The 72,089-nt window shown below is 45.1% G+C and overlaps 2 long non-coding RNA genes across 3 annotated transcripts; both read left to right on the forward strand.

The window, feature by feature from the left end:
- The first annotated feature begins 806 nt into the window (after positions 1-806).
- LOC123589160 lies at positions 807-7,860 on the forward strand. Of its 2 annotated transcripts, none has more exons than XR_006708201.1 (5): positions 807-2,017; positions 2,770-2,998; positions 3,262-3,339; positions 4,947-6,725; positions 6,976-7,860. It is a non-coding gene; the product is annotated as an uncharacterized LOC123589160 (long non-coding RNA). The 2 variants fall into 2 exon arrangements; XR_006708198.1 differs by lacking the exon at positions 807-2,017 and adding an exon at positions 2,263-2,478.
- Positions 7,861-35,504: 27,644 nt separating this feature from the next.
- On the forward strand, positions 35,505-46,180 carry LOC123582806. Its single transcript, XR_006704580.1, has 3 exons — positions 35,505-35,733; positions 43,891-43,969; positions 45,729-46,180. It is a non-coding gene; the product is annotated as an uncharacterized LOC123582806 (long non-coding RNA).
- The last annotated feature ends 25,909 nt before the right edge of the window (positions 46,181-72,089 follow it).

A 72,089-nucleotide genomic window follows, 5' to 3' on the forward strand; every position in this document is an offset into this window, starting at 1 on the left:
TGGCCATGGCCGTCTTGGCCACGGCTGGGTACAAAGGGTGTTTTACGAACAAAACAGAATAAAACAAAACACTCCCCCGCCAGCCCCAAGACCCAGGGAAGTGGTTTGTTTCGGCTTAGCGTCAGGGTGAGCTTCCGGGCCCACACAATCACCCTCCATGGCTGAGCTGGTGGAGAGCGGTCACTGCTGGGACTGTAAGGGGTGTGGTGCTAATGGAGGGACAGGGACAGGCAAGCAGGCCAGCCACACGGCAGGCTTGCCCCGAGGCACTTACACGTCTGCTCTGGGGGCCATCTGCCCTCTTTGGTGTGTGTTTGGAGGTGAAAACCTCTCCGGGGTGAGGTGCAGTTACATGCAGAGAGAGGTAGGAGACACACATCTCAGTTCCAGACCCACCACCTGTGGGACCCTAAGTCCCCGGCTCATTTCTCCCCTTTCACTTTTTCCATTTGTCAGTTGAGGGGCCGCATGGAGACACCGAGACGGGACTTTGCAAACAAAGCATCATCATGATACAGAAGGAAGGCATTGTAACTTTTGAGGGGCGGGGGGGATCCCCATACTCTTGGTCTGACTTTGAGACATCCTCAGAGTTGTGTATCGTGTATTTGTGCTTTAAACGACGTGGTTCGGGCTCAACTGTATTGCTCCCAAATTCATATGTGGAAATCCTAACCCTTGGCACCTCAGCATGTGACTGTATTCGGAAATCATTAAAATAAGGTCATTGGGGCGGGCCCCAAGAGCATGATAGGTGTCCTTGTAAGAGAGAGATCGGGACACATACACAGAGGGAGAAGGTGGCCTTCTACAAGCCCAGGAGAGATGCGTCAGAAGGAATCAAGCCTACCAACATGTTGATCTTAGACTTCCGGCCTCCAGAGCTGCAAGGGAATAAATTTCTGTTGGTTAAGCCCCCCAGTCTGTGGTATGTCGTTATGGCAGCTGGAGAAGAGCAATAGACACAGAGATGATTTAATAGCCATCTTATTAGAGACACCTCGGGAAATTTCAGATCACCCACTCAGAGAACTGGAGCTGATCGAGGGGACCGTCTTCCGAGTCTTCTGAGTCCCTCCTCCTTGGGAGGACTTCTCCTTTGTGCTCTTGTATTTAATCGTCCTATTAACCCTGTGAATTTGGGATTACAAATTCCAATTTATTGACGAGGAAACCGAAGCCCGGAGGCTTATGTGACTTGACCCAAGCCACCCTGCTAATTTCAGCAGAACCAGGAGTTCTAGAGGTTGAGTTGCGTAAATGCTCTGCTTGGGACCAGCCCGGCCAACATAACTTGAGGCTTGCCACCAGCTGCCAAGGTGACCTGCTGGAAGAGCAATTTGGAAAAAATAAAGAAGGTGAGGCACAAAGAAGAATTTCAAAGCCTTTCCCTAATCAGGACGAATGGCTGCGAGCCTGAGGTGTGCGCAGATAGCCTGCCACATCTCAGAACGCAGCTCTTGCCACAAGCCAATGCCTCGCTGGCTCTGAAATTTATGCTGGAATTTAGACAGAGAACACAAATCATCGTAATCTCCCGATGAAAGATCACTGTCTCTGCAAATGCATTACCTGCTTGGAAAGCGACATGTTAAAAAATACCGATAATATATGGGCACAGGGAGAGCGATTTCCATGCCTGGGCTCCTCCAGCTAAAATACGCACACCTGCACAAGAGGCGGCAGATGACAAAGTAAGTCACCGGGGCCCAGGAGCAGCTTCTGTGTCGAGCTGTGGCTCTGACACTCCAAACAAAAGACCCTGCAAGCCTATGGAGCAGTCTCCCCCCACCACCTCCAACATGGGGCGCCTTGGATGCCGGAGGCCCGAGTGGGGGGCGTGTGATTCCATCCTTCCCACCCCCAGTCAGGATGCCCTTCGTCTTATCTGCAGGAGAGAGACGTGGGAGGAGGAACTGGAGCAACTGATGGGCCTCAGAGCTGGAGGAAGCTTCCAGAATGAGTTAGAGGGACCACCCCGTTCACTTCCCTCACTCTCACCCCTCCCAAGTGCTTGGTAAGCAGCCCTGTGGGGGCCTCCTTCGCGTGGAGATAAGATACAAAGACAGCCCTTAGCTGTGGGGGCACAGGCCTGTGACTGCTGGAAAGGCTGCCCTCCTGTCTCCCCACCTCTCCCTTTCCTCAGGCAGCTCCAAGACATAACAGCGTGGGGGAGAGTGTGGGCTTGGAGTCAGACAGACCGGCTTTCTGTGGCCGTGACTCCAACTTCCCGACTAATTGGCAGCGTGACCTTGGGCATGTCCCCTCCCTCGCTTGCTAAGCCTCAGCTTCTTCCGGGCACCACCCGCCTCCCTCTCCCAGCTCCCAGCCACTTGGCTTGTGGCTCAAGGTTACAGCTTGGTCTTTGCGACACGAGTGCCCTGTCTTCCTCCGCAGTGTGTGAGTGCCAAGGCCGGCTTTCCTCCATGCCTCTGCTCAGGGAGAAGCAATTCGGAGTCTAATGGGCCTGCGGAACAGGTGCATCCCTCTTGCTGGAAACATTACTGCATAAACAAAGCGAAAAGAACCCAAACCCAAGTACATTGTCCTAAAGGGGGAAATAATACTTCAAAATGGCCAGAATGTTTATCGACCCAGTGAAGGGAAAACAGCAATGCTGCGCTGAGCCTCGCTCTCCCCGTCCTGGGCTGGAGAGTGAGCCTCTGCCGGCTGGGCGGCAGCTCCCAGGCCGGTGCTTGTCCTTCAGAGGGGTGCGCTGGCGGCTAAGGAGTCTAAGGGTATCTTCTCGGCCATTTTATTTCCTGACAGAAATGAAAAAGAGCCTAAGGAGTACCGTCCGCGGAGAGGCCAGCTTGGAAGAACCTGTGTTTGTGGCAAAGGCGGATGGTGGTCAGAAGACGGCCTCGTGGGGTCTCTGCCAGGCCTGTTTGGAGGACCGGGCGGCTGAGGGACTGGAGTGCAGGGCTGCCGGATCCGTGTCTGCTGGATCGGTCTGGCCTCTCCAAGTGCGGTTCGGCCTCGCGAAGCTGTGCAACAGGTGCGTGGGGCACCTGCCCCTCCCCCTTCCCGGAGCCCACTTCCCGTTCACCATCGTTCTCCAGAATGGTTTCTGGCTCCATAAAACCAAAGGCATTTGGCGCATAAAACCAAACACCTTTTGTGTGATGGCCTTCTCGTCATGAGTTAATAAGATACAGAATGAATGAGCACGGCCTCTGCGCTCCTGGTTTCCCTATATAGTCGTGACGGGGTGGGAGAGTGGTCGTCCCGCCCCTCTGGGTTATCTTCAGTGTCTTTCAGGTCTGGTCCCATTTCATCTGGCTTTTTCCTCCCGTGGAATGATAAGCTCTTCAAACAGACATTCCTTCCTTGTGCCCGGTAAGGCTTAGTGGAAGCACAAAGCAACAAGAGGTGTGGGTAAAGACAGTGAAAACTAAGTGGACAGGGAGAGATTGGAGGCCTGCACAGCATGACCGGGACCGCATTTTGGGCAGGTGTGAGATAACGCACATACAAATGTAACACTCATTCATCTAAAGGTATTTGAGGGCCATTTTGTGTCAGTCACAGTAAATAAATATAAGCAACCGAAAAGTTGCGCCTTCACCCTCGTGGAGCATATATGAAAGAATCACAGAAGTCATGTAAAGATGAGAGCTCTAGAAATGCCAAAGAGTGTTACCTCATCCTATGAGAGCATCAACTAGTAGCATTTGATCAAATTAGGGAAATCAGAGAAGGCTTCTCTGAGGAAGTGATACTTGAGATCTGAAGGTTGACTGGGAGTTCACCTGTTGAATTGGAAAAGGAGGAGCATCTCACTTGGGCAGGGCAGCCTGGGGCCCGAGAACATATCTATAATAGACAGAAACAGCAAAGGGTTACAATGAAGAGTATGTAAAGGACTGTTACAGATCGACTAGAAGAGCACAAAGCAATCTCCTGAAAATAGGCAAAAGACACACAAAAATAATGGAAGGAAACATATGTGGCTGATAAACACATATAGAGATGTTCAGTCTAATTAGTGATCAGGGAACTGCAGATACCATTTTACAGCATTGACTGGCAATGATTAAAAGGCTGACAACTTACATGTAGAATTAAAAAAAAAAATGACCCAAAAAACCAAGCTCATAGCTACAGAGAACAGATTGGTGGTTGCTTGGGAGTGAAAAGGAGTCACAGGTTACAGACTTCCAGTTGTAAAATCAGTAAGTCCAGGGGATAGGATGTACAGGTGACTACAGTTGATAATACTGTATTGCATACTTGAAAGTTGCTAAGAGAGTAGACCCTAAAAGATCTCATCACAAGAAAGAAAATTCTGTAACTGTGTGTGGGGACAAATGTCAACTACACTTACTGTGGTGGTCATTTCACCATATATACAAATATTGAATCATTATGTTGTACACTCGAAACTACTCTAATGCCATAAGTCAAGTATACCTCAATAAAAAAAATAAACAGCTGACCATACCAAGTGTTGCAGAGAGTATGGAACCATGGGGTCTTTTACACATGTCTGGTGGGGGTGTGAACCAGAGCAACCACTTTGGCAGTCAGCTTCCAAGTGCTTCCTAAAGCCAAACATAAAACCAACCCATACATCCATCAATGCACACCAAGAAATGTACCAAGGGGCGTGTGTAAGAATGTTCATGGCAGTACTATTTAATCAAAAACCAAGCAAACCAGGAAACAATGTGATTGGTGATCAACAGAAGAGTGGGTAAGTAAACTACAGTATGTCCACACAATGGCATATTGAACATTAAACAGATGGACAACCATAACATGCAACAATATGGATAAACTCTAGTAATGTAATATTAAATAGAAAACAAGTCTCCAAATAATATAGTATGAACTATTATTATAAAGTCAAAACAGCTAGAATTACTTCTAGAAATATGTGCTGTATTTTACACACACACTCTCTCTCTCTCTCTCTCTCTCTCTCTCTCTCTCTCTAGAAACAGTAAGACAAGGGAATGGTAAACACAAGATTCAGGATGATGGTTGGTAACCAGGATGATGAGATGTGAGGTCACCAGATGGTTTGCTGTAGATTGTTTGCTTTTGTTTTGGTCAGTGGGATTATGAGTGCTCATGACATTGCAAAAAAATTACTTAACCTAAAGAAATAAATAAGTAAATAAGCCACCCTATATCTGAGCAATGATGACAGTGAGTCATTAAGTGAAGATTATGATTGATACAATTCTGCTTCTCTGAGATTAGAAAAAAAAAAGTCATGTACTTGGGGGAGGGGATGAGAAAAAGCCACATGCCTGAGAGAGGAGTGTGTGAGGTAAGGGATGGGGCTCAGGTGAGAGGTAGGGGAGAGAGCTATGTAGGATCTCATAGGGCCTGTTAATGACTTGGATTTAACGGGGTAGTATGATGACATGGTCTTTATATTTCAAAGGTCTCATTCTGGCTGCATCGTGGGTATTTTATTAGTGGTGGTCAGAGAGAATATGGGGAAGGCTGGTTGGGAGGCTGTATCGACTGTAGGTAAGAGGTGATGGTAGCATGGATTAAGATGAGATAATGAGAGAAGCAGGTGAATTTAAATAACAGTAAGTAAAAACTGATAATTTTAGATAGAATATGGGGCATGAGAGTCAATGATGATGCCTCCATTTTATTTGTGAAGGAGGTGGTTGGTGGGCTATTTACTGAGAAGAAAGTGAGTTTAGTTTTGACTATGTTGGATTTGGATGCTTTTGAGATATGCCAGTGGGCAGCTGGATATTGGGCTCCATAACTTCCATGGGATCTGAGTTAGCTGAGGATGTACAAGGGGGTCATGGATATGTGGGTGGGGATTAAAATTGTGGAAGTTGATAAGATTATCTAGAAAGAAACAGTGTAGTGAGAAGAAAGCTGTTGTAAAGACAAAATTTAAGTAGACAATTAAATTAAAGCAGGCCACACATATCCTATGATGAAAGTGTATCATGAATCAAAGATTATGATTAATCTAGTTTAAAAAAATCAGGGTCTAAGAAACAAAACATATGAATATATGGGAGGGGAGAAAAAAGAGAGAATGAAACAAACCATAAGATACTCTTTACCATAGAGAACAAACTGAGGGTTGATGGAGGGATTGGGTGGGGGTTGGGCGAGATGGGTGATGAATGACAGGTATCAAGGAGGGTACTTGTCATGATGAGCACTGGGTATTGTATGTAAATGATGAATCACTGAATTCTATTCCTGAAGCCAATATTGCATTGTATGTTAACTAACTAGAATTTAAATAAAAAATTGAAAAAAAAATCAAGGTCTGGCATTTGGAGAGATCTTGACTTTTCCAGGAGGGAAAGAAAGCCAGTCGGCCTAGGGTACAGAGGGGTGTGGGTGGTGGGAGGTGAGGTGGGCTGCGGAAGGAGATAGGGGATAGATCATCCAGCATGTCATAGAGCATGTTCAGGATTTGGTCTTTATTCTGGAAATATTAAGAAAGATTTAAAGCTTTAAAATTTTTGTTTCAACTTAACGTTTTTCATTATTTATGTTTGCTTTTAAATCAACCTTATTAAGGTATATTATAATTTACATACCATAACATTTTGTATTTTATTATTTATTTATTTGCACCCATTTTACATGTAGATTTCACAGGTATATATTCCCATGTAACCACTACTGCAATCAAGATATAGAACATTTCCATCACTGTCTACCCTGCCGATTTCTCTTGTGCACCATTTGGAATCACGGATGCCCTTCCCCCATGCTAACCCCAGGTAACCACTGATGTCTTTTCTGTTATTAAGCACTAGCTTTGCTTATTCTGGAATTCATGTAAATGGAATCATGCAGTGTGCTCTTTTGTGTATGGCTTTGTTCCCACTTATCAAAATGTTTTTTAGATTCATCCACACTATTGCAAGTATCAGAGGTTCATTCTTTTTATTGCAAGTATCCCACTGGGTGGCTATGCCATAGATTAAGTAACCCACTCACTGATTGTTGGACATTTGCATTTTTTTCCAGGCTTTGCTATTATGTAGAAAGTTGCTATTAATATTCATGTATGTCTTCACGTGAACACATGCTTTCATTTATCTTGGATACATATCTACGACTGACATTTCTGGGTGCTAAGGTAAATGTAAACTTTACAAGGAACTGCCAAGAGTTTGCCAAAGTAGTTACATCGTTTTCCGCTTCCATCAGCAACCTATGAGATTTTCAGTTGCCACATGTCTTTGCCAATACTTGATATTGTCCATCTTCTGAATTTTAGCCTTTCTATTTGGTATGACATGGCATAGGTCAACGGTTTTACTTTGTATAGCTCTGATGACTAATACTGTTAGGTGTCTTCTGGGAAGTGTCTGCTCAACTATTCCGTCCATTATTTATTTCATTGACGTCTCTGTCTTTTACTGAGTCATAGAAGTTCCATATGTATTCTGCACAAGAGTCTTCTGTCATGTATATCTTTAGTTTTCTGCCAATCTGTGGATAGTATCTTTTCGATTTTCAAACTTTTTAACAGGGTTCACTTAAGAACAGAAATTTGTAAATTTGATGAAATTCGATTAAGGTATTTTCCTAGAAGTTTTGTAGTTTCAGCTTTTACACTTAGCTTTATGACACATGTTGAGTTAATATTTGTGAGTGGTGTGAGGTCAGGGTTGAGGTTCATTAAAAAAAAAAAAAGGATATTTAGTTGTTCTAGCACCACTGTTGAGAAAACTATCCTTTCCCACTCAATTATATTTCTATCTGTGTCAAAAATTAATTAGCCATATATGGATGGATCTATTTCTGCATTCTTTATTCTGTACCAGTGATCCATATATATAGAAATATGATAGATAACACTGTTTAGATTACTGTGGCTTTATAAGTCTTGAAATCAGTTAGTGTAAGTCTTCTGAATATTATATTTTTTGAAAAAATTGTTTTGTTATTCCGGGTCCTTTGAATTTTCATACATTTTTTTGACATCTAAAAATTTTTATTATTTTTAAATTTTCTAATTAAAAAATTGTTTTAATGTTTATTTTTGAAGGAGAGAGAGAGAGACAGAGCACAGTGGGGGAGGGGCAGAGAGTGAGGGAGACACAGAATCCAAAGCGGGCTCCAGGCTCTGAGCTGTCAGCCCTGAGCCCGATGCACGGACCACCAGATCCAAAGTCGGACCTGAGCCAAAGTCGGACACTTAACTAACTGAGTCACCCAGGTGCCTTTTCATTTTCTAATTTTTAAATTTCTAAAAGAAATTATGGTAAATTTCACATTACATAAAATTTACCACCTTAATTATTTTTGCCTTTCATTTCTTTTTTTTTTATTCAAGTATAATTAACATGCAGTGTTATATACATTACTCAGTGCTTATCATGGTAAGTGTATACTTAATCCCCTTCACCTATTTCCCCCAGTCCCCCTAGCCACCTCCCCTCTGGCAACCACCAATTTGTTCTCTGTATTTAAGAGTCTGTTTTTTTGTATGTCCTTTTTTTTTCTTTATTTGCTCATTTGTTCTGTTTCTTAAATTCCACATATGAGTGAAATTATATGATATTTGTCTTTCTCTGACTGACTTATTTCATTTAGCGTTATACTCTCTAGTTCCATCCATGTTGTTGCAAATGACAAGATTTCATTCTTTTATGGCTAATATTCCATTATACAAATACATTTTAAAATCAGGTTGTAAAAAATCCAGCTTGGATTTTGTTTGGGATTGCTTTGCATCCATAAATTGGGGGGAAAAGTCGTATCTTAACACTGGCTTTTCCACTGAATGAACATCATATATTTCTACATTTAGAGGCCTTCTTTAATTTATTTCAGCCATGTCGTATACTTTTTAGCATTTAAGACTTGCCCAAATGTTGTTAAATTTATTCCTAAATATTTCATATTTTTATGCTGTTGTGAATGGTGTTTTAAAAATTTCAATTTCATGTTATCCTTGTTACCAGAAAATGTACAATTGATTTTTGTATGTTGACCTTGTATCCTGTGACTTTGCTAAATTAATATATTATTAGTTAAACATTTGAAACATTTTCAAGAATTTGTTTGAATTTGAACTTTTCATCTGGGCTGCCAAATCATTGACATAAAGTTGTGCACAATATTTTCTCATCCTCTTAATGTCTGTAGGATTTGTAGTGATGTCCTTTTTTTCACAAATCATATTGGTTATTCGTATCTTTCATATTAACCCCCATTTATCACTGGTTTTAATTAATTGGATTATATTGCACTTTTATATCGTTTTCATTGTATTTATCCTGCTTTGGATTAACTAAGTCTTTTGGCTTTGTGCATTCATAGTTTTCATTAAATTTGGAAAAAAATTTGATCATTATTTCTTCAAATATTTTTCTGCTCTCCATATTATTGCAGGACTCTAATTATCTAGTAACTGCTTGATATTATTCACCAGGTCATTGAAGCTCTGTTCATTTTTTTCAGCTTTTATTTTTATTTTCTCTACCCTTCAGTTTGGGTAGTTTCTATTGCTATTTTAAAGTTCACTGCTTTTTTTTCTTTTGTGGTATCTAATCTACTGTCTAAATGCCAGTGTAAAAAAAAAAAAAAAAAAAGAAAAAGGGGCGCCTGGGTGGCGCAGTCGGTTAAGCATCCGACTTTAGCCAGGTCACGATCTCGCGGTCCGTGAGTTCGAGCCCCTCGTCGGGCTCTGGGCTGATGGCTCAGAGCCTGGAGCCTGTTTCCGATTCTGTGTCTCCCTCTTTCTCTGCCCCTCCCCCGTTCATGCTCTGTCTCTCTCTGTCCCAAAAAAAAAAAAAAAAAAAAAAAAAAGATGCCAGTGTAATGTTTTTATTTAGGGTAACATATTTTTCAATTATGCAACTTACATTTCATTCTTTTAAAATATTTCCTTTAGGGGCACCTGGGTGGTTCAGTCGGTTAAGCATCCGACTTCGGCTCAGGTCATGATCTCGTGGTTTGTGAGTTTGAGCCCTGTGTCGGGCTCCGTGCTGACAGCTCGGAGCCTGGAGCCTGCTTCGGATTCTGTGTCTCCCTCTCTCCCTGCCCCTCCCCTGCTCATGCTCTGTCTTTCTCTGTCTCAAAAATAAATAATAAAAAAAAAACATTATAAAATATTTCCTTTAGTCTTCCTTGAGTTTATGTATTTCTTTAAAATCTTGTGCATAGTTATATAGGTATTTAAAAATCTTTGTCAGCTTAGGGGTTCTTGGGTAGCTCAGTTGGTTAAGTGTTTGACTCTTGGTTTGGGCTCAGGTCATGATGTCACGGTTCCTGGGTTTGAGCCCCTCATCATCTGACAGTGAGGAGCCTGCTTGGGGCTCTCTCTCTCTCCTCTCTCTCTGCCCTCTCCCACTTTTGCTCTCTCTATCTTAAAATAAATAAATAAAAACTTAAAAAAAATTTTTTTTTGTCAGCTTCTTTTGCCATCTCTGTTATTTCTAGACCTCTTTCTTTGGTTTGACTTTTCTCCCAAATAGTCTTCTCATATATAATAGTTCTTCCCCCCCCCCCCCCCCCCGGCCATGTTTATTTATTTTTGAGAGACAGAGCTTGAGCAGGAGACAGAGAGGGAGACACAGAATCCAAAGCAGGCTCCAGGCTCCGAGCTATCAGCACAGAGCCTGATGTGGGGCTCGATCGCACAAACCATGAGATCAAGACCTGAGCTGAAGTTGGATGCTAACCGACTGAACTACCCAGACACCCTTCATTTTTAATAGTTCTTGACTAGATGTTGGATATTTAGGATAGAATGTCAAGTTTCTGGATTTTGTTGTTATCATATACAGATTGTGAAATTTGTTTTGACTTGCAGTTTTCAATTTCTTATAAATCAAGATTGGAGGGGCCAACATGGCAGAGAAGGAGGGAGATCCGTACTTCCCATGTCTCTCAAACAAAGAAGGGTTGAAGCCAAAGGACTTTGAACCCCAAGAGGAAAAGAGGAAAAGAGGAAAAGAGACTGAGTTTACCAGGGAGACACTGGGACAACCTAATGGGCCATATGTGGGTGATGGCAAACTGGGGGAGAAAAAATGGGCTGCATAGGCTCGGAGGGGAGGGATCCCCTTCTGCGGAGAGACAAAGGCAAGAGAAAGAGCATCTGGGGAAGTGTAGGACTGTATCTGGACAAGAGAAAAACCTCTGACTGGGACTGAAAGGGATCCCATCTCTAACTGCTGGGCTTTCTCCTGACTGGGGCCATCTGTTCTGTTTGCGCACCTGGGGAGGAGGGGAGTCAACCCCGGGCTCAGTAGCTAGGTCAGGGGAGCAGCCCGCAGTAGGAGAAAGCAGTCCCCTCCCCTAAAGTTCTGCAGCACAGGACAAAACCAGCCAGGGACCACATATCCGGTGGCAGAGAGAGGAGCTTCCCCAGTGCCAGGGTGTGTGGAGCCAGAGTTTAAATCTCAGCCAAGCGCCAGGGCACAGGAGTCAGTGGAGCAAAACAGACCGCCTTGTCTGTGCCCACGGCACAGTGAGGACAGCTCGAAAGGAGTGATTTAGGACACCAGGTCCGTGGAGAAGAGACTGGGAGGTCACCATTATTCTCCCCACCACCACCAAGGCGGGGCCTCAGGAATCGGACAGCAGGGCCCACAGTGGAGGTGGGACCTGCCTACGTCAAACCACGTGACTCCGCACTGGGTAGCTGTGTATCTACTGGAGCGGGATAGATGCTGAGGAACCAGACAGCCCCCTCCTCCAGACCAGCGCTGCTGCACTGCCTGGATTAATTCTGGGACAATTCTTGTTTTTTTAGATATATTCTTCCTTTCTCCTTCTTATCTCTTCCCTCCTCTAGGCTGGTTACTTTGGTTGTTGGTTTTTTTAAGCAGACATATTTAATCCATTCTCTTGATAAATGTTTTACACTTCCTTCTTTACTTTCTTTTCTCTCTTGGGATTAAGCCATTTAGTTCCTCTGCCTGGTCAATGTTTATTTTTTCTTCTTCCTTGCCCCTGTCATATCTCTCTTTGTATGTGCTCTTCCATCAGCACTACCTCCACCCTGTTCTTTACTTGTGCTGGTGTTTCTGGTTTTTTGGCTTTTGGATTTTTTGTTGGTTTGTTTGTTCATTCGTTTGTTTGTTAGTTTTATTTGTTTGTGTGTTTTTGTTTCCTGTTTGTTTGTCTGTTTGTTTTCCTTTCCAGGGCTACTTGGAGGAATAAATCAAAGCATACCTGGTGGAGGGTCCAAAACATCACTATGAGGAGGGAAGTAAAATAACTAAAGCCACAACAACAGAGAGCAAGTAACACTCTCCAAAAAAACACCTCCTGAAGGGCAGGCCCTGGACAGTGTATGACCTCCTTTTAATACAGCAGTGCTCACAGGTGCAGAGCACATAACAAACTTTTAAGACTCATAAGGGACAGAAAACTAGCCAAAATGACGAAACAGAAGAGTTTTCCTTAAAAGAAATTCCAGGAAGAAGTGACAGCTAAAGAATTGATCAAAACAGATATAAGCAATATAACTGAACAAGAATTTAGAATAATAGTCATAAGATTAATCGCTGGGCTTGAGAAAAGCATAGAAGACAGCAGAGAATCTATTGTTGCAGAGATCAAGGAATTAAAAAATAGTCATGATGAATTAAAAAACGCTATAAATGAGGTGCAAAATAAAATGGCAGTGGCCACAGCACAGATTGAAGAAGCAGAGGGGAGAATAGGTGAATTAGAAGATAAAATTATGAAAAAAGAGGAAGCTGAGAAAACGAGAGATAAAAAAATCCAGGATCACAAGGGGAGAATTAGAGAACTAAGCGGTTCAATCAAATGGAACAATACCCATATCATAGGAATTCCAGAAGAAGAAGAAGAGAGAGAAAGGGGCTGAAAGTGTACTTGAACAAATCATAGCTGAGAACTTCCCCAATCTGGGGAAGGAAACAGACATTGAAATCCAAGAGGCACAAAGAACTCCCTTCAGACATAACTTGAATCGATCTTCTGCAAGACATATCATAGTGAAACTGGCAAAATACAAGAATAAAGAGAGAATTCTGAAAGCAGCTAGGGATAAATGGGCCTCAACATACACAGGTAGACACATAAGGGTAGTAGCATACCTATCTACTGAAACTTGCCAGGCCAGAAAGGAATGGCAGGAAATCTTCAATGTGTTGAACAGGAAAAATATGCAGCCAAGAATCCTTTATCCAGCAAGTCTGTCATTCAGAATAGAAGGAGAGATAAAGGTTTTCCCAAACAAATAAAAACTGAAGGAATTCATCACCACTAAAAGATCCTAAGGGGGATTCTGTGAGTGAAATGTTGCAAGGACCACAAAGTACCAGAGACATCACTACAATCATGAAACCCACAGACATCACAATAACTCTAAACTCGTATCTTTCAATAATAACACTGAATGTAAATGGACTAAATGCTCCAACCAAAAGACAAAGGGTATCAGAATGGATAAAAAAATAAGACCCATCTATTTGCTGTCTTCAAGAGACCCATTTTAGACCTGAGGACACCTTCAGATTGAAAGTGAGGGGACGGAGAGCTAACTATCATGCTACCGGAAGTCAAAAGAAGGCTGGAGTAGCCATACTTATATCAGACAAACTAGACTTTAAATTAAAGGCTGTAACAAGACATGAAGAAGGACATTATATAATAATTACAGGGTCTATTCATCAGGAAGAGCTAACAATTATAAATGTCTATGCACCAAATTCGAAGCACCCAAATATATAAAATAATTAACCACAAACATAAGCAATCTTATTGGCAAGAATGTGGTAATTGCAGGGGACTTGAATACTCCACTTACAACAATGGACAGATCATCTAGATAGAAAATCAGTAAAGTAACAATGGCCCTGAATGATACACTGGACCAAATGGACCTGACAGATATATTTAGAACTCTACATCCTAAAGCAGCAGAATATACTTTTTCCCCAGTACACATGGAACATTCTCCAAGATAGATCACATACTGGGTCACAAAACAGCCCTAAATAAATATAAAAGAATTGAGATCATACCATACACACTTTCAGGTCACAATGCTATGAAACTTGAAATCAACCACAGGAAAAAGTCTGAAAAATCTCCAAAAGCATGGATGCTAAAGAACATCCTACTAAAGAACGAGTGGGACAACCAGGCAATTAGAGAAGAAATTTTAAAATATAGGGAAACACATGAAAATGAAAACACAACAATCCAAACCCTTTGGGATGCAGCAAAGGCAGTCCTAAGAGGAAATTATATTGCAATCCAGGCCTATCTCAAGAAACAAGAAAAATCCCCAATACAAAATGTAACAGCACACCTAAAGGAACTAGAGGCAGAACAGCAAAGACACTCAAAACCCAGCAGCAGAAGAAAAATAATAAAGATCAGAGCAGAAATAAACAATATAGAGTTCAAAAAAAAAAAAAGAGAACAGATCAATGAAAATAAGAGTTGGTTTTCTCAAAAAATAAAGTGATAAACCTTTAGCCAGGCTTCTCAAAAAAGAAAAGAGTGAGGACCCAAATAGGTAAAATCACAAATGAAAATGGATTTTTTACAACCAATCCCTCAGAAATACAAGCAATTAGCAGGGAATACTATGAAAAATTATATGCTGACAAACTAGACAACTTGGAAGAAATGGACAAATTCCTAAACACCCACACACTACCAAAACTCAAACGGGAAGAAATAGAAAATTTGAACAGACCCATAACTAGTGAATAAATGGAATTGGTTATCAAAAATCTCCCAACAAATAAGAGTCCTGGACCAGATGGCTTCCCCGGGGAATTCTACCAGACATTTAAAGCAGAGTTAATACCTATCCTTCTCAAGCTGTTCCAAAAAATAGAAATGGAAGGAAAACTTCCAGACTCATTCTATGAATCCAGCATTACTTTGATTCCCAAACCAGACACAGACCCAGCAAAAAAAGAGAACTATAGGCCAATATCCCTGATGATTATGGATGCAAAAATTCTCAGCAAGATACTAGCAAATCGAATTCAACAGCATATAAAAAGAATTATTCACCATGATCAAGTGGGATTCATTCCTGGGCTGCAGGGCTGGTTCAATATTCACAAATCAATCAATGTGATACATCACATTAATAAAAGAAAGGATAAAAACCACATGATCCTGTCAATAGATGCAGAAAGATAATGTGATAAAATACAGCATCCTTTCTTAATAAAAACTCTTGAGAAAATTGGGATAGAAGGAACATATTTAAACATCATAAAAACCATTTATGAGAAGCCCACAGCTAATATCATCCTCAATGGGGAAAAACTGGGAGCTTTCCCCCTGAGATCAGGAACACGACAGGGATGTCCACTTTCAGTTAGAGAAGGACAGATATCATGTTTTCACTCATATGTGGATCTTGAGAAACTGAACAGAAGACCATGGGGGAAGGGAAGGGGAAAAAATAGTTACAAACAGAGAGGGAGGGAGGCAAACCATAAGAGACTCTTAAGTACAGAGAACAAACTGAGGGTTGATGGAGGGAAAGTGGGTGATGGGCACTGGGTGTTGGGATGAGCACTGGGTGTTGTATGGAAGCCAATTTGACAACAAATTATATTAAAAAAATTCTTATAAATCAGCTAATTCCACTAAAGCTTATTTTAAAGCTTTGTTAGGTTAGGTTTAGAGTAGCCTTAACTCCAGGGTTAGCATATTTGTGTTTATTTGGTGTGACCTTTTTGGAATCTCTGCTGAGTACCCTGCGTGTTCAACAAAGTCTTGGCAGTCTGGTTGATTAGAACTTGAGCATATCTCAGCCTTTTTTGGGCTCTGGGGATTGTTAAGCTTGTGGCCTCACCTTAGTATCCAGCCAAAGACTCAAGGGAATCTCTTTTTCTGTGTAGCTCGCTCTTCTCTTGATGGTTTGCCCTGTAAATTCAAGTTACCTTTGCTTCCTCAACTTTGATTTCTGTCTCATCAACTCAGTGAGTCTACGGTTTTCTGCTATTATTTTTCTTCTCTTTAATGTAATCCAGAAGGTATCCTCTGTCAAAAGTTGGGGTGATTGTAGGCTCACCTTGTTTGTTTTTCTGTTTTACAATTTCAGGGTTTGTAATCCTGTGCTGCCTACTTTCAGATGTTTGAAATCAGTTTTAAATGCAATATTTCCAATTGTCTAGTTGTTTATTGTAGGTGGGCAAGTCCAACTCCAGTAATTCAATGCAGTTAGAAGCAGAAGTCAAGTGTTTAGAATTCTGAGACTAGATAGTAGAACCTGAGCCTATGAAGCGAGGAGCAGCCAGACACAAAGGCAGAAATGTGCAAGAGTTTTGTGTCATAGAAACCAAGGAAGGAAAGGAAAGCCTTTTAAGAAGAGAAGAGTTGTACAACTCTGTGGAATATTTTGAGGGGGTCAAATAAAATTTAGACTAAAAAGTAGCCTTGAATCCAGTAACTTGGAAACCACTGGTGGTTTTATAGAGATCTGTTTCCAAGGAACAGATTGGAAACTAGATGGTTCTGGAGGAAGGGAATGAGTGGTAGTTGAGTTTACTGGTTAGAGTAACACTAGTTTTTGCAACAAATAAAATCCAAAATTTCAGCACCTGGAACAGTGGTGTTTCTGGATGTCCCTGGCCATTGAGCAACTTTCTCTCATGATAGGATTCAAGGATTTAGTCTCATTTCTTTTTCTTTTTTTTTTTTTTTTTTGACAGCGTCATCCCCTAGTGGGACCTCATCATTGCAGCTGTCTGCATCTAACTGGTTATTAGGGGAAGCAGCACCGGGAAAGCTACTTCCTAAAACCTTTGCCTCGAAGTTATACCCAACTTTTGCTCCTTTTTCATTGGTAGAACTAATGACGTGGCCATACCTAGATGCAAGGAAGCCTGGAAATAGAGCCTGGGCCGCCACCATGCTCTATAATTAGAAGAGGGGTATGACATTTGTAGGGCAACAAGCCATCTCCGCCACGGTAGAGATAATGCTTTTGAGAAGTTTGCTTTGAGTGGCAGGAGAGCGTTTGGCTCAAAGCTGGATAGACGTGAGAGGTTAATCTGAAAGATTGGGGCATGTTTTCAAGCCACTGGGAGTGCTCCAAGTCAAGAGAGAGGTTAAACATACAAGAAAGGGAGAAACAGAATGAATATGAAAAAAAGGCAAGGTAGAAGAGTAGGATATGTAAAGCTCAAATACCAGGACTGGTCTCAGGGAGGGTGAACAGTGATTCTGTTGTATCGAAAGGGGAGGAGACTAGGGGAGAGGCATAGGCAGGTTTTATATTAGTTAATGTCAACACAGGGAGTTCCTCTCTGCTGGTGCCTATTTTTTTCTAGGAAATAGGAGGTAAATTAAGGAGGACGTGTGGGACATGGGAAGTTTGAGGTGAGTAAAGATTTAGAATTATTGCTGCCTTGCTCAGTCTTATTGTACAGTAGATGCTCTATAAATGTTTTTTGAGTATTGATGTATGCATTGCCTTTCCCAAGGTTTTTAGGGCACCATCTAGGGATTGTTATGAATAAACAAGGGCTCCTTCCTTCTGCCTCTGAGCAGGAACCAAAATCTTGCTGTGAATCTAGGTGCCATTGGCTGGAATGAATTATAAGGCAAGCCCATCTTTTTTTTTTTTTTTTTTTGGCCACACCTGGAGGAACTTGGTCACTGAATTCCTAAAGAATCTTGTTACATAAATTACTCCTCTGACCTGGAGCGCATGGAAATATTTTCACCTGCTGCCAACAGCTGCAAAGCCCCGGGTTTCAGGATGGAGGTGGGAGGCGGTGGGTTTTGAAGGGTGTTGAGCATCCAGTAGGCTGTCGAGTATCCAGTAGGCTGTCTGGCCTCCCTGAGCCACCCATAGAAGCCCTCGCCTTCCCCTCGCCTATCCTTTTCTGTTGCCTCCAGAGTAGAGAAAACCAGACCTCAGAGTTAACAGGCACCTGTTTCCTGCTGCATGTATTTAGGATTAGGTCATGAACCTGAAATGAATGAAATGAAAGGTGGGCGCTGTGCCAGAAAATACTGAATTTACAAAGCGAGCGTGCTTGTGTTCGAGCCCTCAGAAGATGGACTCTCCGCCCACCCTCCTCCCCACCACGGGTCCCCTCCCTCTCCACCTCCTGCGCCCTGTCGCCCACTCCTCCCAACCTCTTACTCTTTCTCCCCATTTGGCTTCCCTCCCCGTGCCCTCCACAGCCCCCATGTCTCTTCCGTTCCCCCTCTGACCCCGCAGAGCCTCGCGAGCTGGCGACCCTGCAGCCAAGGGCTCCCGCACCGCAGCCTTCCTGGAGCCTGCTGCTCCCTGTTATTTTCATTTCCCTGTAATTCGAGGGGACAGGTGAGATGTGCTTCAAAACACTGTAATCATATTTTAAATGGAAATGAAATGTGTGAATTAAATGTAAATTACAGTAGAATGGAAGGACAATCACTATTAGTTAAGGGCTGACACCTATTTTTGCAGACCTTTCCCAAACGCCACAACTTGTTTCCCCACATGTGTGATGAGAAGTTGTAATTATGTGGCAGCTGCTTCTGCAGTGGGGCTGATGCTGGTTACTGGATCATTTGTGCAAGGGGGTCTGGGTGCCGGGCCGCGGATGTATTTTAAATAGATATGGACTGCTGTTGGTACTATAAAATTACCCAGAAGAAATGATATTTTTATGCAAGGGCCGTGAAAAGAAACCTTTTTTTGTTGTTGTTTTGTTTTCCCCTTGGAAAGGTGAGGCGGTAATAGAAAGGGACACTTTTATATAGTCCATTTATTTACGGATTCTCCATTTGCTTTTATATTGGAAAAATATGTGCTGTGCCAATGGGTTGCAATTTGGCTCTCAATCTTGGCCTGCCTCCCTCCCACCTAGTGCAGAATGCCTTGGTGCTTCCTAGGGGAGCCCACGGTCCTCCTGTACGACCATTACTGGAGCATTTTTCAAGACAGGACCAGCCCTTTGCTATAATTCCTTGGATGATGAAGGTAATAATTTTATTATCTATCTACCCAAAGCCATGACAAACAGCAAAAAAGATTTAAAAAGAAAATCATTTAATCCCCATCAATCCAGTCTTTTGTTTTGCTTTATGTGGACACAATGACTGGTTGACTGAGTGTGTTTTAAAACTTTCTGAGCCGTTTCTGTGGTGTGTTGCAGAACTTTCAGAGGTAAGGGCCGATCTGGATGAAATAGATAAAGTTAGAAGCAGCAAGGGGCGATCAGTAAATGCATTAAAAAGGGATCTATTTACATGTTCATTGTTGATTCTAACTCCTGTTTGCCTCAAGTAAATTCCTCGTTCTCCGTGGGAGCAGTCAGCAGATAATATATGGTGAATAATCACGTGTGTCACTGAAATTTACCAATCTTGCATTTTTGGGGCAACAGAGATGCAAGCTCAGTCAATATTTAGTTCTTACGGACACTGGTGATTAAGGTGTAACGTCTGGCTTGAGATTAGCAAAGGGTCCATCTTGAAGATTCTCTGGAATCTGGCCAATCCCCACCTCTGCCCCTGGCCTCTTCCTCCATGGTCCTCTCGTAGGCCACCGCCAAGGGCTCCAGAACAGCCCAGCACCATGCTCCACCTCGCTGCCTGAGCTCACATTGTAAATGCAGCTCTGACCGTGTCACTGGCTGCCCTGGTGAGAACCCTCAGGGGCCTTGGTGAGACAGAGTCAGGGGTCCGCGATGTAGCCACACATGTAGTCAAGTGTCCCTGATGTAGCTCCCAATACTCCAGGCCCTTTCCCTCTGCTTCCAACCAATTCTTCTTTGAAGGTCTGCTCCCAAGTTCTCTGCCTGGTAATCCCACTTACCCTTTAAAGTTTCTCTTAGAATTCTCCTTGGGGGAAAAGCTTTCCCAAAGCTCCTGAAGACCAAACCAAGTGCTTTGGTGGCTATGTCCAGGCATGCTATGCTCACCACACTGAATTATTACTGACTTTATACACACCTACCCCTAGATTAACACCCAAATAAATGCCTGGCACAGCTTGACAGTAAACCTTTTGGGTGGTGGCTGCTTCTCTTTGCAAAGTTGAGAGGCTAAAATAAATAAACTTGACTATAGGCCAATGTTTGAATTCCTCGACGGTTTCTTCTCTTGCTGACATTATCCACCTTCATTTTATTTTATTTATTTATTTTTTTTATTATTATTTTTTTTTAAATTTTTTTTTTTCTTCAACGTTTATTTATTTTTGGGACAGAGAGAGACAGAGCATGAACGGGGGAGGGGCAGAGAGAGAGGGAGACACAGAATCCGAAACAGGCTCCAGGCTCTGAGCCATCAGCCCAGAGCCCGACGCGGGGCTTGAACTCACGGACCGCGAGATCGTGACCTGGCTGAAGTCGGACGCTTAACCGACTGCGCCACCCAGGCGCCCCTCCACCTTCATTTTAAAATAAAACATAAAACGGCTGCATACAACAAAATGTAAACCACATCAAGTGTCTTCCTTTTGATTGCATTATGTCTACCATCACCTTGTTTATGTTCGTGTGGAAATAAAATTAGTTGGCGGCATGTGTTCTAAATGCAAATCCGATCACGGCACTTGCTCCTCTGTCTTCTGGCTTGGTGATACAAAGGGTGGTTGGGATGAGCAAAAAGGTCAAAAGGGAATTTATAGATATTTTATAATATCTATATTATATTTTATAATATCTTATTTTACTATATTTTATAATATATATAGAGATGTAAATATTTCATTATATTTTATAATATATAAATATGTAAATATCTTATCATATTTTGTAATATATATAAACATATAAATATTTTATATTTTATAATATATTGTATAATATCTATATTATAGATGTAGATATTTATAGATATTTTATATCTATTTATTTGCTAGTGTCTTTTGTTTTATTTAGTTTTTATTATTATTTTTATTTTAGAGACAGTGAGAGTGACAGGAGGAGAGAGGGACAGAGGTAGAGAGAATCTTAAGCAGGCTTCATGTTCAGCACGGAGCCCAATGTGGGGCTTGATCCCACAACGCTGAATCATGACCTGAGCCAAAATGAAGAGTTGGATGCTCATCCGACTGAGCCACCCAGGCGCCCCTATGCTGTGATTTATAAAAAGAAATACATATTTGATGTTCGTTCTGTTTCTGGCACAGAGCTCCTAAAGCCCTTAGAATCTGTCTTTTGTTATGATGATGAGGTGACATCTAGACTGCACCTAAGGATGGGGTGTGGTTGCCAGGATAGTCAACTTGGTGATTAGAGGGCTGCAACTTTCAGTACTACCCTTGAATTTCTGGGAGGAGTAAGGGGCTGGAGATTGAGTTCTATCATCAGTTCCATCACCAATGACTTAACCGATTGTGCCTATGTAATGAAGCCTTCGTAAGAACCCAAAGGACAGGGTTCAGAGAACTTCCGGGTTGGTGAACACATAGAGGTGCTGGGAGAGGGCACACCTAGAGAAGGCATGAAGATCTGCTCCCTTCCCTCATACCTCGTCCTATGCCTCTCTTCCATCTGGCAGTTCCTGAGTTATATCCTTTTATAATACACTGGTAATCTAGTAACTAAAATATTTCTCTGAGTTCTGTGAGCCACTCTAACAAATTAATCAAACCCAAGGAGGCCATCATTGGAACCTCCAATCTATAGCCATTGGATCAAAAGCACAGGTGACAACCTGGACTTGTGAGTGGCATCTGAAGTGGGGAGATGGGCAGTCTTATAGGACGAAACCCTTTCCTATGGGATCTGACACCATGTCTAGGTAGATAGTGTCAGAATTGAGTTGGATTGTAGGACACTCAACTGGTGTCACAGAATTGCTTGGTGGTGAAGAACCCCATGCATTGGGCTGGTGATGAGAATCATCACATAGTGAAAAGGAAAGAGTAGATGTTTCTGGAGACCTCTTCAAGCCCACTTCTGTTCTATAAAATAGAGAAGGCATTAGTATTCCCACCATAAAAATGAAGAAACGTATTCAGAGGGCTGATACCAATCAGAGAAACGGAGGCAAAGAGAAATTAGGTGGTATGTTCAGAGTAAGAGTTAGTAACAGAGTTAGCCAGAAGCCCCAGAGCTGATGAGGTTCCCTGCAGTACCCTGGAGTTCTCGTAGGCTATGGCATGCCTAACAGGTATCAAAGAAGCAAAGTTGTTTGGGGCCCAACAGATTTGGTGAGTATTCTAGAAGAACAATTATTCCTATGCAATTTATTATTAAGAAGCCTGGATGTTTCCTCAGATGATAGTAATTCTGATTGAGATCTACCTGGGGTACCAGGATGAAGTGTGGTGGGGGTGAGAATAGCCCTTGCTTCTGACCGCACCCATGCCATAATGCCCATGTCAATCTCTGCACCACACATCAGAAAGTGAGTTGCCAAATGTCCTTCTGACCTGCACTAGAAGTTAAGAAGTTTCAACCAACCCCCGCCCCCCCCCCCCAGGAAAACTCAGCCACCAGATCAGCCTCTTTCTATTAATATATCTAGACAGCCTCTACAAACCTGGGATTTATGCTGGTAACCTGGGTCTCGGGAGGGCCTAGCTCAATTTGTGCAGAAATTCCACCAACGGTGGAGAGTTGATTTAGTGTCAGAAAAGGGTGTTTGAAACAAGTGCGTTTTCCTTTACGAGTCTTTTAACATCAGGAGAGAAATACAGCTGATTGCAATTGATTTGTATACGTGGCTCTTTGTGTGAAGTGTCACAGCATGTTTTATAGGAAGAGGGAAACAAAGGAGAAGGGAGAGAAATCGCTCTCCTAGAAGATGCAGGACAGAGCGCAAGGAAGCACATCTTACAGAACACTGTTTGGCCCTCCCGGTGACAGGCATGGATCCCTGCTCCGTCACTTACTTGCTGTGTGACCCTGGCAAGTCGCTTAAGGTCTCAAAGCCCTGGTTTCAACATCCGTGAAAGGGGAATAACAATAGTTCCTACCCCATAGGCTGTGGGGAAGGTGAAATCGGCTGGTGCAGCTAAAGGGAGAAGGGTAGTGCTTGCAATAAATGATAGCAAAAAGAAAAAGCACTTGCGGGCCTGGGCTGCTGTATACTCACCAAGTCAAGGCTTTCAGGAAGTCTTTCAGAAGTCAGTGGTTAAAGTCGCACTCACTCCTCTGGGACTGAATCTTCAAAAGTTGTGAACAGGCTTTCTGCCTCTTTCTCATGCCTCCCAACCCCAGTGGCTTTGTTCTCCTCCACTTCCTCTGCCTCCCTAAAAGCTACTTCCAGGAAAGGGCTTTATAAGAGCCCATTGTACTGAATGGACCATTCAGTTTAATGACCATTTAGAGTGTGTCACATATAGGAGAACACCGGAGCCCTTTATGGTTTAAGAAACACTCTCATGATGGCCCCTGGGTGGCTCAGTCGGTTAAGCATCTGACTCTTGATTTTGGCTCAGGTCATGATCTCATGGTTTGTGAGTTTCGAGCTTCGTGCTGACAGTGTGGAGCCTGCTTGGGATTCTCTCTCTCTCCTTTTCTCTTTGCCCCTCACCCGCTTGCTCTCTCTCATAAATAAACTAACAAAACAAAACAAAACCCACTCTCATGCACACGACCTCATTTAATCATCTCAGCAATTCTATGAGATATACAGGTGTCCCCTGACATACTATGATTTGATTCACCTTGAGGAGGGTGTGAAAGCCAACACATTTATTAGAAACCAGACTTCAAATTTTGAGTTTTGGTCTTTTCCCTGGCTAGCCATCAGGCAGGATGATTCTTTCTGGTGATGCTGGGTGGGGCAGGGAGCCGCAGCCCCTAGTCAGCCATGTGATCACAAGGGTGGACTGACATCTATTCTGTTTCTCGCTTTCGGTACAGTGTTCAATCAATTACAGGAGATGTTCAACACTTTATTATAAACTAGGCTTTGTGTTAGGGGGGTTTGCTAAACTGTAGGCTAATGTCAGTGTACGGAGTATATTTAAAGTTGGCTAGGCTAAGCCCTGATGTTCAGTAGGTTAGGTGTATTAAATGTATTTCCCACTTCTGATATTTTCAACTTATTATGGGTTTATGGGGACATAACTCAATTGTCAGTCAAAGAAGATCCATATAAGACAGGTGGTATTTATCCTATTGTAAAATGAAATATAGGCAGAGAAGAGTAACTTTTCAAAATTCATGTTTTTGTTCCTATATATAGTTTTAGGTATACATAAATGACTGACTAAAATTGCACAATTAAATAAAGTAAGGATTTATGACTTGGTTTTGTTTTTCTGACTGAATTTTAGTATATTTTAAAAGAAAGAACATTAAAGCAAATTTGTCAACAAATCAGGGAGTGGGAGTACTTTGTGGGCTAGGAGTCTTTTCCAATTCTTTGCTGTAACATTGTACAGAAGCCTAGAAGTCTATGGGAAGGCCCAACTCTGCCCAAGGTATATAATATCAAAAGTTTTGACTTTCTCTTGGCCTTAAGCTTTCTTAATGTGTCTGTATATTCCTTCACTATCTTCTCCACTAACATGCCTGTTTTAGTTATCTACTGCTGTGTAACAAGTTACCCCCCAATGTAGCAACTTAAAAAAAAAACATATTTATTATCTAATAGTTTCTGTGGGTCAGGAATCCAGGCACCACTTAGTTGAGCCCTCTGCTTCTTGGTCTCTCAGAAGGCTGCAGTCAAGGTGTTGGCTGGGACTGTGGTCATCTTGAAGCTCAAAGTGGGAGTGGATTTACTTCCAAACTCATCAACGGTTGTTGGCAGAACTCAGTTCCTCAGTGGCTGTTGGCTGGGGTTGCCCTCAGTTCCTTCTTATATGAGTTTCCCCACAGGGCAGCTCATCCAAGTGAGAGAGAAAGAGAATGAACAAGATGGAACTCACAGCCTTTGTGAGGTTAATCTCTGAGGTGACATGCCATCACTTTTGCCGTACTCTATTCACTGGAAGTGAGTCATTAGGTCCAGTCCATACTCAAGAGAGTTTACAAGGGCCCACATACCAGGAGGTAGAGCTCGTCGGGTCATTCTAGAAGTCTGCCGAACCACAATGCCTTTGTAGGGACTGGAGCCAGCCCTCAGGACCAGAAACAAGCTCTAACAGCTTCCTTCTCTTATTTCCACTTTGAAATCAGTAGTATCTCCTCAACCTTTGTGGGAGCAGTTGTGAGGGTATCCTCTTGAGCCAAGCCCCTAGGCAACTGACTTGATAGTGAAGCAAACTGAATTCAACCTAAGCAACTCATAACCAGTACCCGAAGCTGGGCTGTAATGAATGAGAACGAGCGTGCTTCAAGGTTGGGCAAGTCTTTTGATTCTTTGTTCTTTCCCTCACTCAAGTGGTTATGATGATATGTGAACCTAGAGGACAAACTTTCCCAAAACAGGGATAGAGAATCTCTTGTTTTGGCGGTACTGCCTCCTGCAAAGGTAGGGTGGGGTCAGAATCCGGGAGCATGGATGCCGTTGCCAGCTCCCAGTCCCCAGGCGGCGGTGTCTGAGAACAGAGGAGGTATGCCCTGGCTCGGCCGGTACGTCTGTCAAGGCAGCTCCAGGCTGCCTTGAAACAGAAGCCTGTTGTTTCCCAGGAATGTCAGGTCCCATGTGCGCAGAACCATGCCATTGCTTTGGCAAGTTCGTTTTATTTTCATTCATTTAATTGCCTCTCTCAGCTGTTTGTTTTATGAGGAGTTAGTTTCATTAGTCTACTAAGCCCACGTGCTAGCTCCGTGCGCTCAAACGTTGCGTGGACGTTGAGTTTTTCCCCAATGTACCGGGTCTTACAGAGAACATATATGACCCTAGCGTTGCCCTCTCGAAGTTGAGGCCTGGCATGGATTGCCTGGCATGGGGCCAGGAAGTTCATTAAGTCTTCATCTGAGTTGGTGTAACTTTCTTATGTAAAAGCCACTGACGGCTCCCTGTTTGCAGGAAATGCCAAGCTTGTTGGCGTGAATACAGGCCCTTCACACCCTGGCCCGAATCTGCCTCCCCACAGGCCTGTCCAGCTGCTTGTCTGGATCTCCTGTCCACACAACAGCTAGAATCCTAGCCTGCTTTCACGCTGTTTCTTTATTCATGCATTTCCCTCACTGTGGGATGAAGGCCCTCCCTCTCTGACCCCCTCTGCCCATCTCTGCGTGGCAATCTCCTCCTCATCTTCCAAGGCCCCGCTCAAACACCAGCTCTGCTTTGTAACTTTTCGGACCTCCTCCTTTACTTTGGGTTAGAACTCGCGGGTCGATAGCAGCTGCCATCAGCACCCCACCCATTTCCCCTTGGCATTTACCATGTTTTGACACACCAGCCTGACTTCCCACTGCCAGCACCCGCAACTCTTTTTCTGGGGGCTTCCTTTGTCTGCCCACCCTGCCCAGGTGCAGGGTGGGTTGGAAATGTTGGGAGTTATGTCCCCAGAGCAGCCCACCCCCAATAACTGATGGGACTCGGTAGACAAACACCCCGGCTCCCTCACCCTTTGGGCAGGGCATTCCCGAGGCATTTCTCTACAGCAGCCCCTGGGGTCTTCCATGGAGCGAAGCTCCATTTGCCCACAGAAGCAACTGGTTGATAACACATCCCTTCATCCCTTCTCGGTTCCTTCCCCTTCCTTTCTCATTCCCCCCCTTCCCTATCACTGTTCACCCCCCGCCCCCACCCCAACGGCCAATAACGTCTTTGTACTTGAATGTTTGCTTCAGGGTCTGCTTCTGGGGATCCCAACTAATACAGAGCCCTTCATTTGTGTTTGGGCTCTGTCTACACATTTGTTACAGCCCATATTACAATGTATTGTGTGTTGCCATGGTGTCCTGTGTCCACCGTGACCTCCTTGAGGACAAGATCTCTGCCTTGTCCCTCTCCGCATTCCCCACACTGAGTGCAGTGTCGGGCCCACAAGCAGTGCTCAGACTTTTGTAGAGTTGATTGATTCTCTTATGCTCATTTTCCTGTTTTTTTTTTTTTTTTTAAATTTAATTTTTCTGTTTTCATAGCTGATGGAGTTTAGATCCTGTTTTTGAGCCAGAGGATGAAGTGGTCAGCCAGACCATCTCAGCATCACTGTGGGCCCAGCCTCTCTTGTGGCCCTTTGTGTCAAGAAGTTTGCCCAGAGGGTTATGTAGCCAGGTGACAGAGCAGCCCTATGCTGGCCACTCTTTGACAGACTGCGAGATTGCATTTTGCATTTTGTGTGGTTGCACTGGTCTTAATTTGGTACAGACAGCATCTGTTCTCATTTCTTTTACCCGGACTCTGTTGTTCCAAATGAGAAATCGGGACGAGTGTAAATGAGATATTGGGAATAAAATCCCATGCTGCAAAGTGCTGAAGTCCCAGGGAAAGGAAGAAATATCTGCTGTGCTATCCTGGGATCACCTTAGATGCCTGCTGAGGTATACTCAAATACACTCCCTGGCCAAGTTTGGGACTTGGGGCAGAATTTCTCACCCCACCTGAGTGAAGAGTGGGAGGGCTGGGGAATGACACATTGGAAGGTTGAGTAAGATTCTCAGAAGAAAGTCTTTACTACAATGTTGTTGTTGTTGTTATTATTATTATTATTATTATTATTATTATTATTATTCTGTGATGACCTTATTCAGTTTTGTCTATAATTATTGTACTTTTTTTCAGGGTGAGAGAGGAAAAGGGACTAGGAAGTGCTCACCAGGTGGGGTATCACTCTCTTTTGTGTCAAGTACTTCTTTACAGAGGACAAAACCCCAACCACAGTGCAGGGAGCATTCTGTACCTATTGGCAGAGCTCCACAACTGACAGACAATGAATGGTCCCAGGTTGGCAAGCAGGCTGGGTGCCCCATTGGCTAGTTTCATCTGGTTGAGCTTGGTTTGGTTGGTGCCCCATTTGCCTCCAGGCCTTGAGAATGTTTCTGAAGGTGATAATAAGGCCTCTTAGCACCACTGATTAGCCCCTCTTGCTTCTGTCCCCTTGGTTCCTGGGAAGTTAACACCTGTGGGCTTTTCCCTTGGAAGAAGCCCAACTGGGTCATTCTCGCTGAAAGTAGATCCTTGATCCAGAGGGTTGTTTTTATTTTTCTTTTTTTAACAGCAGGTCTTTAATGCATTGTTATGACCTTGGGAACACTGCAAAATAGAATGGCATGGGGCATCAAGGGTATAAGACGGCCCAGAGTCTTTTCTTGAGAACTGTGCTTTGCTCTGACATATGTCTTGCTTACTTAGTTTATTAGAATTAAGATATCTTCCTTTATGAGTGAAAATATATGGTAGGATTTCTGTTGAATATCCTTACTTGGCCAAATAAAAAGTTGGCAACAACCTTATCATTTCTAACATTCCCTTCAAAAATATATTTTTCATAGATTGGTGATACACAAAAGACAGTGGACAGGTATAGAGGACAGATTAAATACTCCATGAGTCCTCATCTAAGCCTGATTTTTTTTACTTTCTGTAGAAGAGTATACTTTGCCATCGATGCCTAGCTTTCCTTATCTGCAAGATGGGGGTGGAGACCAGGCCACCTAGCTTTATATAGATCAACTGAGAAGGTGATTAGGGTAAGAAAAATCCATGAGGAATGAGGTAGGCTGAGAAATGGCCTTCAAGAGATATCCACTTCCTAAGCCCTGGAACCTGTGATAGTTATCTTATGTGGGACAAAAATGGAGGGGGTGGGGAGGTCTTTGCAGATGGGACTCAATTAAGGATCTTGAGACGGGGAAACTGTCCTGGATTATCCAGGTGGCTCTAAACAAAATCACACACATCCTCATAAAAGGGAGGCAAAGGAGACTGCAGACACAGGAGAAGGAGATGTGAAAGCATAAAACAGAGCAGAAAGAGATTTGAAGATAATGTCCTTGCAGATTAGCATGATGTAGTCACAAGCCAAGGAATGCCAGAAACTACTAGAAGCTGTGAGAGGCAGGGAATGGATTCTCCCCAAGCACCTCTGGAGAGCATGGCCCTGGCCTTACTGACATCTTGATTTCAACCCAGTGATACTGACTTTGGACTTTTGACCTCCAGAACTGTGAGAGAGTAAGTTTCTGTTGTTTTACGCCTCCGACGTTGTGGTAATTTGTCACAACAGTCACAGGAAACTAACAGAGGATTCCAGGCTCTAAGCTCCTTTAGACTAGGGATTAATCCTGTGTTTCTTTAATCTCTCAGACAATGCCTTGTCCTTAGCATGGACATACCTAGCTGCCCACACCTGTAGATGAGACGGCTCGGCACCGATCTGCTATTTAAGGGCAAATCTTCTGAGTCTTCTCTTTTAGGGCCTGTAGACATTTCCTGGATTGTTGGGGACATGTAACCATGGCTCTTTCTCAACTTCATTTCTAGAAACATTAGACTGTCTCCTTGACGTTACACAGAAAGAGATGTTCTTTGCAAGGCAGTGGTTTGGATTTGAAAGAGGCATATTTTTTAGCAGACAGTGGGATGAGAAATGGGAGTCTGTGCCACGAACCCTTTCTACGAACAGTGCGGTGAAAGCATACCTTTTCTTGGTTCAGGTCCCTTCTGAGTAAGAATTCATTTCCTGTTTTGCTTTTCAACCTGAGAAGTGACTGTCAGGGGTTGAATTATGTCCCCCTCAAATCCACGTGGTGAAATACCTCAGAATGTGACCTTATTTGGAAATAGCGCCACTGCAGATGTAATCAGTTAAGATAAAGTCATTAGGGTAGGCCCTAACCCAGAGTACTGGTGCCCTTATATAAAGGGGAAATTTGGACAAAGACCCACAGACATGGGGAGAATGTCACGAAGGCAGAGATGGTGTGATGCACCACAGATTGCCAGCAAACCCCTGGAAGCTAGGGGAGAGGCGTGGGACAGAGTCCCCCTCACAGCCTCAGGAGGAACCAATGCCGCAGATACGTTGATCTTGAACTTCTGACTTCCAGAACTTTGAGACAACACGTTGCCGTTGTTGAAGCTGCTCAGCACGCAGTGCTTTGTTATGGCCGCCCGAGTCAACGAGCACAGTGCCACCAACTTGTGCTCAATGTGTCTTGCCTGCACCTTGTAGGGAGCAGCTAAATGAAAGACAGAGAGCAAGAGGGAGCGCTCGTGCTTGCATGCAGGGCAGGAGTGCAGCCTTTAGAAGTGTGGCCTTGATGTCTGAACAGCAATCCTTCCACACCCAGCAATTTGTCTGCTGCCTGTGATAAGAAGATCCATGGAGTCTCAAAGCCACCTCCCTGTCCTAATCCCTCCCCAGGGAGCCAACCTTTCCCTCCAGATGGGGTCAGTGAAGGAAAGTAAAGTTTCAGTCATGCCTTTCAAGTTGCCCTCCCCTCCCCTCTCGCTTTGGTCTCTCCCCCTCCCCCACCCCCAGCCCCCCTTGCTTCCAAGTGCCCAGCCTTGTCAGAAGAGAGGGGACCATCTGGTTAGTCCTTGTTTACTGCACACCCTGCCAGTTTGAGCTTATTAATCATATTTACCCAAGTATCTTAATTACTCCCTGTCTAGCAACTTGCTTTGCACTCAGCTGTTGACCCCTCTTTTTTTATTCCTTTCTATCATTAATCATAGGCGCAGCGTGGGTACAGGAATTCCTGAAGCTTGGATTTCGCTGGCACCGTTACCACTCCCAGAGAGGAGCGGCTGGAGTTCACGGCTGGTTCCTGACAAACTTCCTAATTAATCTGCTGAAGATCAGAGGAGGACTAATCGGGGCTGAAGACTGTGTTGGGCCCATCCCCCCGCCCTTTCTGTGTGTGTGTCTGTGTGTGTGTGTGTATGTGTGTGTGTGTGTACCGCGCGCCTGTGCACACACTTACAGTGCTGAGCTTGGCAGGAGAGAGTCTCAGCCAGCGATTCAGCACAATTGCATTCCTGCTGCTGCCACCTACCTTCCCTGCTTTGGGAGGAGGAATTTTCTTCTCTTGCTTAGAAGTTTCCAGGAGTCCCCACTCCTTCTGCTGGCGGATGCATGGCAGAATAAACATCTTCCAGCCCACTTTCCTATGGGACCAGAATCTCGGGGCCGGTGCAGGCAGGAGCTGTCTCGTGCAGAGCGGATCAAAGCTTTCACCGGTGGAGCCAAAGATTGGGGGGCCTCTCAGGAGCTCAAGATGCTCCGGGGCCCAAGACCGGCCAAGTCCAGGGGCGGCTGCAGACCTCAGGAGCACCCGCTGCAGGGTGCCAGGCTAACAACTTCCGGACAGACAGCCGCCGCACGGGAGGAAATGCAGAGCCGAGGACAGCTGAGCAAGAGTAGGAAGTCTCTCGAATAAGCCGTGCCCCGTGTGCCCCTTTCTCTCTTCTTTAGCAGAAGGCACCACCGGGCAGGCAACAAGGGCCGGGCTTCTTTCTTTCCGCCGGGCCTGAATCTTCAGGCCGAGAGACACCATTAAGGAGTATAATTTGTTGATCCAGGCTCTCCTTGCGTTTCAGTGCAGAGTGGCATCGTTTTCTTTATGACCTCGTAAAGTCACAGCCGAGAGGCCGATTTGGAAAACAAACTGCCTCAGGTTGACAGATAATTAGATACAGGGGACATATTATATGCCTTTGCATATAAATGTGCTCCGAGGCGTGTTGGTTCATCTGAAGTTGAGGTTAAAGGCGCGCCAGGTATTCCTGACACATCAGGATATATATTTTCATACGGTCTCGGGCGCTGTGTTGGTTTTATAGCCCTTTCATCCCGGCGCTGACTGATGGCGACCGAGCGCAACCCAACTTAAGAGGAGCGGGGCGCTCGCTCACCCATGAGCCTCTGCGCGGCCGCTGGGCTCCCCACCCCCTCGCGACTCCCCCCCTTACCCCGCCCTGGCCGAGGGGCTGTTCTTCAGGCTTCCATGCCTTGCGCATGACCAATGGCCAGCCTGGGCCGGGGGTGGGAGCGGGCAGGATCCACTTTTCTTTTCTTCTCCCCCCTCCTTTTTTTTTTTTTTTTAATTCTGGGGACCCATTTAATAACAGTTATAAAACAGGGGCCTCCCAAGACTGAGGCAGACCCTGGTGGAGTTCTATACAAGCTAAGCTAAGAGCTAACGCTCTTTTCTGGAACGTTCTGCGGACTGTCGAGGCTGCTGGTGGACAGCTGCCGCTGCCCAATATGGCGGCTCGGCCGTGCTGGGGAAGCTCTTCCGTCCCCGGGAATCAGGTCTGAGAGCCAGGGCCTGGCGCCAACCCGAGGAGGATGGGTCTCTCCTTCCCCTGCAGCCTCAGAGCCCCGGGCTGGGGACAGGTCTCTCTGAACACACGGTTCCAGTCAAATTCATCCCCACCAAAATGTAAAGAGCTTAATTTAATGCCCGTCGGGAGTAATTTCAATTTAAAAGTGGCATTACAGCCGGTGGCTGAAAGAATGGCTTAGCGGTTAGTCATCTACCGTTTGGGCGAGTCACTTAATCTCTTTGAGTCTGTTTCTTCATCTTAAAATAGGAATAAGAAGCCGTGCTCACCTTATAACGCTGAGAAGATTAACTTCGATAAAACTTGTGGCCCAGCGCTTCCCATACAGTATCTGGCACGTGTTAACTGTCTTTAATGAGGAAGCTTAACAGAGCTCATCCTAGTAAAAAATGAGGAGAGAGGAGAGGGCCTCGACCCCAAGGAAGGGGCTGTCTGACAGGCCGTCTCCTCAGCGCCGTGTGGAGGTGGCCGTGGGCTGGTGAGCTGCAGAGGCCCCTGATTCTTGGGAGGTCTGGTTTGGGCCCTGCCTCTGATTAGCTGTGTAATCCGGGCATGTCACTCCCTCTGTCCCACTCGTTAGTTTCCTCATCCTTAAAATGAGGGGCCCTCTGAGGGCCGGGGTGGGGGGGGGTGGGGGCAGCGTCCGACCCCTGGCCGCCTCGTGAGGCGGGTCTGTGGGGGGCGCTCTCCTGTCCTCTGCCAGGCGTCCGGCAGGCCCGCTGTCATCCCTGCCGCTGCAACAGGCCTGTGTGGTTTTCCAGGCCAAATTAGAGGGCTGGGGGTGGGGGGGTGGGAGCTCTTAAAAAGACTTCAGGGAGATGGCTGAACAGTTCTCAGCTTGAAATGATCCTCCTTCTTCAATCTTGCCAGGGATCGCTATTAGAAAGAGACAGAAGGAGAGAGAGAGAGAGAGAGAGATTGAGATGGAGGGAGAGAAAGCAGACAGAGCAAGAGAGAGAAGGCGAAAGGAAGGAGAGGGAGAGAGAATAACCTCATAGGCCAGCCCTAAGCCCTGTTGAAGGAGATGATATAAATAGAGTTGCTGTCACTTTGATGAATTAAATCCTCTGTTAATTAGGATGCATCGATTTAAGGGTTGTCCAGGCAGATAGTCCTTTCCCCCTTCCCAGCAAGTGATAGCAGAGGGCGGAAGCATGAGAGGGGTGGCTTTCTCTGGTTCTTGCCTGATGGCTGCTTTCTCTCCCAGGCTTCATTTATTATGCCAGAACATGGGCACTGCAGTTTTCTCCATGTGCCATTCTCTTTTCAGCTGGAGCTTGGCAGTGGGCTACACAGGAGCTTTCTGGAGAAAGGACTACCTTTGAACCCCACGACCTTCTGCAGTACCTTTTCACAAGGTGGTCTGTTGAGAACAGAGTGAGGGCCCCTCGGTTGTTCTGTGGGCAGCTCTCTCTTTAGAGCCTCTCGACCTCTGGAGCCATTACTCGGCTGGCCAGCTGGATGCCATCCTTGTAAACCACTGGCTGTACCTTAGGGCAAACCACTTTTGGTCCCAGGAGTCTGAGGTTCCAGGGGCCTGTTCTGGATACCATTTCCAAAAGTGAAGATATATTGTTCACAAGGACCTGGAAAATCTGAGTGTAGATTGAGTATTCCCCGAGTACGAATGGTTCAGCACTTTGTAATACTGGATTCATGAGTGAAAATACTTTGGAGGAGCAGGACATAAAATCGGCAAACTGATTCATCTTCTCTTGACCCCTTAGTTCCCAAGGGGCCCATTACTCAGGGAAAGGAAGTGTGTTCCTCGGGGCGTGGAGACATTGTGTGTGCGTGTGGAGGAGGAGGGGGGGCTTCTCATTGGGCTTCCTTGTGATTCAGAGTTGTTTCATAAATGGAACAGAGCCTGTAAGAGAAGTCTCTCACATTTGGTCTTTCATATCAAGACTCTAAAAACCCTGGTGTCACTCAAGGAGGGAACTCTCACGTACCCCTCCCCCCCCCTTAATTCCCTAAAGTCTCATATACACAAATATGTGCATGCCTTCCCAAACTAATGCTGAACATGTCTTTCTGGAATTGCTTCAGCAGTTGAGAGAGGAAAGAGTTTCCTTGTTTTTTGTTTTTTTAAAAGAAGAACAGAGTTTCCTTGGGTTGAGGAAGAAGAATAAACTCATAAAGATGGAAGTGTGTTTGAGTGTGTTTGGAATTCCAGACTCACCGACTCTTACCCAGCTGAGGGGATTTGCTGTGTTTTCTGTCCTGGCTCTCAGGTGACATGTGTCCCTGGCTGCCAAGAGAGAATCCTTGCTTGGATCATCTGGTCACAGGCCAGAATCTCTTTGTTCCCTCTGCTGTCCTCTGTAAGGGGGTCCATGTGGCCACACTGCTGGAGAACCTCTCTGCTCTCTTTGTTTCTATGCCAAGGGGATCCATAGGGTGGAGGTAAAATTTTTCGTAGCAGATTGTGTGTGTGAGCCAGAAAGAATGAGGTGGAGGGATGGAAGAGGAGAGGGAGCAAGCAAAAAAAAAAAACAAACAAACAAAAAACAAAACAAAACAAAAAAAAAAAACAAGACAGGAAAGAGAGAAAATGACAAGAAATAAATTAGCAAGGGACAGAGGCAGGAAGAGAGAAGAGGAACCGAGAAGAAATTCCCAAAGAGGAAGTGCGCCTGCAGGCGGGAGGTGGAGAAGAAACCCTCAAAGAGAAAGGAGTGGAGAGCAAGGTTGCCGGCCCAGCTGGGGAAGGCAAGACACAGAAATCAGGAGAAGGAAGAGAAGGGATCAAGCAGGTGCTAGGAACAGAAAGGGAGAGGGGGTTGGTTGGGAGGGGAGAGTCAAGAGAGGAAGGCGAAGAAGAGGGGAGCAGCCACCGGTGGGGGAAGCAGGGGGAGCGAGAAAGTGCTGTGCTGTGTGGATTATTGTGTGTTTGTCATCTGGAATGGTATAAGCTGTAGGTACAGCATCTCCTGCCCATGATTTATGGTCCCTGTCAGGCAGGGAGCGCGCTTTGTCTGCTGTAGCGTGGAGGATGAATGCGTTTCTGTCATCCCAGCCTGGCCAGCCTTTCTCTCTCTCTGCTCCGAACGCTCGCTCCCCATTTCACGCCAGTGAACATAAACAATCTTTTGTAAACCTGACAGTCACACTTGCTTCTTTGGAAACATAAAGCAGAAATGTATGACTCGGCTTTCATTACCCAATTTCCTACGCTATATAAAAACACTCAGGAAAGACATGTAAGTGGTCACGAAACCTGGGAAATTGGAAGTGTCCTGGAGGGGGGAAAAAAAGTGGAGGGGGAGGAGGGGAGTCTGGGGGTGGGAAGCTGGTGAGGAGAGGAGATGATGTGTCTAACCCCACCACATCCTTCCCAGAAAATGCTGTCTGATAAACTGGGCCATCCAGACACATAATTATATTACATTTCTGAATAATAGACATTTCCTGCCTGAAATGTTGCTTCCCACCCCCCCCCCCCTTTTAACCCAGAGTGCAGTAATGAAACAGTCTTGAGATCAAAGCTGGCTGATAATGTTGCTTTGTTTTTTTTTCCCTCCTCTCTTCTGCTTTGCATTTTTCTTCTCTACCAGCCATTTGGCTAACTCCACCAAGTCAAAAGTGCAACTTCTTTTTAAAGAGCTATTAGGGTGCAGTTTGCCGTGATTTCTGAGCTGGAGCGCCTCAGCTGGGACAGTGAGATCTACCGTGGAGAATCTGCATCCATTCCTGACGTCTGGAGCCTCACTAGGGCCAGAACAGGTGAAGGGGGTCTGTTACCACCGAGGGCTGGGGTGTGGCTCCAAGACACCCTGGGGCCTGGCCTAGAAGCCACTGGACACCTTCCCAGGACACCTTCTGGGAATAAGAAGGGAAGAAGTCATGGGTGACTTCTCTTCCTGCCTTCAGTTACATTCAGCTGTAGTCTCCTACCCAGCAGAGTAGAGGGGTGCTTGGGGGATGCTCTGGTCCTTTCCATCGTGCTGGGGTTCTGGCCTCGAAGGCCCTGTAAACAGAGTTCCTGGTGAGGTTCCTGACTGTGGATCTGGGAAGTGACAGCAATTTGTTAATAATTATTGTAATCACGTCATTCTTTCAGATCAAAATCTTTGAGAGGCATCTGTGAGCTGCCTTAGTTTCTTTGGCTGTCTGCCTTTGAACATAACAGGGCCATGGAACATCTACTTAAGAGTAGACTGGGCAAGCTGCAAACGCCAGTCCGGCCTGTTCATTGACTCAGAGACCTGGAAGTCACTCTGCTTCCTTGAATCTCAGCTTTTCCAGAAAGACAGACACCCCATTCACCTATCTGCATCTCTCTCTCTCTCTCTCTTTCTCTCTCTCTCTCTCTCTCCCCCTGTCTCTCTCTCTCTCCCCGCTCCCGTCTCTCTCTCTCTCTCTCTCTCTCTCTCTCTCTCATGCACACACACACACACACACACACACACACACACAGAGCACGGTTTCAAGGACTGGAATATTATAATTCAAAAGAGTTTTGAATACCTACTAGGTGTCCAACACGCTAATAGGTTCTATAAAGTGCATGCCCTCAAAATGACTGTTGTTGAATGGGAAAGGTTTTGATAGATAGACGTATAGAGCTTGACCAGAAAGGCCTATTGTAGATGTGCATGCCTCCTTCTCTTCCCTCTCTTTCACCCCATCCGTGCCCAAGTTTTATTCATGATTCTTCCAAGGTTGTACTCTCATCGACCTCCTCCATAAAAACCTCCTGCCCTCTACAACTCCTGGTGAGTGGTCCATCCCCCTGAATGTCCAGAACTGATAATCTGTTCCTCATCAGTGGCAATTAATCATATGCTGTCTTGTGCCAATTCTCACATTGTTTTCAAGTGTTCATGTATACTAACCATCTCTTGGGGTTGAGATTTTAATCATGTCTTGTGGCTTTCAGGACCCCCCTCGCACTCAACACGGGGATTTGTTATATAATACACCCACGACTTTTGGAAAGCATAGGTCCCAAGACTTTTTCAGATTCCCCAATTTGTCCCAATATATAAAGGCACGTTTGTATAGATTTCTGACTTTTTCCCTAACAACATATCCATAAAGAGTTATGTTTAATTTAAAAATACGCACAGTTTAAATATCTTTTAAACTCACTCAACAGCCATTTCTTTTTCACAATGCAACATAGTTTTTATTATTTCAAAAGAATTAACGTATGCATGGTGAGTATTAAACATGAGAACACATGGAGATTGGGTGATGGGGCTTGGCTAGTCTTACTCATCAGCTGAATTGTTCCCTTCTGCCACTAACCTTTCACTAGCCATGCTTCTCATTTGTACCTCAATAAAATTTTATTTTATTTTTTCTGGTTATGGGACTGTGAGTTAGCTCACATATAGAGACAACCACTAAGGAAAAATCTACCGAGTATCTCTGCAGTGGGTGCCAAAAATCTGTTGGTTATTTGGAAATTAAGTATACCCCGAATGTCCTATGAACCCTTGCTTACTCCCACCCAGCCCCTCCCTCCTTCTTTCCCTCCCCTTTGCTTTCCCTTTCCCTTCCCCTTCCCCTTTCCTTCCCCTCCCCCTTCCCCTTCTCCTTCTCCTTCCCCTCCCCCTTCCCCTTCCCCTCCCCTCCTACATTCCTCCCTTCCTTTCTTCCTTCTCTCTCTTTCTGTCCCTCCCTCCCTTCCTCCCTCCGTCCCCTTTCTTTCTTTCATGATACAGGGTTTATTTGGTGTTTTATTTGGTACAGTCTTACTTGTAATCTAAGGAGGTAGCATAGTGTAGTGAAAATACGTAGGCTTTGGCCTCAAGTCCTGGTCCCACCATTTTACTGGTTATGTCGTCTAAGGCAGATAAGTTCTTTGAAGCTCAGTTTTTTCATCTGTAAAATGGGCAATGTAATAACTCACCCAGTGAAGATTAAACCTGTAATGACTGTTGCATAGTAGGTATTTAATGTTAATTTCTTTTCTCTCTGCATCATCCACTACAGATATATCCCCCATTTCATGGCATTCAAAATACAGGGCTTCAAATAATCTCGATGCTGGCAATACTTAGGTAGGAAATAAACAGACAGCTTGCTGAGCACTCCTAACCGTGATATATATAGACGCTGATACAGGCTTGGATGGCGTTGGTGCTCTGGAGGAGCCCTTCCTCTGTTATTGTTAGGCATGCGCATTGGACAAACAAAGTAAGCACAATGAGCTGAATTTAATACCTGCCAGGCAGCAGAACAAATGTCGTTGATCTTGCTGATACTATATAAAAAGCACAAAAGTGGATCTAGTTTGGTCCTATGGCGATTTATAATCCTTTTGCTATACTAGGTTATTTTCAGTAGGACGGACATTCTTTTGCCTGCTGGGGGAAAGGCACCAACTTGTACAAGCTGCTTATACCACATCATTAGGAGACAGCCTCAGAAGTGCCCAGAATCAAGAGAGTACAAAGCAGAGAGGGAAGAGTTGGGAATACAGTTTCAGGTTAAGAGCATCCAATATGTGGAAAGCATAGATCCCCTCTCACCTCTAACCGCCCCCCCCCCATAGATAAAATTAAGGGAACTTATTTATAAGGCAGAAGAATTTCCCCTCTTTTTAATGATTCTTAGAAGTAGCCAGCTTCCTGAGCAGGTATACAGAATAATTTATACTCAACTGAATAGGTACCATCATTTTATAGGGGATCTGGGAAAGACAGAAAGATGACATTGGAATGTGCTGTTTTACGGCTATAAGATGACAGATCTCATTCCCAGCTACCAAAAGTAGAAGGCGTTTATTTTGAGGAGCTTTTAAATGGTGATAACGTTAGTGTGCTTTCAGTATTTGGTTGGTTGGTTCTTCTGTAAGATCTTGTCTGGGGCCGTGGAAAAGAGATTTGTGTAGGTGTCTCAGCCATACTTTTGGTTTCCAAACCCTGAAGCTGGCCATTGCCAGTGTTCGGTACTCGGGATAAGAAGGCCCAGCTCCACCAGCTTTCTCTCATTATTAGATAGTAGCTAAAGGGGCTCATTGGTGTGAGCAAACCCACCACAACCCATGCTCTGCAGTTCTAATCTTGTTTGGATCATTGAAGTGTAGCCCATCTTCTCTATTGATTTTCTACTGCTGTGAAAGACAATACCCCCAAACTTAGTGGTTATTATCTCACACTTTGTGGCATTTGGAAACAGCTTATGTGGGTATTTCTGGCTCAGGACTTTTCCTGAGGTTGCAGTCAAGACACTGGCTGAGGCTATAGTCATCCGAAGGCTTGACTGGGGCTGGAGGATCACTTTCCAAGTTAGCTCACTTCCTCACAAGGCCTCTGTTCCTGTCTGGCTGTTGACAGGAGGCCTCAGTTCTTTGCCAGATGAACTCCTTCCACAAGTCTGCTTGGATTTCCTTACCACATGGCAGCTGGCTTTCCTAAGAGCAAGTGATCCAAGACAGTGAAGAGGAAGCTACAATGTCTTTTATGACTTAGTCCCGGGAGTCATACACCATCACTTTGCCACGTTCTGTTTGTTGAAAGTGAGTTACTGTGTCCAGCTCATTCGCAAGGGGAGGGGAATCAAGGTTAAAAAAGCCTTTCTATCTTCCTTTCTTTATTCTTATACATTTATTAAAAAATCATAGCCTTCGACCTTTATTTCCATTCCTAGATGTTTCCATTTTCATGCTATAAGCTTACCAAAATGGGATGTTGAAATTGAATGAGAATATAAAATAACAAATGAATGCTTTTACAGATATTTATTAAGTACGCAAAACCAAACTGAACGAAAGCTTGTCGTGAGTATTTTCTCTTCATGATTCTTTTTCATGGGTTCCACTGGGTAAGGCCCTTCCCCTACCTTATAGGTTTTCTTTATAGACTTTCTTCATTGCCTCAGGGACCTTCAAGTTGTGCTTAAATTTATGATCATTTGTTTGGGCAATATTTAAGAAATTTGCACTGCCAGCTCAATGAGGTTGTTCAATGGAAGTTTTTGAATACTAAATCACGGGGAAGATGCAGTTTCCATAACAGAACCTCCACCGTCTTTGCTTCAGGGATCTCCTGCTCTAAATGTAGTGCCTATTGAGTCAGCTAAGATGTTGCCAAACTTGACTTTGGCCAGCAGAGCAGTGTTTTATTGAGTATCAACACTAGGATTTGTTATTTACTGGATGGCTGCAAATATGGTTTGGTCATTTAGTAGAGAAGGTTCCACACTCAAACTGGAGACTTTTAGCAGACTACTGAGCCATGGATGGCATTCAAGTACACAAGGCTGGCCCTATCTAAAGTTTTCCTAAGTCCTCAGTTAGGTTCACTCATCCAGTCGTCTGTTTATTCAACACATGTTTACTAATCCCCCACTTTGTGTCAAACCTATGCCAAAGCAACATGGCAAAGATTTTCCGAATAGGTCGGAGAAAGTATTGAGATGGGGAAGCTGGGGCTGGATATTTCTCCTGACAAAGAGCTGGCCACTGGACTGATGTTCCGGAGACTCTAAGCAGCAGTGACTAATTAAAGAGAGTGACCCAGGACACCTTTTAAGATCTTGGCACAGAAGCCCAGATGTAAGAACTGGGTTCAGGGTGGGGCTAGCTGCCAGAGATAAAGGAGACATCCAATTATCAGACCTGAGGTCAAATTAACAGCAAGCAACACTCTAAGCTAAGTCCTGGACCTTGGAGAGCATCAAGTTTCCCAAGCGTGGGGAGAGGACAGCTGCAGAGACCCGGAGTCCAGCTGGACCCAACACATCCCAGTTGCTTTCATGTGGTGGAGATTTACTGGGATGCTCTGCAAAAGAGGAGGAGACAGGACGAGGAAGGAGATGTGATGAGCTAGGAGAACCCATGGGGTCAAGAAAGGATCCCGGGCATATTCCCAGCACCTCCCCCACAAGGCCCTGCTGCTTAGCCACCTACAGAAGAAATGAAATCCTCCTGCCTCCTGATGCAAGGCGGAGGGAGAGGCCTCAGGGGGAGGCTTAGAAGGGGGTACCCTGTTTTGTCAGATCACACCGGCACAAAGTCCCTTGGAGGCTCAGGGAGCTTTCCACCCTCCTCTCAGGCAGAGGCAAGCTCCTTCTCCTCAGGGGGTTCATTTCAATGTTAATGAGACTAAGAAGGTGGGCAAAGTTGTTTTCTTCTAAAAATTCCATTTCACCCTTCCTTGCTCTCTGAGCATACCTCTCTGATTTAGATTCACTGTGTTTAATTAAAGCTGTGTTTGTTTTTTCTTCTTCTTTTGCTCTTTCCACTTCTTGCCAAATCCTCTCCTCCTCCCTCTACTCCAGGAGACTGAGTTCCTCAGGCTGCCCCTCAAGTCCCCCGCCCCACTGGGCCTCTGTGGAAACCTCTGGAGGCAAGCAGGGTGGGGCTTCTCTTTCTCCACATTGCCATCTGGGATGAAAGGAGCGTTTTGCATCGGGAACCGTGGTAGCACTAGGCAGTGCTTTGGATGCACATACCCCTCATTTTTGGTACACCTGAGAACCCAGGGAAGAAAAACTTGGATTTCCTGGAGACTAATTAATGAGGACAGGAGAGTTTCCCGGTGGATGAGAGAAGGCTGGAACAGAAAATGGGGGAGGCAGGTTCTCTGCTTTTGGGAAGTACTCTCCCCATCAGACAAGGATTCAGAACAGGCTTCATTTAAACAGCTAGCTCCTCTACTGCATCTGAAATAGGATTTAATCAACAAAATGGAGACTATAAAATGTGGTGAGAGTAGAGATGAGTATTAGCTACTCTTTATGTGCCAGGTCCCGTGGAAGCACTGGAAGCCAGTGAGATTTTTACTGAAGCTTTAGATTAGTTTACCTATTTTATATACGAAAACATTACGACTCAGACAGGTTTTAAGATTCTTGTCAGGGTGTCTGGGTGGCTGGGTCGGTTGAGTATCTGACTTCGGCCCCACATTGGGCTCTGTGCTGACAGCTCAGAGCCTGGAGCCTGCTTCAGATTCTGTGTCTCCCTCTCTCTCTCTCTCTCTCTCTGCCACCTCCCCACTTCATGCTCTCTCTGTCTCTGTCTCTCTCTCTCTCTCAAAAAAAATCAACATTAAATTTTTGTTGTAAAGATGCTTGTCAAAGTTCAAACCACTTGTAAACAGTAGAACTGAAATTTGAATCTAGATTTAGCTAACCCCCAAATCACACATTTCCCCACTATATCCCAAAAAGACCTCAAAGGTCATCTAGTCCTGAGCAACTCAGGCTGTACTGATTTTTAGAACCTATAATAGCCATCTACTGGGGACAGAAAGGCAGTGAGGCATTTCACATTGGGAGACTCCAAATCTGAGAGGAAGGGGTGGAAGGTATGCCAGTAAGCTATAGCCACAGCTAGCTAATCAGAGGCCTTGATCTGGCTTGACTCTCTAATATGATCAGACATCTGCTTGATGGAGTGCCTGGGCCTGAACTCTCGGTGCATAGGCCAATGGTCTTTCCACCTCTCTATATTATTGACCTTCACATCTGCTGGGTAAATTGAGGCACCATAGCATTCAGTATTTTCTATACATGGGGTGCTCGGATTGGGAAGAACTAGTATTCCTTGTCCAATGCTATCAAGGATTATTTATCTTCAAACTCAGGGCCACCCAGTAGAAATAGAATACAAGCCACACGTGTAATTTAAAATGTTTTAGTGGTCATTTTAGAAAAAGTAGAAACAAAGAGGGGAAATTAATTTCAATAGCGTATGTTACTTAACATATCTCAAATATAAGCGATATAAAAAAAAGCAATATAGGAAGTGATGAGATATTTTACTTTTTTTTTTTTTTTTTTTTTTTTTTTTTTTTTTTTTGCACTTAGCGTTCAGAATACATTGGGTACTCTTCACTTACCACACGCCTCGGTTCTGATGAGCCTATTACGAGTGTGCTATAGTCACCGCAGCTCGTGGCTGCTGTATCAGAGAGAGCAGCCCTAATTTGTGAGCTCTTCTGAAAGCAGGAGAGTCGATCCAGTTACAGGCTCTTCTCCCTGGAGCAGAGCTTTCTGGTTTCTCGATTCCGAAGGGAAGATTCGGAGAAGCAGACAGGTGTGTCCACTTCATCTTTTCACGGATAACCCTGCAGAAAGCATCATAGGGCTGACAGCAGCCTTCTCCAGCAAAGATGAGCTGCCAGGGGGAGGAGTTGGGTCCTTGTTGACATGTGGCCCTAGGTGCACAGAGCAATTCGGAGGGGATCACAAACTATGGCTGCGGAAAATGCCTCCTGTTCCTGTTGTGCATTCCGATCGAGACAAAGATCGACTAAGTGTTTACAATCAGTGAAGGCAAGCTCGGCCCTCGGGAAACTGTGAAGCAGGAAAGGTTTGGCTTCAATGTCCTTATTATCCCCTGAGCTTGCTTCTGTCCCTCAGCCTGCAGTGGTCCGTCCCCTAGTTCGGCGGAAGGCTCTGTTTCACCATGCTCTACCACCCAAGAGCCTTGAGATTTCTTCTTTATGGCTGCGGGGCTGGGTAGAAACAGAGAATGTAGGCTGTGGCCTTCTTTGCTATCGCATCCAGTCCTACATTGAGGCCTTGGTGGTTTGAGACTTTTGAGGAAACTGACTTTTACTCGGTGTACGAAGATGGGGTAAGGTGTGTAGATTCACTGCAGACAGGGAGGAGGTATTATGGCTCTTGTATAGATGACAATCACCAACTGAGTCTCTGGCCCTTTGTTTCCTCGTCCTTGGGCACTAAGACCTCTTCATGACCGCCTGTAGGGGAAATGCACCTGGGACTCTGAGACCAGCTCCCATTCTTGGGCAGGGATGAAATAGAAGACTTGAGGCCATTAATCCTCAGATTTAGCTGTTGGTTGTGCTTGAACTTGCACATAGTTTCAATGCTTCTGCTTGTTTTCTTTTGATTTCCTGTGATTCTGGATCCTTCCTTTATACTCTTGGTGCTTTTAAAGATTCCTATCTTTTCCCTGAGACATATGGTACCTTAAACTTACATCAAACTCTGCTTCAGATGGGAAGCCGCATTCTGGTCTTGCCTGATCATTGATAAGGTAAGAGAATTCTACTGAACCAAAGAAACAGTAGGTATGTTTTACAAGTGCTAGTGTATTTATTCTAGACAGCACTATATGGTATGTGTTTGATATTTGAGGAACGAAGGGGAGAAAAGGTAACTCCCTCTGCTATATTGTTTTTTGCCCCTCTGTTATATTGTTAAGCCATATTGCAGAAGAGTGCAATGGAAAAACGGATTCCTTACTTTATAGCTTTTGTGTTTACTTGTTCCTCCCAGCATTGTGCTGCCCCAGGGGGAAGGTGCTTTAACAGCCCCCTGATTGTGTGTTAGTCAGCTCAGAAATGAAGCCAGCATGCTTATCAGAATGATAGAAATCAAGACCTGATGGTACGTAACATTGTGACATAGTCACGTCGTCATGGAATCAGCTATAGAAGGCACGCTTGCAGCAACTGTCTTTACGTTGGCCTGGATTCCACCAGCTTCCTCCTTACCTTGTGACCTACCACACCTTCCACACACACTTTGCTTTGGCCACGCTGGCCCACTTGCTGTTCCTCGACTCATCCAACCTTTGCTTTTACTGCTCTATTTCTCCAGAAGGCTCATCACCCCACATTCACGAAGCTCACTTCTTTACTTCCTTCAAGTCTTTCGCCAGATGGCACCTGCATGGTGAGGTTCTCCGGACCAGTCTCCCTCCTCTGTTTCAGGTGCGCCGTTTCCGTCCTGTTCGCCTGTCTTCATTGTCTTCATGGCAGTATCATTACATGCCATTAGCACATACCCTTGTTTGCTTGTTGCCTGTCCTTTTCGCTGGAATGTAAGTCTAAATAAGGGCAGGGACTTTGATTTTATTCATTACTGTGTAGAGCACAGGACAGCCTATGTTACCTGGGAAATGAAAAATAAATGTTGATGAATAGTTGAAGGAAGCATCTGGTCCGCATTCCACCGGTCCATGGCATCCTAGACAGATCTGGCTTCTTCTCAGATATCTTGAGGAACACTAAACTCAACAACATCTATTACTGGATAGCTCCACCTTTTCTAAAGGTCTGTGTGTGGAAAGATGGCCTGGTGGAAAGAGCACCAGAATCTTTCTAATAAGATAAACCTTGGGGGTGCCTTGCTGGCTCAGTCGGTTAAGCATCCAACTCCTGATTTCGGCTCAGGTCATGATCTCACAGTTTGTGAGTTCGAGCCCCATGTTGGGCTCTGTGCTGACAGTGCAGAGCCTGCTTGGGATTCTCTCTCTCTCCTTCTTTTTCTGCCCCCATTCTCTCTCTCTCTCTCTCACTCACTCTCTCTCTCTCTCTCTCAAAACAAGTAAAGCTTAAAAAAATTAAAAAATTAAGCCCATTTGTTTAAAAAAAAAAAAAGATAAGCTTGGACACCTGGGAGAAGCCTGAGAAAAAGTAATAGGCTGTGAAGCCCTTAGTCTGCCCTGGTCTTGCCATCACTTCTCATGGGATGTCGGAGAATTCTTTTCATCTCTCTGGCCTCAGCTTTTTTTCTTCTAAAAAATAGGATTGTGTAGACGTGTTAGAAACAGGGTATCATGACCAGAGCAGAAGCCTGCAGAGATGCAGAAATCTGGCACAAGTAAAACAGCCATGTTGTTCAGCCTAAATATTGAATCTTAGAGAGTGTCTCACCAGGTGTGTGTGTGTGTGTGTGTGTGTGTGTGTGTGTGTAAGCACATAGGTAGATAGACAAGCCATCTCAAACTCTCCTGAAAGGTCCACTTGGCCTGGGGCTGCATCCACTGTTTCTTTCTTATTACTCCACAGGGCCTGCGCAGAGACCTGGACCAGCTCAAAAGGTTGATAACTGACTTAATATAAGCACAAGAATAACTACGCATTTATGTAAAGTCTTTCTCAAAGGAGCATTCAGCACTCTGCAGATAATGGACTTATTTATCCTTAGAGCACTTCTCTGAGGCAGTTAAAGGACAGGGGTGACCAGACTCATGTAATAAATAATGTCAAGGACAGCATGAGGCAAAACTAGCCTATACGTCTGAGGCCTTGGGGGAGATGGGATGGGCCCAAGGTCACCCAGGGAGTTGGGAACAGGATGAGTGTCCATGCTCCAATGAGGTGACTCATTCTTTCCAGCACCTCTGCTCCTGGGACCTGACTACATGTCCCCCGGGCTGGCTCCTGCTTACACACACATATCCCAAGGCATATTCTATGGGATATCAGAGGTGCTCTTATCAGTGCATGGCTTAGTAAGCTCCAAAAATATTTGGTTTCACAGAGTTAAACAGTTTTCTTCACTAGAGGACTTTGTAGACGCATTAACAAGTTACTTTGTTCATTGCTAATATCCAGGAGGGATCTCCAGTATGCGGAGTTACCCAAATTTATTTGTCCATGGACACTTCCTTCCCCAGGATCTCATTGGATTGGTGAAATGCTGATTTCTTAAGACGTGGTACCGGGACTTCCCTAGTGGAAGGAGAAACCTGGGTTTAGAGAAGATGCTGGCAAGCCAGGCGGGGATGTGGGTGACTTTGTAAGTCTGGCTGTTACTGGATGCTAAGACAGCAAGAGGGAAAACTACCCTGTATGAGACAAAGGGAGGAATGAACTGTTTTTGTTCCTGGGAGGGAGGAAGAAAGAGAAGAGGAGAAGAGAGAGAATGGGTAAAATAAAGAAGCCAGGGCCTGGGTGGGATCAACATTCAGTGAAACTGCAGGTTGGTGGGGGAACAAAGGACATTTTATACGGATGCTTACTGCCTCATGTGGAACCGTCAGAGGTACAGTGTAAACCTCTCTCCATTATCTTCTCCTCCTCTTCATAGGGCAGTCTATTAGGGTCATGTGCGCTTTGTAGAGTGGTGTGTGTGTGTGTGTGTGTGTGTGTGAAGGGATTGAGAAAGAGCTTCATTCCATCCTTGAACTTTTGTGGACGGCAAATAGATAGTATTAACAGACACAGGAGCCTAGAGGCAGAGATGACCATGAGAGGTAAGCCTTCCGGTGTCCACATAACACTTTAAGAGGGGTGGGCACTTGGGCCTTGAGCTAAACTCCCTCGGATCTCAATTGCGGCAACGGATATGGTGTAGATCAGCTGACTTCTAATGCTGTCCTCTGCCCTGTCACCCTCGGGGCCTGACTACCCTCTCCATTTGTACCATAGTAGCTCGGGCATCTGGAGCCACGCGGAACACATGTCTTCAGACAGTGATTCATTTCCCTTCAACAGTCTGTTCTCCAGATTGAACATACTTAATTCCTTCCACATGTCTCGTATGACGAGTTACCAGACTTGTCACCATGCCGGTCACCCTTGTCTGGACAGCCTCCAGGGTTTCAATGTGCCTCTTGGGATTTAACACAACACAACAAGTGTGGTCCGCACATTGCCAAATACAGTAGGGTCTCTGCTTTCTGCGATCTGGACCTTCTGCTTCTACGGAGGAAGCCTACGTTGGACCCAGCCTTGTTTTTATTCAGCGGCCACGTTGGGTTCTCGGCTCCACTAAACTTGCGGGCAACTAAAACCCTGGTCAGGTAATAAATATGTCCTAGCCATTTTGGTCACAGCTGTTCTGAGTGTGTGGTATTGTTGCCACGTGGGTGAGAACTGCTGCGTTGCATGTCGTGTTGTGTGATGATTATGGTTTATATCGTGTTGTGATGGGGGAGGATGTCTTCAAATACATGCACATGTGCACGGGCACTGAAAGCTATCATGTGCCACTTTCGGGAGTGCCTGGGTATAACGAAGTGATAATTAACAGCGTCAGTCACCAGCAACTTTTTTCTCTTCTTCCTGCACGACGCAGCTTGTTTGTCAGAGCGTGCCGATACACTAGTGATAGGTGCTATGTAAACACATAGGTAGACAGACAGAGAGAGACCGGCAGACGGTGACTGTGGAGTGGTACGGAGACCCCATTGCAAACATCCGTAACAGTAATGACAGCCACAGTGTATAAACAATTCACCTTAAACAGCTTTTAAGTGCTTCTGGGGTAGGAGGTAGGGATGGTGAGGGTGTCAAGGGCTTCACTCATATTAGCTGAGCTTCTATGTTCTGTCAGAGTTGCGTTAAAATCTCCTGGTGGAAGTGGTTCTGGAGGGGTCGAAAGCCCCCAGTGAGCCATTTGTCGTTGGCCCATGGCCTTGTAGGACCATGGGCTTATGTGGGGAGGGGACCTGCTCACTAGCTGTGGGACCTTGAGCAAGCCAACCTTTCTGAGTCCCAGCTTCTTTGTCTGTAAAATGGACTTTTCCCAAGTGGGCTTAGGGGATATTGGGAGGGTAGAACCACCGCCCTGATGCCCTGGAGGAGCTATAAGTTAGTAACCTGGCAGAGTCCTTTCCCCTCTTAGTCAAGGTGCTGTTTGGAGAGAGAGTGGCCCGGTCACTCACTCATGCAACATTCTGTGAGCCTCTCGGGGGGTCAGGCCTAGTGGGGGGGCCCTGGGCTTTCACAGCAGACCGTGATCCCATCTTCCTAAGCCAGCAGAGGAGACCAGATCTGCACATCAGTAACCACAATGCAAGGTAGAAATGGGAAGCATTTTAAGAGGTCCAGATAACGTGAAAAGGAAGAGTGTACTCTGAGGGGAGGGAGGAAGGGAGGTCAGGAGGGGTTGGCATTATGCTGCTCCTGAAGGAAGTGTAGGAGATGGACACAGAGGGGGTCAAGAGGAGCTCCATCTTTGGAGAAGGGAAGAAGTACGACTCCCATTTGATGCAGAGTGATCTGATCTGATTTGGCCCTTACTCCAATTACAATCACAAACTAACATTGCAAAGCATTCCACATGCGAGGCACTGTGTGGACTGTCTCTGCAAAGGCAGGGTTGAGGGTCCTGGGGTTCTGTTCGGTAGTGTCCCAGGATGTGGGTAGGGAAATCCTGAGAGACAGGTTGAAAGTCAGTTCCAGGGGGTTGGCCTTAGTTGGGCAGGTGAAAGGAGCCCTGAAGAATTTAGAGCAGGGCACCAACAAGATCCAAGTAGTAGCTTTAGGGGGATGACTCAGGCCACTGTGTCTGATATGAATGGAGAGTTCCCTCGAGACTCTCTCCTTGCTTTCTTTCTTTAAAAAAAAATTTTTTTAACGTTTAGTTTTGAGAGACAGAAAGAACGTGAGCAGGGGAGAGGCAGAGAGAGAGGGAGACACAGAATCCCACGCAGGCTCTGAGCTGTCAGCACAGAGCCCGATGTGGGGCTCGAACTCACAGACCATGAGATCATGGCCTGAGATGAAGTCGTACGCCTAACCCACTGAGCCACCCAGGCGCCCCCTCTCTCCTTGCTTTCTAAAGGGCTTGGAAACCTATTTCAATCTGAAATAACGAATTCAAAGGTATAGGGCATGGGAGACAAGGCTGAAATGAACCCACACAAGCTTACAGCGATCCAAAGGAAGGAATGATTAAGTGATCGGCTCCTTAATTAATTCAGTCATTCATTCTGCAGACATTTAGGAAAGATGCCAACGCATCCAGCACAGTTCTAGGCTCTGGGAAAGGAAAAATGAACAAGGCCAATCCTTGTCCTACTCAGCCTCCAAGACTTGGCTGAAAGAGACCCCTGGTCAAGATGTGTTTCCTCAAAGTCTTCTGATGAGAGCCCCTCCTTTCTCTCGAGTTAATTCCTAAGATGCTCCCCACTTTCTCAAGTATCTCACTCTCTGCGGCTGGAGTCAGCAGATTCCATGTGGGAGGCCACTTGATTCCATGTGGGAGGCCATTTTGGATCTCTGCATGGAGTACGATGTGAGTACAGGGGACAGGCAGTCAGAGAAGACTTCTGGGAGGAAGTGAAATCTGAGCAGGGCCTACAAAGGGGGTCCTGGAGAGACAAAGTGAGAGTATGAGGGGGCCAGAAGTAACTGGAGTTGTTACAGCAGAACACGTGAGGCAGGAAGTTGGGACAGATGTAGCTGGAGACGTGTAGATGGTGATCAGGTCACAGAGGGACTGCATGCCGTGCAGAGGAGTCCTAACTTTATCTGATAAATGACCAGGAGCCACTGATGCCTCTCAGTCCCAGACAGAAGAATGACATGGTCAACTTAAAATTTTCCATGGATAACAGTAGCAAATACTGGCATTGTTCTGGGGACTGTTTAAAGGCTTTGCAAATAATCCTCATGATAACCTCATAAGACAGGTGATATTATCATCCCCATTTTGCAGATGGGGAAACTGAGGCACGGGGCTTAAATGGCTTGCCAAGGTCCACACAGATAATAAGAAGGCAGAGCCAGGATTCAAAGCCGGGTGGTCTTGCTCCAGAGTCCATGCCCTTACCCTGTTTACACCACTGAATTCTGGATACTCGGGAGATGGTCCAGGAAGCAGGACTAGAAGTGGGAGACCCATCTGGAGGTTGTTACAGAAGTCCTGGTGAGAGAGACTGAGGTCCTTAATTAACAGTAAGAGAATGGGGTGTACTCCAGATATGTTAAGGGGATATCCATCAGGCGTTCGTGACTGCCAAGGGGGTGAGAGAAGTCAGTGTTGACCCAGCTTGCGGGCTGGCAAATACTACAGGCTTTGGGGGTCATAAGGGCTCCATTGTAACTACTCAACTGCCTTGGGAGAATTTTGAGAGAGTGCATAGACACCATGTAAATGAATAAGTATGGCTGGCTTCTAATAAAACTCCACTGATGCACACTGAAATTTGAATGACATAGGATTTTCATATGTCATGAGATATTACTCTTTGTTTAATTTTGTCCAATCACTTAAAAATGCCCAAACCATTTCATAGCTCCAGGGCTGTGCAGAAATAGGCAGTGGGCCAGATTTGGGCTGGGGGCCATAGTCTGTTGACCTCTGGTCTACTAGTCCTGGAAGGGGAGGGGGGGTGAGGAGGAAGGGATCCAGGATGATCCGAGAAAAACACAGAGCAGAGGACAGGAGGCTACGCAGGTCCTTCCTGAGCCGGGCCCTTGCTTGGGTGTCCTCTAGGAGGGCGCCCATGCTGTGGGCTATGGGAGTGATTCAGAACCAATGGGCGGTGCTCGACCCCCTCAGACCCGAGCTGCTGCTAATAAAAGAACATTTGCAAGGACAGTGTTAACAAGCAGTGGTGTTCCAGCTCCCCCTTCCCAGCCCAGACCTGGTGGTAATGAAAACACGTTTACATAAACACAGAGGTCATGGTCATACCGCCACCCTCATGGTAAAGCGTTTCCGAATACTAATAGTTTTCATTTAATGCAAAATCCAGGTTGTACAGGAGAGCTTAAGGTGACCCGAAATACCACTCTAAATTGCACAACTTTATAAATAAAAAATCATTCTGCAGGCGAAATTACTCCGTGTCTTCATCCATGCTGGAGACGGGGAAACACAGAGTTTGAAATTGTATCTGAACACGAACCTTACGATACCAACCGGCCATTGGTTACATGTCAAATCCCCAAGAAAAATCTTGGTAAAAGGCCACCCCCGTAGGCCACCAGCCCCCCGCCCCCTCACTGCCATAAATGTCTCACTGTGCACAGGTGTCAACCCTTTCGTGGGTGTCCAGCATGAGGGAGTCACTTGGCAAAATGGTGGCCACCATTTTAGAGTAATAGCTGTGTGTAAGGCACTTGGCCAAGACCGCTGTCAATACGCAAGGGTAGATGCTTGGTTGGTGCTGGTGACTCCATGGACAAAACGTAAGGGTCTTAGAGAGTATGTCCAGTCCACGTATTTTTCTTTAAAGTTAATTAATTAATTAATTAATTAAGAGAGAGAGTGAGGGAGAGAGTGGGGGAAAGAGCAGAGAGAGAGGGAGAGAGAGAATCCCAAGCAGGCTCTGCACTTCCAGCACAGAGCCTGATGTGAGGCTTGATCCCATGAACTGTGAGATCATGACCTGGGCCGAAATCAAGAGTCGGACACTTAATTGAATGAGCCACCCAGGTGCTCCCCAGTCCAAGTGTTTTTGAAACATTAAAAACTTTTTCTTTAATTAGTAGAATCTCACGTACACCATCCTGTTCACATTGAACCTCAATAAGTAACACACAACAGAGGGGGCAGGACACCCCCTTCTTGCATGGTAGGCCCCGAGGCACCCTAAAATTTTTCATCTTGAGTATGATCTTCATTTTATAAAGTAGAAAACTGAGACCCAGAGAGGCTAAGTGACTTTCCCAAGGGCAGACAGCTCTGGTTTAGGGCAGTTACTTCCCAAGTCAGCATACGCTTAACTCGTACAAGGGCGTGTTAGTTCGGCCTTTCGTGGAGGTGGTTCCAACTGTGGGCACAGACCTTCCCATGTCTGCCAGCAGTCCTAGACTTCCAATGGGGACAGCTCAGTTACATTAGATTAGCCCTGGATTACATGGCAGCAACTTGGGTTTGGGTCCCAGCCGCCACTTACCAACTATGACCCCTGGCAAGTAGCCTCCTTCTAAGCCCCAGCTTTCTCATGAGAAAGATAGAAATAATAATCAGATCTGTTATGAGCATCTTGCGAAAGAAGTAAGTGAGAGAATTTTGTGAGAGGCTGTATTTAGGGATGCGACGATGGCTGTTTCTGGCAGGCCTGGGTGGCCGCCCTACGAAGCCCACAGCCTGTGCTTGTGCAAAATGGAGCCGCGTGGGAGTTTCAACCAGCCCGACTGCACGCTCAGCATGTAAGGATAGGCTTTTTGGGGTTGGCAAAAAAATACTGCTGCATTTCAATCCTTGCTCTGTGCCCATCTTTCTAGCTCCAACCGTGTGTCCCATCTGCCATCCATCTAGGCAACTGGGAAGGAGAAAAGGACTTTTCTTTACCCTCTGGTTCCTGGGCAGCATTTGAGAGTTATAGGCTTTTGCTCCCCCAAGAAAGAAACATTATCCTCAGCCTTCAAGGGTGAGGATTCCTGCCTGTAACAGGACTGAGTAATGCCTTTCCTCCGTCTCTCATACTGGAATTTAAGAGGACCCTAGAGCAGCTGAGTTTATTAGGACCCATAAGAACCATCCTATAACCAGGACACCCGCAGCCATAAACCTCTACCTTGAAGTTCGCAACAAATCCTGAAATGGTGAACTAGGACGAGCTCTTGTCTCTGTCAGCAGAAAAAAATAAAATAAAATAAGGGGAGAAATGCAAACTCAAGCAGAAAAAGAGAGCTGAGGAGGGAAGGCAGGAAGAATGAGCAAAGAGCAATGACAAAGGTGATGCCGTTAATGATGGTGACAATAATAATCATAACATAAAAAAAGCAGGTGGTGTGTCAAAATATCCTCAAACGTGCCCTGAAGTCACCTGCATGATAGGATGGGGCCCGGCTTGTGACAGGAAGGGGGAAGGGGCAGTGAGAAAGGAAGATACACGCACACAGGTACACAGGTGGACACATACACGCGCACGCACACACACACACACACACACAGCCTAATAGTGGGCAGAAGAAGAAGTTGCTTGGAGGAAAACAAAGCCCAGCTAAACAATAAAAGACATCCGGGGCCCTGCCAGGCTGCTACCACTCATGAAAGAGCCATCTGAAGCAAGGTCTGAGCTGAAAGAGTGGCTACCTTCCCCTCTCCCCTTCCTTGCCTCTTAGATGGCCGCACTGGCTTTCCTCTGAACGCTGTGAGTTACTCAGAGCTGTTCCCAAGGCCTTGCCCTTGGTAGCCAAGAACAGGACAGATGGGAACGCTTTTGGCCCGTGTGGCCATGCACACTCAGCGGCAGCAGTTGTGCAAGGGCAGAGCTGGGAAGCCGAGCCTGGGGGAGCAGTACCTCGGGGGACAGGGAACGTTTCTGTCCACGGCGTGAGGAAGACACACGGCCCCTCCTCTGCGGGGCCCGGCTTCGGCCCCAATTCCACTTCACCACCTCACAGACCCTGTCAGTTGCCAGCGCAAAACCCATTGGTCCCCACCTCCTTGCAAACAGAGCCCCATTTTTATTCAATGTGACAATGTGTCCACTTCACCTCCCAGGCTCTTTGGCAGCCATCTGGGGCAATTTGGTCAGTGAGAGAAATGCTGAGGTTCGCTGGTGGGATCTGGGAAAACTTCTGATACCAATGGCAACGAGGGCTGGAGACATCCTCTCCCCTCCGCTCTTCCCTTGGACATGGCCGTGGTGTCTGGAGGTGCGGTAGCCACCTTGTGACCAGGGAGTCACAGCAGGGCAAAAGCCAACGCCCTAAAGACTATAAGGCAGACATTCAGAAAGCCGGTCCAGCACCTCCCACCTCTAGACTTCTGTTGTGTGAGAAAAACAAACACTTCTTTGTTTAAGTCGCCGTGACTTGGGTTTTTTGTGCTCGCAGCCAAACTCCATCAGAGCTGGTACATTCAGGTAGAAGGGACTTGGCACTTTTTTGTTTTTTTAACTTCCAACCTTCCTCCTGCCCCTTTCTAGCTTGTGAGACCTCGTTGCCAAGGTATTAAATAACCCCAACATTCCTGATGGTGTGAAACTGAGCATCGTGGGCTGGGCTGGGCTGGGACAAATCTAGAAGTGTCGAGGCCCTGGCTGGATGCAAGCTCCCTAGCCCTCTGCCCAGGCCCAGCGTGGTGCCAGGAACCCTCTCCTCCTTCCTTGGCCTGCTTCTCGCTCCCCCCAGGATCTCCACTCTCCCTGGTCTACGCTTTGTAACTTGCTACTCTGACGCTGTCTCTGATCTAGAATGGGTTAACTTTTTTATTGATTTATTTTTCTTTTTGCGAGTGTGTAGGGAGGAAGAAGAGGGAAAATAAATTATACATCTCCCAAGATACGATCTGTAGTTAATTCTTAATTAGGACTGACAGATGCTTCCCCCATAATCCTATTCCCAACATGTTCTATTTGCTTTGTTTGGTGCTGGAAGATATATTGTGACACAGTAATGACCTTTCTAAGCTTGTCCTGGAAGTGTTATTGGCATTCTAATGATTTATTGCATGTTCCAGTTGATTACAGGGCCATTTGTCAACATTTTATTTCTCTCTCCATAAACCTGTCTCCTGCGTCACAGACATTCACTGGCATGAAATTTAAACAAATACAGTATATAGCCCTTATTCAACTTCTGTTTGCACTTGGAGACTCTGGAGCAAACCCACTCTGGCCAAGAGAGGGCTTTTTATGACCAGTGCTGCCTGTGGCTCTCACAGGGCGGGAAGTGGTTGTTGTTGTGAGAGGCTGGGGATGGTTTCCTCTCCACTGATTTGTAATTCCTTGTGTTGGATTTTTTTTTTTTTTTTAAACCCAATCTATCAGACCAGAGTCCCAATTGCTTATGTGGACTCTGTCTCTGGGTTTCCAAGCAGACATTTTGGGCCTGTTGGTGTGCAGGAAATGTTTGGTTAGAAGAGGAGGTGTTGGCTTGTCTTAACCAGTCAGCCTGGCAGATTTACCTCTTAACTCCTTACAACCACAGACTCACCATGCAGGTGACAGGACTGAGCACGCCCAGGGGACATTCGGAGAGAATATGAGTCATGCCATCACCGCACAAAGGCTTGAGCTGTTCCCAACTTCCTGGGTGACCTTGGGCCCATCCCATCTCCCCCAGGGCCTCAGACATATAGGCTAGTTTTGCTTCACGCTGTTTTTGACATTATTTATTACACGAGTCTGGTCACCCCTGTCCTGTAACTGCCTCACAGAGGTGCTCTGAGGATAAATAAGTCCATTATCTGCAGGATGCTGAGTGCTCCTTTGAGAAAGACTTTACATAAATGCGTAGTTATTCTCATGCTTATATTAAGTCAGTTATCAACATTTTGAGCTGGTCTGTGACACATGGTGGGGTCACGTGACAGAAACAGAAGACGCTGGTCCCTTCCAGCTTCTGTTTGAGAAGGCATGAATATTCACCTGGATGCCTTCACATACAAGCACATGCACACACTCTTACACACACACACACACACACACACACACACACACACACGCCTGGTGGAGAGAGAGAGCACTTCTTACAGTTAAAGACTCACTCTGAACAGTATCAGGGCTTAACTTCCCTCAGATTCCTGCAGCGAGGAGACTTTCATCCTGGTCCGTAGCATTGTCTCTCGTGAGTTACGTGGTGAAGCCAGAAAGCTCTGGACGTGCTCCTGTGTGTTGTAGACAGTGCCACATGTGTTTCCCACAGGCATCTCAAAATTACCACGTGGATAACTGAACTTGTAATTAGTTTGCATGCTTTAGTTCCCTGAAAGCTGCTTTCTCTTGAATTATTTTCCTCACTGAATGGCATGAACATCTGCCCAGTGGCCCAGTTAGAAGCCTGAGAAGCCTCCTTGCCTGTATCCTTTCCCACATCTCCCCGAGGTCCTGTTGGATTCTGTGCGCTTATATATTCATTGACTTCAACCCCTCCTTGCCATCACATCTGTTCTCAGACCCTCACAGTCCCTCTCCTGGACCGTAACAATATGCTCCTCATCAGCTGGGGAGAGCGCTTGCAGCCACGGACACCCCATCTTGCTGTGTGTGTCACACAGTCAGAATGCTCACTGGAAGGAGATTTGGTGACCCAACACTAGTGAGAAGCTAGGGAGTCAGAACTAGAAAACAGCTAGGAGTGTGGAGACCTCTGGAGACCAGGCAGTTGGATCCCCAGTCAAGGTCACTCTTCCAGTGATCTAGCTCTGTGTAACAAGCTACACAAACTTCAGTGACCTAAATGACAAGATTGTTTTGTTCAGGAATCAGCAGTTTGGGCATGGCTTGGAGGGGACAGCTTATTACTCTATCTGGCATCAGCTGCGATGGCTTGAAGGCTGAGGCCTGGGGATCATCTAAAGTCTCCCTCACCCACATGTCTGCTGGCCTAGCTGGGCTATTGGCTGGAGCACCTACACATGGCTCCTCCAAGTCTCCTGGGCTTCCTTGCAACATGGTGGCTGGCTTCCTAGGGCAAGCTTCTCTAGAAAGAATGAGCCAAATGGAAGCCATTTCACTTTTTATGACATCGTCTCTGACGTCTTGTCCTCTTACTTCTGTTTTTCCTCTTCTGGAGAGGGAATAGACTCCACACCACCTGATGGGGAGTGCTGAGGCTCTGAATGAGCTTGTGGGATCAGAAAGGTTGCTAGGGCCATTTTGGGAAAACACAGTCCACCATCGTCTATGAAAAGTCTGTTTTTATTTACCCTCTCCAAATGCAAAGTTCCTAGAAGGGAGTGTCAGATGGGCTGTGTGGGTCACAGGCCCGGCCCTGGCCGCTCCAGAACCGTGAGATGGAGAATCTTGCCCTTTGGCAACAGGAGAGGGAACTGTCTCCCTCCAGGCTCCACAAAATGGTGGGGAGTTTCTCCCCAAAGGGAAATCGGGCTGCTGGGAGGGAGGCAGGTGGTGAGGGGGATGTGAAGTATTGAATTCCAGAAAGCCAAAAAAAAGGACAAATATCTTTGACAGCCTGACCGCAGACTTATCTTTCCACTTCTACTTAGGTCTTCATGACCTTGGGGGCCATCGTAATCGAAAATCCTATTGTAATTATGTGCGTCTCGTGCCTAAAATCCTCCGATGGGTCCCTGCAATTTCAGAATCAGCCCCAAACTCTTGAGCCTGGCAGAGTAGACACTATGGGCCTGGCTCTTGCTTATCTTGCCCCGTGACTTCTGGCCACAGTCCACATACACCCTTTGACCCCCCGGGCCTCTTTCTGGCTATTTCTCCTATTTGCTATACTCTCAATTTCCTCTGAGTTTTCGTGCTTGCAAACCTATAGATTCATCTACATCAATATCCCTTTTCTCTATCGGTGTGTCCCAAGCTAGTTTTTATTCACTGATATGTGTCTTTGTCGAGAGTCACCATTGAGAAGCCTTCTGTGGGGTGACTCTCCTGCTAGCCCAGGCTGAGTTGGGGCTCCCTTCTGTGTTCCCAAAGCACCTCCACCCCAGCTCTACTGCACTATAATCTTTGTTTTCCTGGTCAGTTTCCTCAGTTAGATGGTGGGATTCTTGAGGCAAGGACTGTATTTTGGTTATCTCTGAATCCCTCGGAGTTTAGGATGCCGCTGGCCACTTAGTGGTTGCCCAGGAAATGCCAACTGAATGGTGACAGTGTCAGGTAGCCCAGATTCCATTTTCTAAGATGACGACCTAAGGTGGGGTGTGGTGGCAGGAGGACACTTTTGCAGCCATGTCGGAAGCCAGATGAGACCTGTTCCTCACCAATGGCCTGTGCACCGTGGGGTTGGAAAGAAAATCAGCTTCACCCTCATTGCTGAGCCACGTGGACACTGATGCTGGGGGCTTATGGGTCGGTCATAATTCGAACCTGAGTAGGGCAGGGAGGTATATATGCACAGTCTAATCCTTGACCACCATTGTTCTTTGGTTCAACACCATCCCAAGAGAAATGAATACTTAAAATCGCAGAGGGGAGCAAACCCATGTCCCAAGCAAGTAAGTAATCGATTTTTCCATATGTCTTTCTAATGTAACCACTCTCTCCTTACGATTGGGCAGAATATGGAGAAAAGCAGGAGGGGTTAAGGTGGATGTAGAGAACGGAGATGAGGTCAGGGAGTCAAGGGCAGAGAACTGACCTGTTCTTCTTGTACAGAGACCCAAAGCGGGGTTAGGCCTGGAGAGCCTCAGCTTGGGGATAGACAAAGAGGCAGAGATTAGCAAGGCTTTTACTGTCTTTTGGGGGACTCATTTCTCAACCATTGCTGGAGCCCCATTACAAAAGCATGGTCCGTCGAGGATGTCTACACCGCAGGGCAGGCATGTCTTGAGTTTTGTGGGGGTGGCCACAGGCTTCGTGCAAGGGGCCAGCATGAACTCTAGCCCCTGGCTGAAGAGGACAGATGGGGTGGAGAGAGGGGTGTCCCTGAGAGACCCGGAGGCTGAAGAGCTCCCAATCCCAGTGCGAGCTGCGTGTAACGTATGGCTTAATTTCCTCTCAAATTAGACACTTGATAAAAAAAGTTATTATATCTGTCAAATTGCCAGGGCATTTTATGGGTGTGATAAACTAAGAACCACTGCTTTACAAACCTTGATGGGATGTTTCAGTACCTGGAAAACAATTTTATGGCCGCCCAGGCTACTAACAAATTGCAAATACTGATTAAGCCATAAAGTTACAACAACATTAAAATATAATGAGAGGTTATTGCACGCGGGAAAGCTCTTAAGCAACAGCCACAGCTGCACTCAGCCGGCGAGTGGGGCTTACGCTTTCTCTGGCAGAACGACGTGCTTCAGGCTGCAGAGGTCCCTTCAGGGCCAGGCCTGAGCTTTCAGGGGTGTCAGGGGGACATTTCCTCCAGGGTGGAGCAGAGCGCAGGGGGAGGCTGCCCTCATAGAGGGCCGGGACGCATTGTTCTGAATGTCACTTCTTGGGAGCCCAGGATGTAAGACTAGGCAGAGGAGGCCACTGTGTCGCACACACCACAGCGTTTCTGTGACACCCTTTCCGGCCCATGGGAATCCCCTCTTGAGACTCTACTTGAGATTCTTCTAGGGAAGACCTTTCTTTGCGCACTGGGCAAATAAAATGGTCAGTATGCCCCGTTCACCAAGGGTAGGCACCGTGTGGCGGCCCAGGCAGATAAGACCTCCGGCCTGTAAAGTGCTGGGGTCTAGCAAGGAGATAGGACACACGCCAGGAGAAGATGAAAATACGGCACGCAAGTTCCTAAGAGCTGGCCAAGTCATCACACGACGACGTGCTGCTGAAGGGGAGGGAGACAAGTTGGCGTTCTCGCTGGTTCTCTTGCCTCTTTCCGCTTCAGCCAAGCTGAGATTTTCTTGAGATCTCTGTCTGTCACTCAAGGAAGCAACCATTCTTGTCTGGATCACTGGTCCATACCTTCGGCTAAGAGAGAATGTCAATCAAAGCTCAGCCTCCTGAGGCTTCGTGGGGTTTCTGCTTGCCTCTCTCAGCCCCGGATGCTTTGCATTGCCCCGCAGGCGTGAATTTCCTTCTCCAGCCTTCCCTCCAGGGCTGAGGTTGTTTGTGTGGCTCCTTTAGTCCCAGAGCCTTAGCTCGCGTCTTCACCGCAGAGGCTGGCAGCTTCTTGGAAGCGGTAGGTTGATTCTTCATTGACGGCCTTCATACCAAACAAAGGTCACGGGCTTCACAATAGCACCGATACGCATTTTATCTAGGGGAGACCGGGGTGTGGATGTGCACCTTGCGGCCCCAGGGGCGGGGAGGAAGGTGAAATTAAACACTTTTAGGGAACTCGTATAAAGAGCCAATCATGGCAGCCGTTGTTCAGTGTGGAGGTCAGAGAGGGGACTCGAGTCAGGGGCATGTGGGCATGAGTGGCCTGTGGCAGGTAAGGTGGCATCTTTATACTTTATTTTCCCTCTCTTTAAAAAAAAGGGAGAGAAAAGAGTTTTCTCTCTCTTTAAAAATTTTTTTAATTAAAAAATCTAATATGTTACGTATTAGATTTCTATTATATTTATTATTCGTGCATTTATTATTTTTATTTATCCCCATTTCAGGGGCCTATTCACAGAGTTGATGGGAGGATTAAATGAGTAAATACCCGCAAAGCCCTTAGCATGGGCCTGACACATGGCAACCCCTAATTAATGCTGGTATTGCTGCTTATTGAGTGGCTGCTGTGTATTAGACTCTCTATTTGTACTTCACATGAGTTATTTCCCTAAGATGCATAATATGTGTAGTAAACTTCAAATAAACGTCATAGGCTCCATTTTATAAACACAGCAACTGAGAGAGGCTCTTGGTTACAGCTAGTAGATGTCAGAGCTCAAATTCAAAACTAGGCTGTTCTGATTTCCAAGTCCATGCTCAAGAGGAGATCATTAAGAACATCTTGAGACTTTCAGGGAACCAAGCCCTGGGACAACCCTGGGGAAAGGGGGAGAAAACTCATACCCACCTGGCACAGCAGACCACCGGTCCAGAGCACCTAAACTTGGGTTCCGTTGACCCTCGGATCCAGGAGCATCTCTGGTTCCTGGACACCTTGCGTGTGGTGTGATCAAAGCCACCTGGCGTGCCACCTTGTGAGAGACCGTCCACCTGCCTCGGCACTGCCCCTGAGGTACCTTACAATGAACAATGGTTCTGTTAGGAAGGGGCTTGGAATGGAAGCATACTCAGGAGATGACAGGCACTCCATCGTTTTGACTGTACTGGCATGGGAGGGGATGGGCTGGTTTAAGGGACAATGACAAGCTCGAGGGACAATGCCACCTATGGAATAAATTACGGGTTTCGCTCTTTTAGGGTATGGTGTGCGAAGAATGCAGCACATAGAGCCAGAATACTCAGAGATTCTTATTCATTCATTCCTACTTATTCTAATTTATTCCTCTAAATATAACAGTTCATAACTACCCACGAAATAGCATCACTGCATCACTATAAGAAAGGGTGTGTGTTCAGAATAATGGACTATTGTAATCTCAACACCTGTACTGCACGTCAAGTGCTTTAACAAAGGAAGATGACAGCACAGGGACAATAGGAGAAAAGGTGACCCCAAGACAGCTGGGGAAGGTTCTAATCTGAGGCTGTGCTGAACTTCCTGGGTTAGAGGGAATCGGGACCAATCGTTCCAGTTTCTTTCCTCTTCTCTTAAGAACACTGCTCCTTGGGCATTATTTACAATAACCAAGATATGGAGGCAGCTCAATTGTCCACCGATAGATGAATGGATGGAGAAGAAGTGGTATATATACACAATATTACTCAGCCATAAAAAGAATGAAATCGCGCCATTTGCAACAACGTGGATAGATCTAGAGGGAATAATGCTAAGTGAAATAAGTCCGTCGAAGAAAGACAAATACCATACGATTTCACTCATATGTGGAATTTACAAAACACAAAGAAACAAAGAAAACAGACGCACAGAAAACAGACTCTTAGAGAGAGCAGGCTGGTGGTCACCAAAGGGGAGGTGGCGGGTGGGGGGGAACGGATGAAAGGGGAGTAAGAGTGCACTTGTCATGACGAGCACTGAGAAATGTACAGAACTGTCGAATCATGATATTGTACACTCAAAACTAACTAATATAACACTGCGTGTTAATTATACTTGCATAAAAAGAAGGAAAAGAAAAAGAATACCGCGCAGCAGGTCTGGGCTGTGAAAATATTCAGGATGATAACTAACATCCGTGTCGCACGTCACAAAAGGGCACAACAGCCTCATAAGGCAGCTGTTGTCCCTGGTCCCGTTTGACAGATTGAGGAACTGTGATGCAGGGAAGTAATGGCGTGGGCCCCATGTTTCCGGTTCACCACTGGTTCTCACCCCAGTAGAATGCGGCTCCCATACAAGCAGGGACTCTGGCATCATCTGAGTCGCTACGCACTGGCAGATTGCCAGAACCTAGAAGAGTACCCCGTACGTGGTGGTCACTGGATGAATGTCTTGTTGAATGTGTGAATAAAACACAGATCCTTTTCAGTTCCAACACATATGTGCTGTTCATCGTATCCCCGGCTCCTGATGAGGTACCTTGGCCCAGAAAGAGTTTCTGGGGGAGAGAACGTTACACACAGCGATTCCTTTTACCTCTAATCCAGGCACAAGGTTGGAGTGACCACTGTCGGTACAAAGCACACTCAGCCGGCACCTCTCCAAGGTACTTGGGGGCCAGAAACCTAGTGGAGGGGGGAGGTGAGGGTGTGTGTGTGGAGGTGGGAGGGGGTTAGCATAAGAAAACCTTTTGCGGGGCGCCTGGGTGGCGCAGTCGGTTAAGCGTCTGACTTCAGCCAGGTCACGATCTCGCGGTCCGTGAGTTCGAGCCCCGCGTCAGGCTCTGGGCTGATGGCTCAGAGCCTGGAGCCTGTTTCCGATTCTGTGTCTCCCTCTCTCTCTGCCCCTCCCCCGTTCATGCTCTGTCTCTCTCTGTCCCAAAAATAAATAAACGTTGAAAAAAAAAATTAAAAAAAAAAAAAAAAGAAAATCTTTTGCGCGGTGGCTGGCCAAGCTGGGAACAATCTTCTAACCATTTCACCTCATCATACGGGGGCCCCGTTGTGGCCCAGCTGGAGTCAGACACAAACAAAGTAGCCTTCTCCATGCCAACAAAAGTGGAAATAAGATGTGTCAGCAAGACAAAACCTCTCCTTGAGGCTCCTCTGCGGTGCCTATTAGACGTGAAGTCAAGAGGCTGCGGGTGGCGGGAGAGCCTGTGGTTAAGGAAAGGGGAATATTAGCGCCAACACACTGGGCCATAATGGGAAATGTCACCTTTTTCAATTCCTTTGAAATAGTCACCTGTGGTAGGTTTTCTGATATTGCTGCCCTGTTCTTAGCTGGGTCATGTCCCCTCCCGGGACCTTGGGAAAGGGAAGAGATGGGAATAATGGGGGAGAAGCCGGGATGGGGCATCAGTCTCCATGCCTGCCATATTCTAGAACTCAGGCTGTGCCTCTCTGCATCCGGTCATAGTGGTCCTGTCTGTCTCAGGGCGTGATGCCCTCACCTTTGTCCTCATTCTCTCGGCCACTGTAAATAGGTCTTGGCTTCCTCTGGTAGGAGTGGAGCTGGTCACTGCCTGGTCTATCTCGGAGGCACCTGCTGGTCAGCTGTGGTGAATGTCTCTGGATATTGCCGAGGGGTGGCATTACTGTATAGGTCATCACCTTCTGCTTTAATTTGTATATTCTCCAGCTCTAGGAGGCTTAACCCACGTCCCTGGGCCCCACTCAAGCAAGGCAAGAGCTTGTGTGCTTCCCCGGTCGGCTGATACCGGATGTGTGGTAATGGAATGATCACGGCAACAGCAATACCGACCACGTCGTGACCACGTTGTGACCTTCGATGCCTGGCACACTGGTCGTCACTTTCTCCACCAAGTCTCTCGTTCCCCTCCCTTTGGCTGGGTTTCCATTTGCCCTGATTGGTCTTCAGTGACAAGATCACAGCTTCTTGCTGAGAGATTCCAAAGCTTCATGACAGAGTGTTTTAGAGTTTGGTATGCTGTATTTTTGATGTGTCCACATTCCCCCCCCACCCCAAGATTTTTATCTCCCGATTGTCCCTCCTAACTTTCTCTTTACATGAAGGCATTTCCGACCTCAGTCAATCCCTCTGTGGGGCGAGGTTGGAAAATCACACCGGCATGTTCTCCTGTCTCCCCCTCATGTCCTCTGTCTTCACACCAAAGAGTGTGCTTATTTCATTTGGCATTGCTTCGTATTTGGGGCCGATCAGTCCACACCACCCTCTCTCCAGGACCCACTTCTATTGCCTTGGTCTCCTCCATTCCAGGAGTGGACCTGTTAATTCCCTATCCAATATGTTCTGTAGGTTTACCCTGAAGCAAATAGCTCAAGCAGTTCTGAGAGCAGAAGTTGGGGGTGAGAATGGGGTGTCCTGGAACTTCCATAGCATATCAGTGTGTTTGTTGACCCTACATGGGTCATTGTATTCATTTTATATATAAAAAAACAAAGCTCGTAGACCCTAAATAACTGGTTCAAGAGATCATAGCTAAATCTAGGACATAGGTGAGTTTCCATCCTAAGGCAGCCTGATTCGAAACTTTTTCCACTATGTCCACTTGCCTCTTACTGGAAAGGATATTATCAGCCTGGTTTCTGAGAAACTGGCTAAAAGGCTCAGGCAATCTGTCCCTCTAGAAACTAATCAAAGACCGCTGTTACAGGATCCGTCTGACAAAAGCTATTATATTACTAGTAGAAGTTAACATATACTGAGTTCTTACTAATCTTGTTGAAAGCACCTTAAATATATCAATTCTTGAATCCTTATAACACTCCTCCCTAAATTTGTCCCCATTTTCTGGATGAGGAAACTGAGGCCGAGAGAGGTTAAGAGAACAGCCGTCCAATGGCACCAACTACCAACATGATAACGAGTACTGTGGCGTTTCTGAAATACATCCAATGTACGAATATTCAGAAGGTCTCCTACTCCAGGGCCGCCTGGGTTTCTCAGTCAGCTAAGCGTCCGACTTTGGATCAGGCTGTGATCTCGCGGTTTGTGAGTTCGAGCCCCGCGTCGGGCTCTGTGCTGACAGCTCAGAGCCTGGAACCTGTTTCAGATTATGTGCCTCCCTCTCTCTCTCTGCTCCTTCCCCATTTGTGTTCTGTCTCTCTCTCTCTCCCTCTCTCAAAACTAAATAAACATTAAAAAAATTTTAAAAAAAAGTCTCCCCCTCCAAACAAACAAACAAACAAACAAACCCCACACTGGTCAGGACACTAAGGAGATGCAAAGGGAATGAAGCCTGGCAGACAGAGTGCTCAGCCCAGCAGAATAATAATCATAACCATAATATCCCATTAAAATAATAATGTAACATGTATGAACGCCCCCAGTGCTCAACACCAACTGCTTTCCTACATGCACCAAAATGTATTTCATCTTGAAATGACACGATGCCAATGTGCTTCTGCCGGGCTGGCCATACAGGAAATTAGCCCTGATCCGTGGAGGTGTGCACTGGGCTCGTTGCATTTGTGTTGTTCGTCTCTGGCAGAGCGGTGTCTGGGGCTCTTGAAACGGTGCCTCAGCACTTTATAGTCATAACTTTCCCAAAGCAAAAAGTTTATTGCCCACATTCTTTGACCATGATGCATCAATGCATTAAAAATAGAATTTTATGCGATGCAATAATGCAATAGTACTTGCCAAACACTTCACAGATTCAGGACTGTAAAAAGGCTCTAAAACTTAAAACAGGTCAGAAAGGAAATCAAAATAGGAATTGTAGATTGTTTAAAATTATTAATAGTCTGAAGCCCTGCACATGAGAAATTACGGAATGTAGAATAATTTTTTAATTTTATTTATTTATTTTGAGAGAGAGAGAGAGAGAGACATACAAAGAGAGAGAGACAGAGAACACAAGCAGAGCAGGAGGAGAGAGAGAGAGAGAGAGAGAGAGAGAGAGAGAGAGAGAAAGAATCCCAAGCAGGCTCTGTACTGTCAGTGCAGAGCCCGATGCGGGGCTTGATCCCATGAACTGTGAGATCATGACCTGAGCTGAGATCAAGAGTCAGATGTTTACTGAACTGAGCCACCCAGGTGTCCCTAGAATAATTTTTTTAAAGATAAGGCATTTCCTTAAATAACTTTATTAGTAAGAAAAGCTGAAAAGTAAATGGTGTAATAATTGGATTCAAGGAGTGAAAGAAGAATAAAAAAAAACTAAGGAAAGTAAGAGGACAGAATTAGAGAAGATAAAAGCAGAAACAAGTGAATTAGGAAAAAAAAAGAATGAGTTCTTTAAAAATACCGAAAAAATATGAGAAAATGATTAAACGTTGGCAAGAATGACAAAACAAAACAAAACCCCAAAATCTCAAAAACCAAGTGACACATCGCTTGCATGGATTAGTTTCCTGTGGCTAGTGTGCAAATGACCACACACTTGGTGGCTTCAAACAACACACATTCATTCCCTGAAGTTCTAAAAAAACTTTTTTTTAACATTTATTCATTTTTGAGAGACAGAGCATAAGCGAGGAAGGGGCAGAGAGAGGGGAAGACACAGAATCTGAGGCAGGCTCCAGGCTCTGAGCTGTCAGCACAGAGCCCCATGAGGGGCTTGAACTCACAAACTGCAAGATCGTGACCTGAGCCGAAGTTGGACGCTCAACCCACTGAGCCACCCAGGCGCCCCTCATTCTCTGAAGTTCTGAAGGCCAGAAGTCTGAAATCAGTTTCACCGAACAACAGTTAAGGTGTTGGCTGGGCTGGCTTCCTTCTGGAGGCTCTGGGGGGGGGGGGGGGTGGGGGGAGTCTGTTTCCTTGCTTTTTCTAGATTCCTCAGCCCCCTGCATTCCTTGTCTCCTGACCACTTCGGATTCACTCCAATCTCTTGCTTTTGTCATCACATTTCCTGCTTCTTCCTTTGACCCTCCTGCGTCCCTTTCATAAGGACTCTTGTAATTATTATAAGATCCACTTGGATAATCCAAGCAAATCTCCCCATTTCAAGATCCTTGACTTAATTGCATCTGTAAATCCCTTTTGCCATATTAAGTAGCATTCACAGTTTGTGGGGATTAAGACATAGATATCTTTGGGGGGATATTATTCAGCCGACTACATTACATAACCACAAGTATTTTCAAAAAATATTAGAAATATATGCAGTAGGATTCCAAAAAATCTGGCAATCTAAATGTAAAGGTTTTCCTTCCCCTGGGAAATTGAAAATGTCCAACATTGACTCAAGAACACATAAAAAATAAAGGAATACATCATCCCTTCTGTTTGAGGCTCACCAAAAAAAGGCACCAGGTCTAAATAGTTTTGTGGGACATTCTATCCTGTCCATAGTGAAAAGATAATATCAAGATCCCATAAATGTCTCCAGAGCATAAAAAAATATGGGATAGCTTCAACTTTTGACTCCATTTTTGAAAAACTTCATCTTTTGACTCTGACGATGAAAGTCAACAAAGACTCTCAAAGAAGAAATACAGAACCATCTCACTTGTTTAGAAATGTAAAATTGCTGAGAATGATACCAACAAATCAAACACAGCAATGTATTAAAGGGAAAATATGCCACATCCTAGGAGGCTTTATTCTTTTTTTACGTTTTTATTATTATTCTTTTTTCTTTTTTAATTTTTTAATATAATTTATTGTCAGGTTGGCTAACATACAGTGTATACAGTGTGCTCTTGGCTTTGGGAGTAGATGCCCATGATTCATCGCTTACCTACAACACCCAGTGCTCATCCCAAAAAGTGCTCTCCTCAGTGCCTATCACCCATTTTCCCCTCTCCCCCCAACCTCCTATCAACCCTCAGTTTGTTCTCTGTATTTAAGAGTCTCTTATGGTTTGCCTCCCTCCCTCTTTGTAACTGTTTTTTCCCCTTCCCTTCCCCCATAGTTTCTCAGGTTCCACATATGAGTGAAAACATATGATATCTGTCTTCCTGTGACTGACTTTTTTCACTTAGCACAATACCCTCCAGTTCCATCCACATTGCTGCAAATGGCAGGATTTCGTTCTTCCTCATTCTAAGAGGCTTTATTCTCAGGCTGATTATGCAAGCTTGTTTCAGCATTAGGAAATTTATCAACGTATCTTTTAATGTGATATAATTTTTTACCTAATAGGTTAAAAGAGAAAAACAGACATGATCATCTTATTAGGGTCTAAAACCGCATTTCACAAAATTTAATATCTAGAAGTGAAAACAGTGGTTTAGAAAACTGAGGTATATTTGAAATAGAATGAAATTTCTTAACACAGAAAAGTATCAGAAACCAATACTAATCCTCATAGTAGACAGTGAAATAGCTGAAGTGGATAGATATATCAAAGGCTTTTTCCAATACTGTTTATCATCCATCAGGGGACTTACAGATACATTACTGTTGAGATCTAGACAAAGAACCATGCCAAATAAGTAAGCAAGATATAAATATTGGAAAGTAAGAACCAAAAAAAAATTCACTGTTAATTGCAGTAGATCATGAACCTAGAAAATCTAAGTCAATCAAATGAGAATCTACTCGATAAGAGAGCTCCAAAAACTGGCCGACTTAAGACAAAATTCAAAAGTTTTCCTACACATTCGCAATAACCACCTGGAGCCTAAGAATGAAAAAGAGTATCCTATTCACAGATGTAACAAGTTGCTAGAAATTAATCATACTGTGAAATATGGAAGAACTATGAAATGCTATTGAAGGAAATAACTAAGAAAATAGGAATGATATAACTGAACTAAGAAAATAACACATTGAGAAATGTACCGTATTCTTGCTGGAAACATTCATTTTTGCAGATACGCCTTTATCTAGGGTTATCCTATAAATGGATGGAATATCATTCAAAATCTCGGTGGGATATTTTTGAATTTTCCAAATTGATTTTAAAGTTCATCTCAAAGAGTGAATATATAAAAATAGTTAAATCTTGGAAAAGAGGAGAATACTGATGGTAAGATTTGCTTTGCTATCTATCAAATGTGCTATGAAATTATAGTAATTAAATATTTTATTGGCACAGAAATTGAGAAATTAATTTGCCAAAGTTAATTCCAGGGGAATTTGGATTTAAATCCTAATATAAGATATAAGAAAATGTTCTTTAACTAACTTAGTGCAGGAGCACATCTTTCTAAAGACCTTCTGAAGAATTACATCCAGGCTGGAAGCCTGTAAAAAGATTGACAGATTTGATTACCCAATAATTGTATACTTTTCCACATCAAAAGATATCATTTACAAAGTTAATAGACAAATAACAAATGGAGAAATGTATTATGTGTGTTAGGCAAAGATTTAACAATCACAATATACAAAGAACTCCAATGCATCAGTAAGAAAAAGGAAAAGAAAGCAGCAAAATGATGCTAACTGACGATTTACAGAAAAAGAAATAAAAATATACAACAAATATAAGAAAAGATCTTTCACTAATGACAAGAAACTCATATTACATCTGTGAGATCCCACTTTTCACCTCTTAAAAACCTGTCTTTAATGTTTATTTATTGTTTTTGACAGAGCTAGAGAGTGAGCAGGGGAGAAACAGAGAGAGGGAGGCAGAGGATCCAGAGCAGTCTCTGTGCTGACAGCAGACCATCCAATGTGGGGCTCGAACCCACAAACCGTGGGATCATGACCTGAACCAAAGTCAGATGCTTAACCAACAGAGCCACCCAGGTACTTTTCAGCTCTTAGACTTTTCACCTCTTAGACACAATGGTAACATTTGATGTTTACTGAGTGGGTGGAAACACATGCTATTGGTAGGGGCGTAAACTAGTTGGTGCAGTCATCTGGAATGACACTTTATCCATGTGTATCAAATTTTATTTTTTATGTTTATTTATTTATTTTGAGAGAGAGAGAAAGCACACCTGTGGGCTGGGGGGTAGGGGTGGGGGGAGGTGGGGCAGAGAGAGAGGAGAAAGAATTCCAAGCAGTTTTCAAGTGCCGTTAGTGCAAAGTCCGATGTGGGGCTTGAACCCATGAACCATGAGATCATGACCTGAGCTGAAATCAGGAGTCAGACGCTTCACTGACTGAGTCACCCAGGCGCCTCCATGTGTATCAAATGTTAAATGGGCATTCCCTTTGACCTAGCAATTATACTTCTATATATTTATTCTACGGAAATATTCTCGGAAGTTTGCAAAGATCTGTATGCAATGTTAACTGATACATTATTTATCATAGCAAAGATTTTTAGCTGACCTAACGGTCTACCATAAATCTGTGAGACCCCATTTTTCGCCTCTTAAATTTTTAAAAAATGTTTATTTATTTATTTGTTTTGAGAGAGAGATGGAGAGGGTGAGCGAGCGGGGGAGGGGCAGAGAGAGAGAGGGAGAGACAGAGGATACGAAGCAGACTCTGTGCTGACAGCAGAGAGCCCGATGTGGGGCTCGAACCCACAAACCGTGGGTTTTAACTGTTTTAGCACATTATGACTGAGTCAAACGGTGGTAGATTAGCATCAAGGATTAGCAGGGCTGCATCTAGCACCTTTAGGACTGAAGGCAAGAATACAATTAGACGGCTACATATTTCAATGCATAAGAGGTACAAATTGAACAAATGAACTGCGGAAAACACTCCATCTTCCCACTTTGATTAATCTACCTTCAAACATGGTTAAACTGTAGTTTATTTGGCTAAAGACTGACAAATATTAAAGATGACTGAATTTAATTGTTAGTGTGCATTTCTCGGGGCTCTGTTGATGGGCCAGTGGTGTTTGGGTGAGTGACAAGAAAAAACATTCCTAACTTATAGTAACTGTGTGTTTATCATTAAATTCATTTTTCTGGTCCTTCTTTTCAGTGAAATCACGAATTATATTGTTACAAATGAGATTCGCACACACTTTGTGTTGTGTTACAATGCCAAAACAAACTGTCTTGAGTCACTCTCGTTCTTCCGTAGATTTTTACCAATTTCAGTTTGGAGACATTTTGCATGGCTGAGGCGATACAACTGCAATTGTCAATAGAAGACTTAAAGCAATATATAGATTTAGAAATTAAGGTGCATTTTACCTAGCCTATTCCAACGTTGAAAGGTGTCACATATGATAAATTATCCTTGGTTCAGAAAATATTACAAAAAGGAAAACATCGCAGAGTATATTATTTCCATTATAGACATTGCTATCACTTACATCCTGATTTTCACTGTCTTTTAAAGCAATATCTAGATCCATTCAGAAATGCAAAGATGTGACATCACAGTTTACCCATTTTACTTTAGATGTATATACTGCGTATATAAATGCAAAGTGATAGAGATGGGTTAGTAATGCAGAATACACTTCAGTGACTACATGTAGCTCTGGTAAATACCATGGTACTTCATGAATACCTCTGGAACATGGATTAGAACATGAAAAGAAGAAAATGGACACTTGCCTCTATCGATACACAGTACTTCATTATGCAAGAATCTGTAGCATTCACGTTATTTGAAAGGATTGAACTGGCTAATTATTTGGTCCTTACTCCTTAAAAAAATTTCTTTTAATGTTTATTTTTGAGAGAGGCAGAGAGAGAGAGAGAGAGAGAGAGAGGGAAACAGTGCATGCAGGGGAGGAGCAGAGAGGGGGAGACACAGAATCTGAGGCAAGCTCCAGGCTGTGAACTGTCGGCACAGAGCCCGACGTGGGGCTGTGAGATCATGACCTGGGCTGAAGTCGGATGTTTAATCGACTGAGCCACCACCCAGGCACCCCAACTCTTTTTTTTTTTAAGTTTATTTATTTATTTTGAGAGAGAGAGAGAAAGAGAGTGAGCAAGCAGGGGAGGGGCAGAGAGAGCTAGAGAGAGACAAAATTCCAAGCAGGCTCTGCATGGTCAGTGTGAAGCTCGATGTGGGGCTCGAACTCACGAACCCGTGAGATCGTGATCTGAGCTGAAATCAAGAGTCAGATGCTTAACTGACTGAACCACCCAGGTGCCCCTCATCCTTGCTTCCACCTAAGCCTTTCTGTCTCTCAAATCATCTCTGTGCTCCAAAGCAGTATCAATCTCTGATGTCAGCAATGGCACAGCCCCAAAACTTCGATGTATTTGGACAAGAGAATGGAGGCAAACTTACCCGGGGCCTGAACAGCATTAGTCATGAGCATGAACGTTCATGGTGGTAATTGGCTATTCTGTGCCAGCACCAAGGCTGGGGCCTGAGCACCGAGAGCACCCATGCACTCTTTAAGAAGCTTAACTTTTTGTGGATTTGTTATGGGGAGCCTTCCAAGTCAAGCAAACTGGCTCCACTGGCTGTGGCAGGGCTGATGAAGACCGGAAG

The sequence above is a fragment of the Leopardus geoffroyi genome, chromosome B1 (assembly GCF_018350155.1).
Source record: "Leopardus geoffroyi isolate Oge1 chromosome B1, O.geoffroyi_Oge1_pat1.0, whole genome shotgun sequence".
NCBI lineage: Eukaryota > Metazoa > Chordata > Mammalia > Carnivora > Felidae > Leopardus > Leopardus geoffroyi.